This window comes from Vicugna pacos, chromosome 18 (genome assembly GCF_048564905.1).
Source record: "Vicugna pacos chromosome 18, VicPac4, whole genome shotgun sequence".
NCBI lineage: Eukaryota > Metazoa > Chordata > Mammalia > Artiodactyla > Camelidae > Vicugna > Vicugna pacos.
In genome coordinates this window covers 18100754-18172842 of record NC_133004.1, presented here as the reverse complement: position 1 = coordinate 18172842, position 72089 = coordinate 18100754, and the positions used below count along the sequence as shown (strand labels likewise).

The window sequence follows — 72089 nt, the reverse complement described above, 5'->3', positions numbered from 1 at the left end:
ATGTGTGCACCTGTCAGAAAAATCACCCCTTTTTTGGCAACATCTTTCCCTTTCTCTCCCACTCAGTCTGCTGCTTTAGGCAGTCACTGGAAGGGGATCCATGGTTGTACTTAAGTCCATCCCCTCCTTCCTTCCTTCTTTCCTTAATTCCTTCATTCATTTCAGCAATGTGGTGGGGGTGGTGGTGGCATGAAGACCACTCTCCATGTAGAGGTAGCAGAGGTACAAATACAATTTTGATTTTCTGTTCATCAGCTTGTTCTGTGACCCCTGACTCTGGGAAAACTGCAAAAAGGAAATGACAAGCAGTGTCCGTCTTCTCTGTGCAAGTTCAGGACTATTTACAGAAATGGTGCTCTCAGGACTGTGTGGGTGGGCCTGAGAAACTGTGGCTGGTGTAGCTCTTTTTCTGTCTGTCTCTCTTCCTGTTTTTTATCTCTGTCTCATTTGGTCTCTGTGTCTGTCTCTATCTTGATCTCTCTCATGTATGAATACATGCGTGCACGCACACACACACACACACACGCCTTTCTCTTTTTGCCCAGGAGGTTTAAGAGGTGACTCAAAGCAAAACCCCAATGACTTTCATTTAATGAACATTTTGAGCTTTAGGCAGTGCTGGCATCTTTTGGGGGGCCAGCTCCCCAGTCTTGGATAGTGATTTGTCTGTAAAAGGCTCCCATGGGTTGCGTGTCACAAAGTGGATGAAGGCATCAGAGGGAGAATGTGGCCACAGTGATTAACACCCATCCACTAACATCTTGGTTCAAGCCCTGGGTCTATGGCATTGCTGCTGAGTTACCTTGGATGAGTTCTCAGCCTCTCTGTGCTTCTGCACCTGTAAAGTGAGGCTGAGATTGAAACTTCCTTCTTATGTCCTTGTGAGGGTTAAAGAAAATGCACAAAAAGCACTAAGCACACAGCATCCTAGATGCTCCGTAAACATGATCTATTGCTGGCGTGAAATAGCAGAAAGTAACAGGGCGGCTGGGTGTGGCTCTCAGGGGACCACATGTGTCCTCAGACTAGAATAGATTGTTTACACTTGGAGAAGAATCTAGACCAGCGCTGCCTAGTAGAGATGTCACAAGAACCATGTGTGCAATTTAAATTTCTCTAGTAGACATATTAAAAAGTAAAAAGAAACAGATGAAATTAATTGTAACAATATATTTTACTTTAAATATTCATAATGTATTTATATATTTAAATACAATAATATACTTTATTTTAATATGTTATTAACTATTATCATTCTAACATAATCGATATAAAAATATTAATGAGATATTAATATTAATGGGACATTTTACATTCCTTTTTTTTTTTCGTTAGTGTCTTCAAAATCCAGTGTGTAATATATACCTCCAGCACATTTCAATTCAGACTGGCCATATGTGGCTAGTGGCTGCTGTATTGGGCAGTGTGTATCTAGACCCCTTCCTGGAGATAGAGAGTTGGGGGGCGGGGGACAAGTGTGCACTGTGGCTGAATGTGGTGAGGAACTCAGGGATCATGCTAAACTGGGTTACTCCAAATTAGAACTTTTTTCTCAACCGTGGTCCCCCCATCTATTTTTGTTTGTTTTTGCCAGGACTACACATCGGGAAATTCAGCGCTCCTCTCCAGTGCCAAGAACAGTTCACAAGATTCAGTAAGTAGAAGCATTTTGTGAACAGATTAGAGTTTGCAACTGCTTTTGCATCCTTTTCAGCCTCCTCGGTCGCCGTCATCAATCACCAGGAGTGGTTTTCACCTGAAACTGATCTTGCTGGAGACGTAACGGTGTTTGAGGAGAATAAAAGTTCTCAGGCACTCAGAGAATTTCTATTAGAAACAACTGGGGCCAGAGTCTTAGCCTGCGGTACATGATGTGAAAGCTGAGGGCCTCCCCCTGACGAGGGCCAGGTCTACCGGTGAGCAGATCTGGGGGAGCAGGGACTGGGGGAGGGGCCGCAGGCTAGTCTCTACTTCTTGATGTGAGGGTGGACTCCATGGTGCTGGGAAAGTGGGAAGGAAGTTTAACATTGTCTGATTGTCCCGTGGTCAAGACAGGAACGCTTTCTGAGCTCTGTGGGGCTCTGCATTGTGGTGCTGGACTTGGGCTCTTTAGGGCATGTGACTGTGGATAGTGCTAGACGTGGATTCCTGTGCACCCCCACCTGCCATCCAGGTGTACAGTAGCAGAGACAATCCCTGCACTTAACCCCTTCTGAATCACTCCTGCCTGGCCTCTCTGGTGTGTGTGGACCGTGGCGGATTCCCAAAGTGTGGTGCGCTTGTGTTCTGTTGGTGACTTCAAGGGGCACATGGACTTTGATTGTTGTTCTTTTGTATTGATCATTGTGCATTTGGTTTTGTGTTGACCTTCTCGTTATAGCAAACAATACTGGCTTTCCATTTATGGCAGTGATCTGACATTTCTTTAGAAAATATTTAAGTGGAAAAAAAAGTGAGTTGACTTAAACAAAAAGTAGTATGGGAATAAGAGTATGGCAAGAAAAAGAATAACAGATAATGGCAAGGCATTGTGATACTGATGAGTGGGTGACTGAGAGTAAATTCTTTTATCAAAGATGTTCACATGGCCCTGGCAGGCTCCATGTGTGTGCTCTGTGTTCGTGATGCTTCCTTCTTATGTCCCAGTCCATGCTGATACTTGGGACAAATCGAACTCTCTAAGGTCCCACCTCTTGGCCTCTGTCTGTTTTCCCTAAAAGACTTTTGAGGCTGGGTTTTTGGCATAATAAACCTCATTGCTGGATCACCTGAAAGAAATATTCATCTGAGATGCCAAGAAGAAGAGGAAGAGGAGGGAAGATGATGAGAAATGGCAATTGCACCACCAACTTTCTTGTCCCATGTTGCAGTTGACCAGATGTTTCATCTCTGTTCTAAGTTCCTCAATGACCCCACAAGGTAAGTGCTGTCTCTGTCTCATTGTGTGAATAATGAAACCAAAACTCAAGTTAAGTGACATGCCCCAGGGCACAGAGCCTGGACCCACCCTCTTACTCCCTCTGTCACTGGAGCGCAGTCTTCTGGCTTCACCCTGAGTTTCTGAAATCATCTCCCTGTCTTGTGGATAGGAAGATGATTAAAGGAGCAGGAAAGTGTGTTAGTTATTTCTTGCCATATTAAAAAAACTATCTTGCATATTAGTGGCTTAAAAGGGCAAACTTTTATTATCTCACAGTGCCCATGGGTCAGGATTCTGGGAGTGGCTTTGATGGGTGGTTCTGGCTCACAGTCTCTCATCTGAAGGCTTGACTGGGGCCAGAGGATCCACTGCCAAGATGGCTCTCTTAGATCCTTATTGTCAGCTGGCCTCAGTTCCTCCCTTATGTATATCTCTGTAAGCTGCTTGAGTGTCCTTGTGACATGGCTAGTGGCTTCCCCCAGGGTGAGAAATCTAAGTAAGAGAGAGCAAGGCAGAAGCCACGATGCCTTTCATGACCTATTCTCGGGAGTCACATGCTGTCATCTCTGCTGTATTCTCCCCAGTGTACAAACCACCCCTGATGCACTTGTGGGAGGGAACCGCACACGGATGTACATACCCAGAGGAGTGATCATCGGGGCCACTTTGGAGGTTGGCTACCACACTTTTCATAATCTTAAAATAACCGTGTCCTATAGCTCCACACAGGATTCTTGTAACCTCACACCAAGTCTATGAAAAGAAAAGGAAAGATCCGAAACCCATTTAGCAGATGGGAAATGAAGCGTGGAGCAGGAACATGACTCACCAAAGAGTCTTGCAACTGGTGGTGCAGTGCAGAAGCTTTTACAGACAAAGCATTTGGAAACGCGGGGAGGAAGCTCCCCACCTCATATGCTTATTGCCCACAGTAAGACCAGCCGTGGCTGAGGTCTCCATTTGCCGTGAGCTTAGAAGAGCAGCCCCTGGATTTTCAGCTCTGTAGGGCTGGCTTGGGTATTCCTTGGCCCCCAGCTTTGCCTCATTAAGGCTCATGGGTTCTCATTACTGGAAGCAAAGATACTATCCTGCTTGCTTCCGCACTAGAGGCTGCAGAATTTTAGAGGTTTTCTGAGATTCATACTGTGAAGATCAGAAGACCCTAATCCTTCCACCCTCTTCCCCACCCTTGACCTTCAGAGTGCTCTGGTCTGGGTCCTTCTGGCTGGAATCCACAGATCAGCCTCCCAACCCAGTGTGTCACGGGTAGAAGCAGTCATCTGTGTGACCTCCGTTGGTGGAAGCATGTGGTGACCAACCATCCTGAGTGGCAGGTTATCTCACATGTTTCAGTGTGCAAAATGTGCTCACTCTTGATCCACGTAATCACTCTTCTAGGAATGTACACCTTGGGGATGATTATATGAGTGTGAGAAGCTGTGTTGTTGAGGGATGATTGTATTAGCAAAAACAATAATAAAAAGATACACCCTCAATATCCATCAATAAGGAATTGTTTAAGTAAATTGTGTGCATCCATAAAGTCCAATTCTGAGCTGCTGCTAGGATTTCATGGTGAGGATTTATGTTTATTGACTTGGAAAGATGCTCATGACATGTTGTGGAGTGAGAAATACAGCATATATCATATGATTCCAATTATGTGCGATTATATTCATATATCTCCCTTTCTCTGAAAAGCAGAAAGAGATGTCAGAGAGGCAGATGGGAAATTCAATTAAATTGGTGGTTTTTGCATTTTTTTTGACTCTTCAGGTTTTATTTTATTTTATTTTTACAGTGAGTGGTTGTTTTCCTTGATATAGAAGTAATAATAATAATATTGATAATGACTAGTTTTGAAATTAAGCAGTGAGTTCTGGGCTATTAAGGGAGCTTTTCAGGACAGCTGATGGCATTTTAGTAGTTTCATTCTCAGTTGTCATAGAAATGCTGCATTCCCCTTGGAGGAGTGAAAATGAGGCTTGCAACACTAAACCAGGGCCTGGAGATGGACTTTTTGGTCCTTGGCTGCCTCAAGAGGTAGGACGTCTCGAGCCCTGGCATCTTTCCACTGACTGCCCATGGTGCCAGCAATTTCTGCACCACAATTTCTGACCCCAGATTTCCACTTTAGTGCTGCCTCCCAGAAAGGGCCTTTCCTGGGTACAGCAGGTGCCGCTCACTTGCATTCAGAATAAGGAAATAATAACAATGCCTAGCATTGTTAGGCACCTAGGAAGTACCTGCCTTTGTGCTCAGTATTTCAAATGCATTATCTCATATAGCCCCCAGAGGCCCCAACGAAGGAAGAACTAACCCTACCCCCCATTTCACAGGTGAGGAAACCGAGGCTCAGAGGAGAGCAACTTACTGAGCCTCATAGCTAGTGGGTGTTGGATCTGGAATGTGAACCTAGATCAGGCTGTTTCCCTGAGCTGCACTGAGGGTAAGGCTGCCTGGCTCTCTTTGGTGGTGCAGGGAGCATTTCTGGGAATATCTTAGATATGGGGTTGATTCTAGAGTCAGCAGGTAAGGCAGAAACCACCCCTGGTCAAAGTTACCTGTTGAAGGTCCCATGGGAGGGGGCCAAGTTGGAGACCAGGGTTTCTGCCCCTCCATACATCTGAGACAGCCGTGCTTTCCTCGAATATTAGAACAGACTAGAGTCTTTGCTTAGGTCCTGGATGAAGTGGCTGTGCTGAGGTCACACACTGGATGCATGGCATATAGCTGTCTTTAAACATCAGGTTCAGTGCAGTCAAATGGTCACCTGGTAAGAAGTGCTTGGGAAACGAGACAGATCTATACTCAATTTGAGGGTTCGCTCTAGAGTGAATGCCTCCTAAAGCAGACGGCGATGACGCTGCCCAGCACAAGAAACATCCTACTGGCATTTTCTCTCTCTTTCTCAATTATACTAGAGACATAGTGCAGTCAAGTAGCAGAATCCACACTTCGGCTTTATTCTGCCTCATTCTGGAGCTGTATTTCATAAACCCTATACGTTTCTGTAACATAAGTATACTGTATTCATTTTCTTTGGCTACATAAAAAAAATCACCAGAAATGTAGCCGCTTGAAACACCCGTTTACCATCTCACAGTAAACATGTGGCCAGGGCCCGGGCCTGGCATGGCTGGGCCCTCTGCTCAGGGTCTCACAAGGCTGCAGTCCAGGTGTCGGCCGGGGCTGGGGTCTTGTCTGGAACTCACTGCTTGTTGGGAGAATTCAGCCCCTTGAGTATGTAGGACAGAGCTCCTAGAGACTTTCCGTAGTTCTCTGCTGCCTGGCCCTCGCATAGGCAGCTTACCTTCCCAACTGAGCCAGCAGGAGAGTGTCTGTAGGGCATGCTAGCTGCAGTCTTATATCTACATGCCCTAACTCAGTCATCTGGGTGGGATCCCATCACATATGCTATTGGTTAGAAGCAAGTCACAGATCCTGCCCACATTTTGCTGGAGAGGATTATATGCTGTGTGAACAGGGGCCACCCTGGGAGTCTGTCCACCCCAGATCCTGTGCTGTAAAATTCCTGGGCTGAGTCTAACATTCTCCTTGTCTTGGGGTCAAAGGCACTGGTGTAGGGTCTTTCTGTCCAGTATCCTTCCTTCCCTTCCTCCTCTTGTTGAGGGCTCACAGGTTCCCCCAGGTACCAGCCCCCATCAGTGCTGGACCCTCCAGCCATCCTGACCCTGGCCCTCCAGTTATCTTAACTTCCTCCCTGAGTCAATTCTGTGGGATGCTCCTTGCTACAGCCTCAGCAGCAAATGAATATTTAATGGAATGCTGCCACCTTTTGGAATTTAGCAAAAGTGATCTGTGTTGTTTAGAGGGACGGATGTGAAGCTCTGGGAAGAAATTGCAGTCCCATTCATTTCCCCTTTTACACCCACACCCACTTGCCCAGCCTTCACTTCTGCTGGGAGTTGACCAAGGTTTGATTGATGCCAGATTCCAGAAGGAAAGACAAGAGAGAGAGAGAGAGAGAGAGAGAGAGAGAGAGAGAGAGAGAGAGAGAGAGAAAAGAAAAGTGGCCATTTTCTCCTGGAGGCAGGTTTGTTGGTCATTTCTGCTCTGGCTCGTAATTCCTGTGAGGCTGAAAGGCCTGTGCCCTGTTTTATGTTCCAAGAGCAGCAGGACATTCAAGCAGGACATTCAAGAAAGAGTTTTGCTGCCTCAAGCTGGATTTTGCACCCAGTTCTGCCACCAGCTCATCTATAAAACGTGGGTCCAGTAGGCTCTTTCAGCTCTCAACCCCCTAATCCCGGGTCATGATGCCTGTGACCAGGTGTGGGAGAAACATAACAGCCCACTGACAGATGCCAGTCAGTGCGAGCGGTGCTAAGGCCATTTCTATCCTCAGCAGGAAGGAGTGGCACATTGATTATAATGACTGGTAGTTAGTCGGGCAGCACAGGTGTCATCCCAATGCCAGATGTCTCTGGAGACACAGCAGCTGACTTGGAACTGCCTGGCTGCCCACCTCCTCTGTTGCTTCTCTTCCTATACATTCAAGGGCAACACCAACCTCTTGTCCCCTGGCATCCTTTGCATTTCCACCTCCTACTCCCCATCTGAAGTCTGTAGAGCTTATCCGTTCTCCCCTCGGCACATCCCAGTGGACCCACCGTTCTGGTCCATGCCTTCCTTGCATAGCTTCTGGATTATATAAACAGCTCTAACCAGTCCTCCACTTCCAGCTCTTCCCTTTCCAGTTGCCTTGGCCTCACTGTTTGACTAGGATTCTCCCCTTTTCATCATGTTTCAGTAGCTCCATGACATGTGAGAATACAGTACAAACTCCTCTGATTCCCAGCCAGCCTTGGGCCCCATCTTGCTACTCCTCCAGCCCTGATCCTCCTGTCTCTATGTGCCATCTTACCTGACTGTGGACTCTTGCTCAGGCTATCCCTTCTGCTCAAGGTCACCCCTCAAACCTAGCTGTCCAGATTCCCTGACCATCCATCAAGATCCACCCAAAAAGCCTTGCCCCCAAATTCTTCCCCAGCCTCTCTGGTTGCATTGAGTTTCTCTGTCCACTAGATGCCTGCTAGTGGACGCTCCCTTCCTCTTTCACCTGCTCTCTTCCTCACCTCCCCTTCTATTCCTCCCTCCTCTCCCCTCCCCTTAAACAAACTCTGTTGCAGTCACTACTAAGAGTCAGAAGATACAAAGATAAAACAAAAACAAAAACAAGAACAAGAACAACCCAGACGTTGCCCTGTAAGGGCAGTCTAAGAGGGAAGGCAACAGCGAACAAAAAGAGACCCATACTTGAGGCACAATCTGACTGCAAAAAGTAACATTCGATGGTAGCACAAATAGGCAGTGAGGGAAAACTTCGTGGAAGAGGTGACACAGAGTCTTGAGGGACAGGAGTCATTACACTGATTGCAGCGGGTGGGGGCTCCAGGTAGAAAGGGCAACATGGGCACGGACTCCAGCCTGGCGTAGGTCCTGAAGGAGGGGATGTCAGAGGTGGGCACGAAGCGTGGGCACACCCCGGAGCTCCATGGCGGGCAAGGAATTGGATTCTTGCTGTGATTGGTGTGGGACCACTGAAGGGTTTTAAGCTGATGATTGTCTTCATCCGCTTTGCTTTTGAGAAAGCTCTCCCTGGGACCTGGCTTAGTTGCTGTGGGACTGGAGGAAGACTTGGTCCTCCTCGGGCATTTTTCACTGCTATGCCCCACCGGAGCTGGCCTCCAGAGCAGAGGGGTCACCAGCTTGACACCCAGGCGCCTGGGCACGCTCTGCTTCTCATCGCTAATATGCCTTTTCATAGCGTCTGCTCGGCAGAACACCAAGTGTGCGGACGAGATAACAGCATTAAGAGCAGAAGGACAAAGCTGATACTCGGGGCAGTGAGACATGGAGGCTTAAATTCTTTCCCTTCAAAATGTCGCACATGATTTTGGCCACGTGGTCCTGATTAAAGCAAGCCAGTCTTGCCAGGATGAAATGCTAAGTGGTGCTGACGACCTGGGGCACAGCGAGTGCAAAGGTCTGCTGCTCTGATGAGCAGCCCTGCCATTTCTCTCCACCGCTTGCTGCCAGATAAAAGGGGGAAATCTCTTTAGCGATTTCCCCAAATCCCTGAGGATGGCTGTGCCCCCTGCAGACACGGGGATCCTGATAGGTTTCCAGTGCAAGCATTGTACTTCAGGTCAGGAATGAGTCTTCTCCCCACCTCCTGAGGGAAGGCTGAAACACAGAAGGGAACTCTAAATGCTGCTGAAATGAATGAGCAAGTGATGGACTTAGTCTTACTGATTCGGGGCACCTCAAAAGGCTCCCCCGTGCCTCATCTGAGTCAGCACTACCTCTTGCCAACTACCCGTCTGATTTTTATCACCAAAGATTGATTTTGCTCTTTTGTGAACTTCATATAAATGGACCCGGACAGTACATACGCCACGTCTGCCTTCTTGCCTTCAACGTCATCCCTGGGAGGTTCAGCCACATTATTGCACTGGATCAGGAGTAAATGTTCTCTTTAAAATTGTTGGATAGTATTTCACTATGTGTTTATACCATAATTAATTCTTGCATCCTCCCACTGATGAGCGTTTGGGTTGTTTTCAGTTTGGGGCTATTCATACTCATGTCCCTGCTGTTTGATGGACACATGCACCTATTTCTCTTGAGAATCTACCATGGGGTAGAATAGAACAGACACGTGTTTAGTTTTAGTAGCTACCACTGCAGATTTTTCCAAAGCTGTTGTACAAAGGACAGTGCTCACCGTCAGTGAAGATGAATCCCACTTGCACACTAAGCCCTTTGAAACCACGTGTTGTGTTTCCTCATAACACCCCAGAGGGGCAGGCGTGGCCATCACCACCCCTGCTTCACAGAGGAGCATGCTGAGTATCCGCTAATTTTGTGAAGGCCTTTCAGGGAGTCAGGGATGGTGGGGGACCTGAAGCAAGGACTCTGCCTCTAGATCGGCAGCAGCTCTTAAACCAGCGTCATGTACTATGGATTCTGGGCAACGGAGACGCCTCTGTGAGGCTGTGAGGCAGAGGGCAGGGGGCTGGACTGGTTACATGCACAGATTTGGGAACCAGGCTGCAGGCACTGACTCCCAGCTCTGCCACACACTCCTGGTATAAGACCGGGCAAGCGGCTGGACCTCGCTGCACCACACTTTTCATGTCTGGAGTTAATAAATCACTTTGTTGTGAGGATTAAATGAATTAATGTAGGCAAAGTTTTAGGGGCGGGCACTAGGGAAGAGTTAACTCCTTATTGTTATTGTTGCTGTTATATTCAGCTCTGCCCAGTTTGAGTGCTGGACGTAGCTCTTTGGGGAAGAGGACTGCAATCCCAGCCAGCTCTGATAGTTGTCAAGAAGGCTGCATAATTCTCACCCCTCTTCCTCTGTCCTCTGAAGGTAGCTGGCTTTCTCAATGAATCTAATTTTGAGTCCCGATCATGGGTTTCACAGAGCCTGCTGGGGTGCGGTCTGGCTAGTCCCTTCTGAAATGAATCTCTGCTCTTTGGTGCCCTTGATAAGAAATTCAGTCTGTTTGCTCAAGGTTTTCCCCTTTATAGAAATGGTCAGAGTCCTTTCCTTCTGCTGTCTCCATCCCGCAAATCCATGCCAAATATTGATGTTTGATAACTACAAATATCACACATAGCTTTTAATCAAGAGAGACGGTGGGAAGATAAGGGAAGTAAATATGTCTCTGTAAGTTAGTTCAATATTCTCAGTAATGATTTTGCTAAGAAATAAAATGACTGGAGGGAGGGGAGAGGGCTCTGTGATGTGCACTGAAATGGGCTGGACCACCTGGAACATGCTGGACCATGCCTGGGCCCTTGCTCCCAGCCCAGGGCTTGGATTTAAGTTAGATGTTCATTACCCGAATCAGTAGATGTGACCTCATTTTACAGGAGGGAGAAATGTATTTTGAATGTGAATTTCCAATATGCCATCATTACTAGCAAAACACATCCAGCCAACTTCTGTCCTCTGTCATTGCCTGTCTGCGATGGGAGTGGAATGTGAATGCTGGGGTGCGCCCTGCTCTGGAGAGAGGTCAGCCTGCTGGAGGCCAAGGGTGGTCAGCCTCCAGGCTTTTATCTGCCAAGTTTGTATTTCCGTCATGTGGGGACAAAGGACAGTATCATCCTGGAAGTTTGGCAAGTGCCAGTCATTTAGAGATGTTTGGCCAAGGTTGATCCAGGGCTACCCCAGGCCAGAGTTGGCCAAACCAGGTGAGACCCCATGACCTGAATTCAAACCCTCATCTATGAGGTAGCTCCCAGAAGCTCACCGCAACCCCAGCACCATTGCAGTGCCCATGTATTGGAGGAGCCCAGCACATTCAAACATTCAAACTGAGTGAGTGAGTGAGTGAATGTATAAAGGAATTGGTGGGCCTGTCTCTCACCAACATTATTGCTGCTGGTTTTTTTGGCTCCTACTTTGGCTTTTCTCACCCTTCAAGAGCCTTTGCTTTGTATTTTGATGTCCTCAACTTTTTCCAACTGATAAAAATGCTCAATCTCAGAAGCCACTGTCAATAAAAACCAGTGATTCATCCATCCACCCATTCATTCACCTAATTTTGAGCATCACTATATGTCAGGCCCTGGGTAATTCCTCAGGCTATAGCGATCAGCCAAGGCACACCTAGGCCTGCCTTCTTGGAGCCTACAGTCTAGTGGGAGAGACAGAAATTAGCATATAATCACTAAAGGATGTCTGCAAATGGAGGAATGTTGCTCGGGGGAGGGGGAAGCTATTACAATGAAATCTGGCCCAGATGATGAGTATGTCTGGGGTTACCCAAGGAAGGGACTCATTAGCTTAACTCTCAAGTAGGAGAACAGGATCAGGGCAAAGTCAGGGAGTAGAGCCTTTCAGACAGAGCGGAGGATATAGTGGCAGTATGTGCAAAGGCCCTGTGGCCAGAAGAACATTATTATCTCCAGGAACTGTCAGAAGTCTGCTGGAGTAGCTATATCCTAGATGAGGCCAAAGGGATCAACAGGACAGGGGCCAGCCCACACAGGGCTTCAGGCCATGGGAGGACACTGGTTTTTATCCCAAAGCATGGAAGGCCTTGTAAGATTGTGTGGAAGGTGATCCAGTTGGCATTTTGTGAAGACCCCTCTGGCTTCTTTGTGGGACCTCCTCTGAAGTGGGGGCAGAATTGCAGAGGCTACAGAATGGAAAACAGCTGTCAGCTTGGCATTGGTCATCTCCTCAGGCTCCAGCAGGACCTCTCCTTGCCATCCAGGTGGATGTCCCTCAGAAGTCTCGACACGCATATGCCCTCCCTACATTTGCAATCACACAGTGTAAGACAGATTCCCTAAAATAACCTCCTGGATTTCTAGCAGAGGGGGCATAAGTACACATTTCTGTACGTGGGCTGCAGCATTACCCCCACCCCACCCCATGCACCTGGGACCTTCTGCTTGTTTTCCTGTCTGCCCAACATGCTGATGCAGGCCAGTGACAGCCCAGGATTGATCCAGAGGCTGAGGTTAAGTTGTCTAAAAATAGGGGGCGGGGAGGGAATGAAGGAAGCATGGCCCAACCAGGAATTTTTGTCCCTAGATGACAGTGAGCCGACTGTGACACTAGAATGTCAGATCCAGCTCATGGAACTGGTTCAGACTATCATTTTGTGGGAGGAAGCCTCCCAGTACTGGGGCCATGCTGGGGTCATGTTTGTGGGGCTGGGTTCCATCACCGAATGGAGAGGTTGTAACAGTACTTGACACCCACATGCTTCTATGCCTTATCCTCAATTTATTCCCCAAATCAAAGTACATGGGGTTATTTTTTCCCAGTTTTCATCTGACAAGTGGATTCACAGGTGGGCATCAGAAGTCCCTCTCTCTGATCTTTGTTGTCTCCTATTTTCCTTACCTGGGGTTCCCTTGGAATTTTTACCCTGCTACTTCCCTCCAGGGTCCCAGCCCCCTTCACTTTCTCCCTCATGGGGCTGTGGGAGGGAGTGTCACATCCCATGGGAGCCCTGAAAAGAAAGCCCAGCCTTTTTCTTGCTAATACTGCTACCGCTTTTGGAAAACTCTGTGTGTTCCCCTACTCCCCAGGTGTCTTTTCTATCTTATCAAACACCCTTCTCAGTTGGGAAGTGGGGTCAGATGGGGGACCCTGTTCTGTTACATGCAGCCTGGGACTTGCATGTTTTTCTTTCAACACCTGGGACTGCAGACATTTTTAAACCAAAAGGAAAAGGCTAGTTTGGACATGGGTTAGAGACAAACTACATCTCCTTTAGGTCCTCCCAGGGACTGCTTAGGAGGACTCCGGACAGGTGGGGGTATTTTCAATGCAACTTTCATCTTTCTGGTTTTCCTTGCCGAGTCCACAGGGATTTCATAAACATTATGTTGCTCAATTTCGGTTCAATGGCACAGAGTCATTCCAATGTGTTCTAATTACTCAGACATAAATGATTTCTGGTGCACTTTAAATGATTTCAGATGCACTTTTGTCTATCAGGCTGCTGATTTATAACTCCCTGGGACTTTGATGTTGTGCTTCACTGATTTCTTTTAAGACTCTTCAGAGGTATATTTATTATAGATGAGGCATTTCCCTGTTCATTTGCTCCGTAATTCTGGAACACTCTCATTTTCCAGTCACCAACACTCCACTCTTACCCCCTACACTTATGCTGTGCCAGCAGTGCAGGAATACACATTTATGGATCACTTGCTGAATGCAGACCCAGGTACTAGAGGCTATGGGTGAGTGGAGATACACAAATCACATTAAACACATATTCCTTCCAATGGCATCCTTATCATTTAGGCAAAGGGACAGCATACACCCATGGACTCATGTGACATGACAGGGAGGCCATGGGGGTTTAGTCCATGAGCTGTGAAGGATGCTTGGCAGAGATGAGGGATCAGGGATGCGTGGCGTCAGATCTCTACAGTGATGGTCCATTGCTGTGGTGCTTTGGCAAGGCTTTGACTGTGGTCCTGAGGTTTCCGTAGGGGTCCCAGCTTATTCCCATTCTTCATAGGTCTTGATGTTCTTGAGCCTTAGTTTCTGCATCTGTAAAGTGGAATACATCCATCTCGTATGTTAACCACTGGGGCGCGAGCACTTAGTATGTGCCAGGCAGGGGCAGGTCCACGTTTTGTGTGACGTGAAGCTTAATCAACTTTGGTGGGGCCCTTTAAGAAAAGGAACCCCTAATTATGAATCCTTTTTAAGCACTGAGCTTGTTTTCCTCCCAAATTATTTATTGCATGGGTATCCGGTGTGTAAAGCAGATAATAGTGCAATTTCTGTGTTTGGAAACCCTTCCTTTCCCTTGAGACTGGGCTGTGAGGTGCCTTCAAGAAATGTGTTCTGTAACTGCTCTTGGGGTGGGGTTGGGATCAGGACTCAGTATGTTTCTTGGTGAGTGTCTCTAAAGCAAGCCCTGACTTGAGAGAGACAGCATGGATCTACTTCCTAAGCAGAGGAGGAGACGACCTGGCCACCACAGACTGCGCCGCTGTCCCCAGGGGGTCTGGCTGCAGGTGTCCATCAGTGGTAGGACCCTTCCCTTTCCTGAGGTGCCAGCCTCAGTTTCTCGCAGCTGAGACCTGGGGAAGGGAAGGTGAGGAGCACGCGCCACCTAGCGACCGTTTGCGGGAGCTGCCACTCCCAGCGCCGCCAGGGAGGAACCCTCTCTGGGTGAGGATGTGTCAGGGTGATGCTGGTCGGCAAGGTACCCAGACTGTTCTTTGCGAGGGCGTGGCTCGGATTAGCATCTTGCTGCTGCCTTAGAGTAGGAGTGACTCATGTCAGATGGCCCTTGATTCTCCCACAGAGACTCTGCCACTGTGAATATGGGCTCCCGGTAGTGACGCCTCCCTGCCTCTTCTCCCCTTCATTATCACTGTCCTCCCTCTCCTCTCTGCTTTCTTCTTCCCTCCCTCCACTTCCTCCCTTTCCTCCCCCTCGCCTCTTCCTTTCTGGTTTCCTCCTTCCCCTCCTCCTCCCTCTCCTCCCTCTCTCTCACCTCCCTGTCGTCTTGCTTCCAATCCTTCCCATCTTCTCCCTCCTTCCTTCCCTCCCCTCTCCTTCCTCCTCCTTCTCTGGGCTCAGCCAGCCTTCTTTTCACTGAACAGATACCTTTGATGGTCCTGTTATTTGGTCCAGTACAATGGGGGTCAGTTGTTGAGTGAGAGGCTAAGCTGCCAGCCCCAACTGTGGATGCTGAGGGGTTGAGATTTTCCTCATTCACTCATTCATTTATTCATGCAGGTGTGCATGGTTTCACTCACTCACTCATTCACAAGAGTGTGGACAGATTCAGTAAATACATTTTAAGGCCAACTGTGTGTCAAGCATCATGTTGGGCACCGACCCGCTTCTGGCTTTGACCGTGAAGGTATAGTACAAGGCTTCCCTCTGTCTCTCCTCTGCCTGGAGGGCTCCTACTCACCTTCAGGTTCATGTCAAGCATTGCCTGCAGACTCCTCCCACCTTGGAGTGTTTTGGAGAGCTTACTGCATCCGCCTCCTCTAAGCCCCATCCAGGGATTCCTAGTAGTCAAAGCCACACTTAATATTGAGTCAAAACACCCCAAAGCTGGTTTTTGTCTTCCTGGGACCCTGTGCTCTCCATGGTTACTCTTGCTTCTCTCCCTAAGTGCGCCTCACACACAGTAGTGTCCCCAGAAATCCAGAAATCTGAGCACCAACAATATGGCAAAGGCAGATGAAAAGTTTTCTGCAGCCTTGGGTTTTACCAATCCCATTCGAATAGAGTTCTTTTTTTTCCTGGGGATTTTGTGAAAAGAAGTGTTTTCTGAGGACTTACTCCTGGATGGCCTGTGTTCTGTTTTGGTGTGGCTCTCTCTTCCTCTATATTCCCAAGTTAACGGTAGGAGTGGAGAAAGTAGGTTTGGGGTCACTTTTATCACTACGGAGCACATCATGTAGCCAATTATAAAATGGGAGGGAAAGACCGTGAGAGCGTCTGCACTTCTATGCGGCAGCATCTCCCAGGGTTATCTGTGGGAGGCACCACTCTTATCTGAGGATAATGTCCAAATGCCAGTGTCTAAACTCTGGTATGTAGTAGGTGCTCACTAAATGGTTGGCACTTTAAAAAAATCAAGGTATAACTTACAGATCTTGAAGTACACATCTTACGTGGCAGCTCTGTAAATTTTCATACTTGCAGATACCACCACCCAGATCAAGATCTAAAACATTTGCACACTCGAAAGGTTCCCTGGTTCCCTTCCCAGGCAGGATCACCCCACCCAGGGCCCCCACTACTCTGCTTGCTCCCTCTTTCGATCACTTTTCCTGCTTTTGAACTTCACATAGATGGAATCCTGGCTTCTTTCACTCTACATTGTCTATGAGCACTGTCTGCATTGCAGATGGTTGTCAAAGTTGAACTTGCTTGTTAGATTTATCGTCCATGCTGTGGGCTTCTCACAGTGGGTCACGTTGAAGCCACCTCAGGAGGGAGGGTGAGTCAGGTTAGTTTCAGTTCAAGTTTGCTCCTCCTTACCTTTAACGTAGACTTTGCTGAGCCCTGGCACTTGCGTGTGTTGGATCCGTCACCCAGTCTCCTGCTGCTGCCAGGTGGGATCATGGGACCCTAAGAATCCGGTGTGAATGGACTCTAATTCCTCCCAGATATTTGCTCCACGTGGTTTCAGGGAGCTCTTTAGACGTCCTGAACAGGGCACAATGTCTAATGTAACTACAGTCACTATGTAGCTCTTTCCTGATTTGCAGCAATGTGGGAGCCTCCAGAAGATATCGACTGGTTTACCAGTTGTCCCAAGGGGTCACCTATGAGGCTATTAGCGCTGAGGCTGTGTTTATTCTTGGCAAATGGTGTTGGCCCCATTCTCTCCCCACTGAGAAATATGTAGGTTGTCCAGTGAGAGGCCTTCAAGGCTCCTGCTGCAGACACCAGGGCGGACTGCCAGCCTGGGATGGATGGCCTGAGTCCCTGGACAGGAAGTGCCCATGAAGGGACATGTTCAACATGAGATTAGCAGGCTCTGGAGGGAGGCTTGGGGACCTGGGGCTCAGACTAGATTGCTTGGCGAGGTGAGCTCTTGATTTCATGACCTCATCTGTCGCCCCAACCCGGAGACTTCACTCACAATCCAGGTTGTTAACATGAAGAGATCTTATCCTGTTAGCCTTTCACTTGAGAGAAATTGGATTGAAAATCTTGCCAGACTGCCTCCGGACAGAGCTTTTCCATCAGCTGTGAATGACCCTCCAGCAGGGAGAGTTGCTTTCCTTTACAGACCATTAGCAGCTGACGGAGGGGAGGGTGTCCCTCTCTGTCCTGCTGCCGTCAGAAACTCTTCAAGAAGAGTCCGCGCTGGGAGCTGCTGCATGTCCCATGGCAAGACACGAGAAAGCCCCTTCCCCTCTCTGTGCTGGAGTCACCCAGTTATATGTGTTCACTCCTAAATGGAGTCTCCACGAAGACAGTCACTCCTGGGCAAGTCACCTGGGGACATGGGAGTCACCCCTTCTCCAGTTGCCCCAGGAACCTTAGGGAAGGACATATCTCCTCTGTCATACCCATTATTTTTAAGGAAATTATTTTTAATTAAACTTCCATGCAGTATGGTAGATTCCTGGGGGACATTAAACAAATTCTAAAACTCCCCCAAGATCTGAACTCACAGTGTCCCCTGGGGTGGTGCCCACTCTCTCATCGGCCTGGTCTGCTCTCCTGGTCCAGGAAGAAGTAGCAGTGGCTCAAGCTGGAAAATGATGCTCCAGCTCCATCTCTCTGGACATTGCAGACTGGGAAGATCACAGATTTTATCCTGCCAGGGGGCCTGACAATGGCTTGGGTTGGCCTCTCTGCTCCCGCCATCCTGCAGTGCAGCTGCATTTTCTGAGCAGTTACTGTAGCCTGGGCCCTGGGCTGGGTACTTTGTGTTCATTTTTCTGTGATGCTTTCACATTATCCTTGCATTAGGAGCACTTTTGTGGATGAGGAAATTGCACCCCAGACACACCCAGTCTGAACTCTGATCGGTCTGATTTCTCAACTTCACTGCATTGCTTCTCTGCGGGGTGGCAATCTCTCACGTCTACTGAGGACTTTCCCTTCCAAGTGCTGTATCAGTTTTTTTCAGGTCATCATATCAAGTCCCAAAGACCAAGTGCCTCAAACAATGGAAACACATTTTCTTCTAATTCTAGAGGGCTGTAGTCTGAGATGAAAGCGTTGGTGTGGCTGGTTTCCGCTGAGGCCTCTCTCCTTGGCTTGTAGAAGGACATTGCTCTGTGTCTTCCTATGTCACCCCTCTGTGCGTGTCTGTGTCCTAATCTCTTCTTATAAGGACATCAATCACACTGGATCAGGGCCCACCTTAAAGACTCATTTTAACTTAATTACCTCTTTTAAAAACTCTCCGAATAACAGTCACATTCTGAGCTACTGGGAGTTAGAATCACCTAAGCAGTTGCTTAAAATGCAACTTTCCAGGCCCTTCCACCAGTGATTATAGGATGGGCCCAGGAATTTATTCAGTCATCAATTCAGCAAATATCTACTGGGTACTTACTATAGGCCGGAAACTATTCTGGGGGCTGGGTATACCCAGTGAACAAAGCAAAGTCCCTGCCCTCACAGGGCTTGCATCCTAGTGGAGAACACTAAGAATTGTCCCACACACACACCCATGCAGGGTAAGCGATTGGGTCAAATCTGGAATATAGACAATGACAAGGGGTGGCTGGGGAGGCCGTGCTGCTGCAGCAGCATTTGAGTGGAGACCTGAGAGAAGTGGGGCAGAGGAACTGCGTGGTCAGAAGGCCAGGGAACGGGTTCTGCGTCCTTACTCCCTCCCTGGGGGACGCAGTGCAGGTGGCCACGGGGGAACACACGGCGCTGCCCACTTTCTTAAGTCCTCTGAGAAATTATTCTCACTTGCTCCTTCCTGTCTCCCTCTCAGTGACCGCCCCCTCCCCCAGACACTTGTAGTATCTCTCTCTAGACCCCCCACCTCTCCCTCTCCCTCAATCCCCACTGAATTTGGTCAAGAGCTGACGTGAAGTTCTAGGGAGGCAACTCTCCTCCACAGTTTATAAAAGCTTTTTTTTTTTTTAAAAAACAGCTTTATTGTGGTATAATTCACATACTATAAAATTTACCCATTTAGACGGTACAATTGAATGGTTTTTAGTATATTTACAGAGTCGTCTAACTGTCACCACAACCAACTCGAGAACATTTTCATCACCCCAAGAAGAAACCCCACACAAAGGCTTTTGCAGCTGTTTTATTTCATCCTTGCAGAAGCCCATGAAAAGAGCAGAGCAGACACTTTTCACTCCATTTTATAGAAGGGCAAACAAAGTCTTGGGGAGTTTAATGATTTGCAGAAGCATAAGGGAAAATTCTTAGGTCCTTTTTAACATTCGAAGGTGCCAAAGAGTCCCTAAAAATGAGGATGTGGGATCTCTGAACTCCCAGGATTTCTTAAGCACAGGCTCCTATCCATCACCCCCGACCTAGGAAGCATGGGGACAGTGGTGGTGACTGCCTGGTAATGGAGTCAGGCTGCCAGCCACTTCCTGAAAGGCCACCTCTGCCCTGTCTTGCATATGCATCAGGCTGGCTGGCTTGGACACAGTCTCCAATGAGGGGTGACAGGGCCCTGGGGTTTGCCTCGGGGACGATTCAGGGATGTCAGATGTGGAGTGCTGGGTGGCACCACAGAGCTCTTATCATGGGACAGGGAGATGGAGGGAGTTGCTTGCTGAATGGCTCTGGGAGAGAAGACAGGTCTTTTGAGACCGACAGATAGGTTTATCTGGAGCCAAACGGCAAAATGCACAGACATCTGCAAGGGCTCTGCCCCTATTTGGAGAACTGTGATTGAGGGTGACTGTGGTGCCAGAGAGCCTGGCAGGAGAGAATATTAATGTCACCCATCATGGGATACTCCACATTATATTTAAAATGGGATTCAGGGTCACTGCATATAGTGCACTGAAATGGACAAAGCATTAGAAATTTGCATTTAAGCAATCCTTCCCTTTCTTACTAAAGGGACCTTACTATAATTGTTAGCTAACCTTCACCAGAAGATCAGCCCCACAGGGCAGGATGTTTTGTCAGTATCCCCATCTCTAGAGCAATTCCTAGACACAGTGTGGGCTCGGACATGTTTGTGGGATGAATGAAGCAGTGAATTTGCTGAGTGGTCTCTCTGGAAAAGGGGCCACTCTATTTGGATCCTCACTACAGTTGTCAGAGAGGTCAAGGAACTGGCCACGGGTCACACAGCTCCTCACTGTTCTGGTTGGGATTTGAACTTGGGCATTCCCTCCTGGGCTGGCATGCTTAATCACTGTGAAGTCCTTCCGAACTAGCCAAGTCATAAGGAATAGTTTGGATTTACTTGTAATTTCTCGGGTCCTCCAATTTATCCTCTGGGGGAAGAATGATTCAGTTAATAAATCTGCTTTATTCACCACTGGTACAGTGATAAGGAAATAAACACAGACTCTGCTTTCATGGAGTTATGGTGTAATCACAAGAGAAGAGGCAGAATTTGTAACCTAGCCAGTTTATCTGAGACCCTGTGTTAGTCAGCTCGGGGTGACATAGCAGCAAACCACAGACTGGGTGGATTAAACAACAAAAATTTTTTTCCCTACAATTCTGGAGGTTTGAAGTCCAAGACCAAGCTGTCAGCAGGGTCAATTTTTTCCTGAGGCCTCTCTCCTTGGCTTGTAGATGGCTGTCTTCTCCCTGAGTGTTCATTTTGTCTTCCCTCTGTACATGTCTGTGTCCTAATCTCTTCTTATGAGGACACCAGTCACACTGGGTTAGGGCTTACCCTAATGACCTCATTTTACCTTAACCACTCCTTCAAAGACCTTATCTCCAAATGCAGTCATATTCTGAAATAATGGAAGTCAGGGCTTCAACATTTGGAGAGACACCACTCCGCTCGTAATAGACCCTAACCACAGAGGATCAGGAATCCTACTTCTAAGTTCCTCCAACATCCTTTCTGCCCTCAGCCCCCTGCCCCTCCCATGGGAATCAGGCATCAAATGTTAACGTGGCTCCCATATCCACCAATTCTAAACAGCTGGCTACACTCAAATGTGTCGGTGGAAATGAGTTCCCTTATTTTCTCGTGATGGATCTTGCTTGTGAATTGGGCAGAGATTTCAACCAGAGTTTGGTGGGGGGGGGGAACCTCAATTCTCCTGCTTTCTTTAGCTCCCTTCTGAGCACATACAAGCAATCATTTTATCTGAGTAATTTTTTTCCATAAGAAAGAATCTTGCTTAATTGGGTCCTATTTCTGTTCTAGCCGTAACAACCAAGCACCTATGCTTCTGTGGGGATTGAAAGCCCCAATCAGTTCAGATAAATCAGCTTCCTTTTAAATTATGATCTTGGAGGAAATAATGATCTAACTCACTTTTTGTTAATTACTTTTAGGTGAATTAGACAACCCGACTTTGCAGTCCCTTATTTCCTCAGAAGTATTTAAGCCCTTAAATCTATTTAAACCTTTCTTTCACTCACATTAAGATGCTGAAAAATTCCACCATTAGAAATAATTTAGTTTTTTTTTAAAGCTCAGTTTCATAGCTTTGTAGTTTTAAATAATGTGAGCTGAAAATAATTTTATTATATCCCATGTAGTTGCACCAAATTACCATTTTTCCCTTCAAAATTGTCTGTTATTAATGTGTCAGACTCAGTAAACAAATAAACAGAACAGGGAGGTAATGAATAACAATTTATCAGGTAGGATTGTGAAATATAAACCAAATTGTGTACCCCAAAGATGGGAATTATGCCTTTTAACATAGTAATCATGGTGTGTATATGTCTGTGTATTCCCAAGAAAATAATCAGTTGTAAAGAACAGAAAATGCAGTAGCTTTGAGCACAAAGCCATATATCTAAAACTGAATAATTCAGTTTTATTATACAAAAAATTCTAAACTTTCAGAAGTAAAGCAATAAGCTCATTAATAACAAGGATATTAAGAAAGGAATTAATATTTTACAAGAGAAGCACATAATTAAAATGTGTGAGAAGTGGCCAAAGAAACACTTAGAGGCATTCTCATAGCCTTAGGTTTTACCACCTCTTCTGTCAACTGAGAGAGGAATTTCTTACATTTTGAATACTAAGTTAATTAGGGTAAGCCTGGTGACCTTTCTGCTTCTGCTACCCTGTCAGTATGAACTTTGTACAGTGTTTCAATCCTTGGAACAGTTTAGTATTTGGCACTGGGTAGCTGCCTTCATATCAGATAGTTTATTGATAAATATAATGCAGTCCAGTGTCTGAATTAAGGGAATGAAGGAACCCAAGAATTGAAGTCTCTCTCTACCATGCAAATAGTGGTCCTATCTGTAATGCCAGTTCTCATAGACTACATTCTTCTTTCTCTCCTTTATTTCCTTTATTGCCCTCTTTGGATCCTGGGAGCATTTCCCATTGGGAATCAGATCAAAAGGAGCTCCTGAATTCTTGGGAAAATCAACCGTTGCTACAGTTTAGGTTCCTAGGATCAGGGCTGAAGAAGTTCTAGTGTTTAACGCTAGAAAAAATCCTAGATCTGAGGCCTGAAGTCTCCTGGTGTTATTGCTCTGTCTTCATCCCCAGTGAGAGTGGAGACACTCCAAGAACTTTCAGATGACTGGGATAAATCATGGAGGAAACCTTGCTATTATGGTCCCTGATAGCCAGCCAGGGCCAGCAGAGCCATCTTTCTTTTCTCACCTGCCAAGTTCTGACTGGAGCATTTCACATCCCCAAGAAATGCCAAATATGAGCAGCTTCATGGCTAAAGTGAGATCCCACGGGGCCCATGTTCATCCTTTGTCAAAATGCCTCTTTTCCATGTGCTGTAATGAGTCCTAGGGCATCTGACCAGTTCGTTCTAACCTTAGTCAGATCAGGCAAAAAAGAATCTTGTACCTTTGTTTGGTTGGCTCGTTATGCCAGCTGTCATCAGAGTGAACTGTGAATGTGATTGAATGCCTTCCTAATGATGCTATCCAGGCCCCAAGAACCCATCATAGAGCAGACAAATGCGCTGGAGTAGCAGTAAACACTAAAGGGAAAAGACAAGCTGGTGCTCCAAAGGGAACAAGCTCTTGTAGTCTACATTCTCCAACAGTGCAAGGCCAGAAGTCTCGGTGGTGACAGGGGTGCCGCCAAGTACCTGAATGCAACCCAGACGTGATCCTGGAAGGCGCTCCCTCTATCCCCACCCCTCAGTATTTTAAGGAGGTACCAGCATAATAATCAATATTTAACAACCTGTAGGGCTCAGATGCCAATCAATAAAAAGTAGATGCACTGACTAAACAGAGCAGATTCCACTGTACAGGTGTGCCAGGTGAGCCAGCTTACTGCGCTTACTAATAGCAGCGCACCATGTCCTCCATTGTATCTTTAGGACTTTGTCTACAAATTCTCAGGCAGTCACCACAGCCTCAGAGCCACTGCCCAAGGAGAAATGCATGGGCCGCTTAAGCACTGGGAAACTCAGTAACAAGAGAAGAGAGCAATGTCTGAATAAAGACAGAGAAGCTGGTCCAGTTGAGGGCCAGTGCCACCACGGCCTGCTTGTTCATGTACATGATCTTGTCCTTGGCACCTGCTTGGGTCCTGGCATGACAGTGGTTCCCCTGAGCATTAGTTTTTCTCTCCTTACCCTCTCTTCCTTCTGGCTTAGGGTTGTATTTGCACACTTGTCAATTTCAGCAGGTGGCCCTCAGCTCAGTGTTTAGCCTTGCGCATTCAGTTGGAGGCAACAGAGCAAAAAGGATCGTGAGGGCAGATTTTGGAGTCCATTAGAACTAGGGTCATATTCTGACTTCCTTTTGACTCTCATCTTCTGAATTTTAATGAGCATGAAAGTGCCCATCTTATGGTGTTGTAGGGAGGATTCAGTGAGCTAACACTTTTGAAGCACTTAACTCTGAGCATTACTCAGTGCCCGGTAACTCTTCTTATTTGGTTGAGAATAGGATCTCTCTCTGTCCTGGGGGTGTTCCTTGCAGGAGTTCAGTGCAGATGCATCTCAGGATCCTCTGTTTTTCCCTATCTATCTCCATCCATCCCTCAGAGGTCATTTGAGGCTCAGACTCAGGGGTGCCTTCTGCAGGAGGAGGGAGCAAGTAGCAGGCACCGAGACTTTAGATGTTGCTCCCCACCATCCAAAACAATCATCGTGTCTGCAAATGTTTTTCAGGCTCTGTTCACAGATTCCCCTCAGGATGTTATGAATGTTATTGGGCAACTTGCATAGACAGGACTTGGGTGTCTCATTGTTGGTGCCAGTGTGCTCATCAGCCAGCATTCCCCAGAGGACAACTCACTTCTTACTGCCTTTTCCAACCCGGTGAAAGACATGGGCTTGTCATCCAAATCTAGGCAGGATCTAGGGGGCCGACCTCTAACTCTCACCTTGGAGCTTTAATTGTTGGAGGAAAGGCTGTGTGGATGAGGAAATCATTTCAAAGAGCCACCTGAGCTTTATGTTTTCTGGTGGCTGATGTTTAACAACCAAATGTGGTTTTTAGATGGATTCTGATGTTATTTTCTCCATCTATTGCAAAACAGCTGCAGAATGGCAACAGCTGACATTTAAGAGGGGGAAAGTAGAGCGGTGAAGTTATTTCCCTTGGAAAGGTCACACTTGCGTCTGGAGGTTGTCCACGACAAATGGCCAAACCAGTTTCCAAAAATGTGGCTGTCTGTAGACACTTGTAGGTACTGTATCTGTGTATGAAAAAATGAAGAAAAGAGATCAAAACTCTTCTGCTCAATAACTGTACATCAGAATTTGCTCTGATGAGGGTGATGATGCTGATGATTGTGACGGTGTTGATGAGCTGTATTACTGGTTAGGCTCTCTGAGGCTCTTCCTAATTCCCCGACATGCATTTTAAAGTCTGTCTTCTATAGACCCATTGCAGCTTTTACTTTACTTCTGTTACATATGTATATATAATTTATCACACAAGCTTTTTCTCTTGAGGAGCCAGAGTTTTGACAAAGGCATCTCCCAGTACAGGATCACTTCCTGGGATAGATACTGGGGTGGAAGACAGATAAAATGACCTCCCCACACAGCAAAGAAGGGCTAAGGCTCTGCATAGTTGCTCTCCATAAGTGTCTGTCCAGAGATCTCAAGGGAGAATTGAATGCCTGAGTTTTCTACTTAAGTTAGGGAGCCAGGGAGGGCGTGGAGATGCCAGAGGTCTCTTTATAAAGGACACAGAATACAGTTTAGCCACTTAGCATGGAACCTGTCACATGTACACATTGCTATTATAATAATAATTAATTATTATAAGAATATTTAAATAATAAAGAATAATAATATTTATAAAATAAATAATAATAATAAAGAATATAATTATTCTTATAATTAACATTATTTTATAGCAGGGAAGATGTTGTGCAATAACTCCGTTGGTCTGATGTTTGAAAACAGGATGGATTTCTGCTGGGTTCATATTCTGCATCATTAATTGTGTCCCTTGGGCAAGTCACTGTACCTGAGCTGTTTCCTGGTCAATATTTCTACTCTGTGAAATGGAGACAATTATACCTACCCTGCATTTTGTGGTGAGGATCAGACTAAGTAGAAGTGTGCCTAACATAGTAACAGTTCAGTGAGTGAGAACCATGGCTTGTTGTTGTTGTTATTTTATTGTTCAACAAGACAAAGGCTTTGGTGTCTTTTAGGAAGAGTTGAATTTTGACATCACATGTATCGGTGGTGATTCATCCATAAATAACAATCACCTCCAGTCTCTGCCCAGGAGCCACCTAACCCCAGCTTGTGTTTACTTTGTCTTCTGCTTTCAGAGCCTCTGAGGGGACAGTGGGAGAGGTGACTCTAGTAAGCACTGTAACTGACGTAGTGAGCACTTACTCTATGGCAGATGTGCTGACACTTGACAGAGATGATCTTGACTTAGCCCTCTCTTCATCCCTGTGGGGTAGGTACTGTTACCATCCTTCCTTCACCGGTGAGAAAATTGAAGCACATAGAAGTTAAGTAACTTTCTCCAACATATTTAGGAAAATTTAGGGCTGGGAAACCACTCACTGGTGGTTACTTTTCTCAACCCAAAGCATGGCTAGTTGCATATTTCATGCCCAGTTCCTTACCATTAGCAAACCTGCCATGAATATAATGGTGAGTGTTCCCTCTGCTTCCACCTATGCCCTTGAACTTCAATAAGTGATGTGTTGTTGTGCAAATTCTGAGGTCCAACTTTCAAATGACCCTTATTCTTAACCTGTTAACAAATTAACATTTTTGGGGTTTTTGCAAGCTGGTGCTGTCTGCTAGCTACTGGTTCAGTTTTGGCAAAGTCTGCAGTTTTGTCCTTACTGCAGTGTTAGTGCAATTATTTGACTATTTTCCTCCACTTTTGTCCTTAATATTTTACGAAGAGTGGAAAACAGGCAAATTAAAATGCTCATACGAGTGATAAAAAGCAGGGATCCCAAATACAATTGAGACAAAAATAGAGACTATTTAGCTTTAATTGGATACTTACTAGATTTAAACTAATTAATCATTTTAAATTGCAAAGGGGGAAAAACAAAATCAAAGAACTTGCACAAAATGCTAAATATTCATTATCAAATACCTAAGTGTGATTAAAGATACATAGCCATCCTTTCTGTAATTGAGTACAAGTCAGGATGTTTTCAGTAACAGAAACTAATTCAAATCATTTAAGCCAGGGGAAATTCATGGGCTCACATAGATGGGAAGGACCCTACATTATTTGGAGAGTAAAGGAAGAATTACAGGAAACAGGGAGTTGGGGTGGAGATCTAGGAATCAGGGCCACCATGCTGTCTCCATCTACCTTTCATTTCTGCTAATTTCTGATTGGTTTCATTTTGCAAGCACACTCTGTCCAGATAGCTTAGTTGGCAAGGAACATTTCCACAGCTCCTTGGCTTTATAATCTCATATTTAGCAACACCAGAGGAAAGAGAATCTTCTACCCACAGTATTTATATGTCAATCCCAGGATAGATTCTAATTGGCTCTCCTTGGATGATACACTTACCCTTCCACCAATCACAATGTCCAGGGAAAAATACTTATGGTGATTGGCCAGGACTGGGTCACATGATCATTCATGTGCTCAGGAAGATCCAGAGTCTGTTACTAGAAGAAGGAAAATGGAAGAAAAATATGCCAAATAGCTACCATCACAGTCCATCACTGCACCACACTCCCTCCCCATCTTTCTTTAATATTTCACTTTTGACTTTTGTGCACAGTTTCATCACATTTAAAAGAAAAGAACTGATTATATTGGTGGTCAGCCATCTGACAGAATCCCAAGCTATTCAGCTGTATCACCCTCACCGCATAAATTGAATAAATAATTTACATTCTGTACAAGGATCATACAAATAGTTTTGGCATGGTGGGAATTTGCATTCTCTCAGCCCATCCCTCTCTCTGAATGTGGTTCCCTAGGCAGCAAAGTAGCAGCATCTGTTTTGAACACCTGGTGGCCTCCATCCCTCAAGGAGGTAAGCTGAAAGCTAAAGAGAATGAAAATGGGGCCAGGGACTGGAGGGACTTTGTTGAGTAGAGCCTTCTGGCTTTGAGTGACAAATGTGTTGAGATGTGAAGGAGAGAAATACATATCCCATACAGATTTGTTTTTCATGTAAATAAGTGATTTAGCCTCAAACTTTCTGGCATTTCATTATGCAGGTGACTTAGTCATTGACATGCATGCAATTTGCATTTCTCCCCTTCTTTGCCAAAAGTGCAGAGACTGTAACTTGGCCAAATTACACATCCTGGGTGCACAGATAGACCGCCATCTTGGGCACATTTGTAAATGCTGAGGGATAGATCCAGCCAGAATAGGACACAGGTCCTGTTGACTTGTAGTATTAGGATTTTCTAGAGCCTTTTATCCTGTTTGATTGCTAGCATGTAGCCTTTTCTCTTGTTAAGAATATTTCAACCCAGACATGTCTGGGGCTGAGTGTGGAGGAGTGATATTAAAAATATTTAACTGCCAATCAGGTGTGGATACCAACAAATCAGAATGGATTCTGGCCAAAGTTCTAGAATAGGATCTGAGGACCTTCATGGTGCCAGACATTAACTCTTTAGTTGCTGGGTCATAGAATAGTAGGTGGGTTAATCCCAGGGGCCATTTGGCAAGGTCGGGGAAACCATTATTTACTAACTGGCATGGCAAGATGTCGCTGATTTACCAACTTGTCTCACCACCCTGTTTCATAGGGGCTGACAACCAACTTTTGTAGGTGTGCAGGCATATGGAACTAGGGAAGTTCTTGGTAGACTTGAGATCAAACCCTGGGAGAGCTTCCTACGGTGCCCTGGGCAGCAGACCAGGCGGGAACACGGGGCTACCTTCCAGAGCTGCTCTTGCTCGTTCTCATTTTCAAATGAGAATTTGATTTAGGACTAGCTTTTGGTTTCTCCTAGACCTAGAAAGTAAACATTTCTCATTCTCAAAACCCACAAATTAATCATTTTTGCAAATCAGAGCTGAGCTCTGAGCCTCTGACCAGGAGGCCTGAGCCTGCTGGCCTCGGGAGCCTGGATTTGCCAGCGTGCGCTGCTAATGCATATGCATTTGTTCTTCTTGTGGGAGCTCAGGCCCGCAGGCTTCAAGGGGTGAAGCTCTGCTCACTAATCATAATGCAATATCAGTGTTTTCTGCAAATCCCCTTATTATCTCTGCATCATTAGCAGTTTCTGAGCTTGTCTACAACTAATTTCACAGTGAATCTTATTTCTGCACAATATTTTAAATAAGCTATCATGCCGGGCAGCAGCTGACACACTGCTGAGAAAGAAGCAAATCAACCTAAAGCGGGATTTCAAACCACCTCTGACAATTAAGCATTGGGTCGTCATCCAGGGTGGGAGAATGCAGCAAGCTCTTAAGAACCCCTGCCTCTGACCCCAATATATTTAGTCATACCTTTCTTGTTAGAGAAGTGATCTCCAGAGCCAGGTTTCCAGGGGTCTCATTTCTGCTCTGCTACTTCCTCCAGGTGACCCTTAGTATGTGATTTAATATCTCTGAGCCTCAGATGATAAAATAATAATGTCTACTCATAGGGTCGTGTGGGCTTAATGAGTGAATGTTTATGATGTGCTTAATGTAAGGCACCTAGTATACCGAGCACCTTGTGTGCTCCATAAATATGGTTTTTATTATTTTTCATCCCTTTATGAACTATTTAATGAGTGACCCCTTTGTGCCTTGCACCATTCAAGGCGCTGACACCATTTGTCCACTCTCCGCTTCTAGTCAGTCTAGTAGTTCAGTGAGGGAGCGGATGGGGGAGAAGTCCCTGAGGGTGGAGACAGAGTCACAGACCCAGGCTGCAGTAGGAGAGAACGAATATTCTCATGTTGAAGACCTTCTGTCCCAGGTTGAGTGGCAACAAAGGTGGGCAGCTAGATTTATATGCGCTCTAGGTTCTGGGGACCTCTGCCACCCACTAACCTATGGACAACTGCCATCCTCTGGAGGAAATGCCACCTTTTCCTTGGCTGAGCATCAAGCTTCTTTGGGAAAGGGCCAAGGAGTCCAGTTTTCTGAAATGTTTCGTCTGTGAAGATGTATTCTGTCTTTTGGGTAAAATGGGTAATGTCTCCTGCCATCCTCCATTTGTACGGGAGCTCCATTTCTAAATAACTGAAAGCAGCAAGGAATTAATCATAGCAAATATTATGGAGAATTTCCTGTTTCTATATACAACGCTGAGCTTGGTACATATGATTACTTAATACCCACTATAGCTCCATGGAGGGGGCGCAATTATTACTGCCTTCTTCAGGAGGCCTGGAGAGGTAGTGTAACATGCCACCCCCCACCCACCTGGGTAGTAGGTGGGAGAGTCTAGAGCCCAATCCAGACGTTCAGATTTCTGTCACCACCATCCTACCTTGCCCATGGCATGGCTTTGACCGAAGACGCTCAAGGCTGTTTGGTTATGGTGGTTTGTGAGCAAACAGCCCAGGCACAGGGATGGCTGCTGATTTTGTAGGCTGAGGTTTACAGGATCATCCCCTCTATTTTCTATCATCTCTGCCTATTACTGCCTGGAATAACCCTTTGCCACACCTTCTGCTCCTCTTAATAAACTGCTCCCCTGTGAGTGGTCCAGGATGGTATCTTTGGACCCTAAAGGAGATATCGGAAAGTGGGATTGTAGGACTGGTATTGTGTATTCACCTCCCCACTTCCCACCATTAACATCCAATATTAATACATTTTTTATTCCCTGTAGATTCTAGATGGGGGAGATTAGAATGGGTGTAGGAAGGGAATAGATTTTCCATTCACTGTCCCCATGGATACTGTGTCATAAAGCTTCAGTAGGGCATAGTGCCAGTTTCAGTGGCCTCTGAGGAGGGGGAGGAGGAGAAGAGAGAACAGTTAGATTCTGGGCTGAGTGGGCTCAGAGAAGGCAGGAAGGGAAATGCTTTGGCACTTATAGTTCCTCTGCACCATATCCTTCCTCTGAAGAAACTCCTACATATCCGATAAAACCCAACCCAAATAGCCCTCTGTTATGACGCACTCACTGATTTTTACAGAAAAAGCCATTCCCTTCTATAGCAGGTCATTGTAGAAGGAAGGAAGAGCCTACTTGCTGAGAAGAACTGATTCTCCTAAGAATGCTGAGCCCAGTTCTGATTCCCTACTCTCACCTCCCTCTCCCCTCTCCTCTACTCATCTCTATCTGTAAGATCTCTAGATTCCTCTAGGCTAGAGACTGAGCTGTTTGTATCTAAGCCTGAGGCAGAATGGGCTTTCACTGCCCACGTGGTCTTTCCTTGGCTTCCTACCATGGAGGATGTTCTAGAATTGTGTGTGCACACTCATGCATGTGTATACAGGAAGAGCCCTTGTTAAATGCACGATTGTGCTGACAAAGAACTACATAAAGGCAAGAACTTCAAATATCTAATCTGTTATTCTCACAAGTATGACCTATGGGTATGTCTTATCCACATGTGTAATTGATTTGCTTGCAGAGTTGTTAAAATTTTGGATTTACTTGTTAATATTTTAAAACCAGGAGGTTTAATAAGAGATAAATCAGAGGATCTGGTAATACTGGGTCCATGTCCCAAAATGACACTAGTCAACTAGTCAACGCTGCCCCCTTTAGAAGGAACATGAACTCTGTTTGGCACAGTCCCCACCACTCTTTATTGTCCCCTTCCTCCCAATACCAAGCATCTGGGTCAGTTTCCATTCATCACCACTCTAATGCTGCAGTTTTTCTCTGTCCTGTTTCACTCATGTATATGCTCAGGTGGGCTGTGCTGAGGCAGAGTCCTTGTGTGGATGACTGTGTTTACTTGGGTGTTTGGCAGAGTGTGGGCATGGTCTCTAGTCCTCTGGGTTGGTGTCGCTGTTCTCCTTGTTATGACTGTCGATTCATTCATCTTGTGCCTTTGAAGCCACACAGTATTTGGTTATGAACTGTTTTCTGCCAAAGTAAGGACGATGATGTTAACCAACCTAAGCTTCTCTTTTACCCCACCCTACACATTGCCTTGCTTTCTAATCAGTAGTGTTCGCTGGGCATTTGACTATTTCTTTCCATGGTGCTGGGTGTCACATGTGTTGGTGACTCTGTGGCTCACCTTTGCTCTATGTGCTGCCCAGGGAAATTGGAAGAATATGAAGGGGCTTCTGTAGGGCCGAGGAGCAGAAGTGGCCTTTTGCTCAGGTGTGGGGGATTTTTCCTTAGCATTGAGCTAGACCACGTCACTCTCTGAAAAATCTGCAGAAATGAAAGCAGTTATTTTTCACAAAAGTTTAATTTATCCATCAGTCTCAAGTCATTGTGAATCAGGGGAGGGAGAATATTTAACCTTGTAAATGCACACACATATGTTATTAGACAGGCTCTATTCTAGGTGCTGAAAATGCAGCATGTATGTGTGTGGGGTGGAAGTGGCAGATACTGATTGCATGGAGAATGAGTTCTAGCAAAGTAAGACAAGCAATAAACTACATAAATAAACAGATCTATGATGTGATGTATATGACATCAGGTAGTGGAGAGTGCTATGAAGAACAATAAAGTGGGGTGGGGAGGAAAGAGTCATGGGATGTGTTTTTAGATAATAGTGAGCAGGAAGTCTTCTCCAAAGGGAGGGCACTTACTCAGATCCTTGTGGTATAGGGAAAAAATACGGGGTGAGAGGATGGATGTGTCCCAGGTCTTGACTGAGTCCCTGGGACCTGCCTCACCAAGTGTGGGCCCTTGACTTCACACAGGAAAGAATTCAAGAGTGAGGCACAGTTGAGTAAAGGTAGATTTATTTAGAGAGATACATACTCCATAGACAGAGTGCAGGCTGTTTAAAAAGTTTAGAGAAAGGCCTTGAGGTGTGTTATGTGCTCAGTTTAAAGAAAAAGCAGATACACACTCCATAGACAGAGTGCAGGCCATCTTGGAGGTGAGGGAGTGAGAGGCTGCGAGGCAAGGTTGCTAGTTTTATGGGCTCTGTAATTTCCTAGGCTAACAAGTGAGAGGATTATTTCAACAAGTTTGGGGAGGGGGGTGAGATTCCCAGGAATTGGGCCACGACCCACCCTTTGACCTTTTATGGTCAGCCTTGAAACTGCGGGAGTACCATTTAGCATCCTATTGTAGTTCACTGAGCTTATACTGAGGCTCAAGATCTACTGAAAGTTGAATCTTCCACCATCTTGGTGCTAATTGCTGTGTCATTATTCTAATGGTTGTGCGCTGCCCCCTTCCCTCCTGTCTCACTTGCACAGGGCGGCTGTGCACCCAGCTCCTGGGGACACCGTTCATACTATAGTCTGAAGTTGGGCCATGGGGTGGGAGTGTCAATTATGTTGACGGCTACATGAATGGCAACCCCTTGAGGTGTTCCTAGGAATGGCTTGAAGAAGCACATCTGGGCAGAGAGCACAGTCAGGGCAAGTGTGCTGAACGTGGGGCATGTGTGTTGAGTTTGAGGAACAGCAAGGCCAGTGAAATGGAGTGAGGGGCAGGTTCCGTGCCCACGAGGTCTGTTAGGGGTCAGTTCACGAAGGGCTTTAAAGGCCAGAGCATCCCAAACTGTAATGTGCACAAGAATGACCTGGGGATTTGGCTAAAATGCAGGCTCTGGTCCAGTAGTGCTGAGGTGGGGCTCCCATCTGCATTTCTAATGAGCTCCCTGTGATGCTGCCTGGACCACACTGAGGAGCAGGGCTGGGGGCTGTGGTCTGGACTTCAGGGAAGCCACTGGAGAGTCTCACGCTGGTAGTTCATTCTGCTTGGCTGAAGAATCATTCACTTTGGAGTCCGAATGTTCATGGACTGAGTCCATGAGGGAGCATTTTTGATCCCTTCACTGCCCAAGCAGGCAAAGGGAGGCTGCTGGGAAAGATAAGGAAAGGTTTATTTATGTAGCTACTCGAACTTGGGGCTGTTTATAGTCGATGAATATCTGTCTTTAAGCAGCTGTGTGAATTATCCGAAATAAATGAAAGCAATCCATTTGAGATCAAAATCCTTAATTCCAGACCTTTCCAGGTTGATACGTCTTAAAAGAGGGAGGTTTGGTAACATTGTTGAACATTAATTAGGTAACACTTGTGCGGAACTTGGAGGATGAAAAGCCTTCTGTGTGTAAGTGCTTGGGAGCACTGCTGTGAAATGGTGCAATCTGAGGCTGGGATTGAAATGAAAATTTCACATAAGCAAGTGCTCATCCCCATCAGGTGCAGTGATTGGAGATTGTGCAAGTTTGAATGTGCCCAGCCGCCCCCGCCTTCCCAGCAGCACAGCCTCAAGTCCGCCCTGAATAGAAACCGGCATGCAGATGAATGGGGAATTTACTAGAGGTAATTACAGAAGGAGGGAGGGGGGCCCCATGGGCTCCGGGGAGTGGGGGAGGGGAGGGGTCTTTCTTTTTCTTTGTCACAAAGGACTGTTTCCTCTGATGGTGTTCTTGTAGTCTGTGTTCTACCCAGGACTTGGTTGAGAGAAGGTACCAGAGGGAAGGTACTCTTTGGTGCCACATGTAGCCCCTGGAAAGGGTCCTCGTTCAGAAGCACAGGCTCCATGCCCTTTTTGCCCCTCCCTGCCCGTCTGCCCAGCTGGTCTTTCTTTTCCGTTCCACCCGGGGCTGCCAATCCCAAGAGCAACATGAATGGAACTCCAGGGATGGGGTTCCTGTGCTGCCCTGTGAACCCACTCCTCATCTAGCAAGGCCCACTTCAGTGCCATCCTCTGACCTGAAGTCTCCACCGACACCCAAGGCAGGGCGCCCGTTGCCTCCTCTGGGAGGGACTTCTTGGAGCCCTGGCAGGAAGCAAAAAGATCATGTCCTCATGTTAATGCTTGATCTGTTCTGACTCCTTCAGGTGATGTGACATAAGGAGGTGCTCTGTTACTTCTGAAAAAGCCTCAGCACCAACCCCAGCCCGTGGGAGGGTGCTAAGATCAACATCCCCATTGCAGAGTTGAAAACAAAACAAAATGACGTCAGGATCTCAGGATCGCAAGGAAACTTGATTAGTGTTCTGTGATGTTTAAGTGGGTTGCCTCGCCATTGACCCAAGACTGCCTCTTCATAAAAATGTCTGTACCTCTTGGCCACCCTTGGTCATCCTTTTGCCAGGGAACTGTTGGCCTCTGATCATTTCCTTGGGCACTCAGGAAGGGGGCTGAGCCTCTTGCAACAACATTTCCTTCTCCGTGCTTCTGTGCATGGGGACTTGGCCCCGTTCCCCACTCCCCGCCCAGAACACTGGACAGTTTCCTAAAAGTACCAGGTAGGGTTGCTCTGCCCCTAGGTGTAGAGATGTTGTGTATCTGACTTCACAAACCCCAGCCTAGGGATATCCAGAAGTACACTCCACATCAGCTGGGGAGGTGAATACGGATTCATTGTTGCCAGACATCGTTGAATCATCAGCAAGGTATTTTTAAGTACAGGGTCCCTGACAGCAGTTACATAATGACTGCATATCCCGACGTCTGCTTTACCCGGTGCCTGAGTTTACTCAGACATGGGTGATGGCGCCCTCTATTTTATTTATTCTTTAGTTGATTCAAGACTCCCCATTGTACCAATGCTTGTGGCAAAACCTTTCCAGCCTCTAATGTCCCCTGAACCACAAGTTCAGCCGATAATGTGTCAGGCACAAGAAGGGATTCACGCGGAACCGAGCTCAGCTTGCATGCACGTAAACAATATGAATAAAAATTAACTTAAAAATCTTTTCTCCCTCCTTCACAATGACATTATACCAGTGGGGCCACTTAATTTCTTACATTTGTACCTTTTCAAAGGGGCCTGCTGTTTTACGATGTCAAATGTGACCTTTACAACAAAACGTGCAAACTGCGTTGTACACAGAGGATTCTTCGAAGCTAGTAATTTTCATGATGCAAATTTCAGAGCAGAATGAGCCCATTAACCAAATTAGCAATTCATAAAAGCAAAAGTTCATGGTCAGGAAACAATCACGTCTTTTTGTAAGGTATAATTTTAGCCCATTGTAGAGTTAAAGTGCGTTTTCCCCCCCTTAAAAAAAGTAAATGAGGACTCTAATTAAATAGGTTAAAGCTACATACGAAAGAGAATGCAATTTATGTGCAGGGAAGTGAATTAGTGATTCATAAGAAGCCAAAGATCCTTGATAAGGGCATAGTAACATTACCTCGAGTGTGAATGAGTGATTTTGGCCACTGTGGGAGGGAGACACCCCTGGTGGTGGTGGTGAAGGAAGGGAGAATTTTGTAAGGCTACATTAAAGGTTCTTGGATTAGATGGCAGGTCAGGTTGAGGTTGGACTGTATACAGTGGAGGCAAAGTTCCACCCTACAGTCTATTGCTGGAGTGAGAGCACACTCCAGGGATGTAAGCCAAGGGGTTAGCCCAACGTACTCACATTTTCAGGGACACAGTGAACTTGGAGGCAGGTGGGGCTGGGAGACGTGAGACTGGCCATATTTCTGATGCTTTGTCTTTTCCTACAAATATTGAGGAGATAAAATACTATGCACCCTATAGCCTCTTTCTGATAATTACATGAAGTCATAGGCAGGAATAGCTCCACGTGTGGCTGAATAATATTCCATCGTGTGTTTATGCCACATTTTGTTTATCTGTTCATCAGTTGATGGACATTTGTGTTGTTTCTACCTTTTGACTATTGTGAATAGCGCTGCTTTGAACATTTGTGTGCAAGTCTTTGAATCCCTGTTTTCAATTGTTTTGGGTTTATACCTGGGAAGAATGAAGTGCTGATACATGTCACAATATGAATGAACCTTGGACACGTGATGCTCAGTGAAAGAGCCCAGACATTAAAGGCCATGTAGTGTATGAATGAGTCCATTTATGTGAACTGTCCAGAGTGGGCAAATCCACAGAAACAGAAAGTGTATGAGTGATCTCCAGGCACCAGTGGCTTGGAGCAGTGGGGAATGAGTGTGTGATGGAAACAGAGTTTCTTTTCAGGATGGTGAATGTTTTGGGATTAGAGGTAATGCTTGCACAACACTGACTATACTAAATGCCACTGAGTTGTTCATTTAGCTCATTTTAAATGGTTAATTTTATGTTTAGGGAGATTTTTATGTTATGTGATTTTTGTCTCAATTTTTTATAAAGCCCTGTGTAAGTTGCAACAGGCTGTACACATCAGCCTGTTTGTGTACTGAGCTCCCTTGGCACATAGTCTATGTTTGCTTCTTTCGAAATTCCTGATTCCTAGCGGTGCTTGGCAACTCCTAGGTTCCTGGTAAATAACACCAACCACTGCCATGGTTAACTTGCTTTAAGTACAGGTGACATGCTGGATACTGGACCAGACTCTTTCTAAGAGTGAGGAGGTGGAGAATTTGTTCTAGTTTCTAGGGACTTTGTTCAGTAAGAGAGGAGCATGCAGGGGAGGGGCCTGCTATGGCAGGGTGGCATGATATAGGGGTGAGGAAGTGACATGTGAGGGAGCTAGGCAGATGGGAGACCAGGGTGATGGCAGAAAGACAACATGGAGAAACAGGGTGATCACATGGGGCTGCTGTTGAGGCTGTGAGGGAGGATGCAGATGCAGGCATTATTCTGATGTGATACACTATATATACCTGTGCTCCCCTCCCAAGAATCCCTTCCTTGTCCTTAAATGCTTATGGGATATGTGTGTGTGTGTGTGCGTGCATGCGTGCATGCGTGTATGTGTGTGCTTAATGCATCAGTGGACAGAACTGGGCCTCAAGGCAGCCCAGTTATATTTGGGTTACACACGCACCATTTCACTGAATATGATCCTCCCTAGGTTTATAAATAAAAACGGTGGGGTATCGGGAGGTTAGGTCATTCACCCAGAGTCACACAGCTTGCAAGTAGCATTGCTGGGATTTAATCATATTATACTGCCTCAGAGGAAACTGGATTTTAGAAATACCAGAAGTCCCCTTTTACTCTTAAATATGCCTGCAATTGCCACAATTACATATGATTCTTTAGTTTCATGTTGTTTCTTCATCTGTGAAATGTGAATGCTATTGTCTATTTTTATAAGATTATTATGCAGTCAATGTAGACAGATTATTGAAAGCTCAGGGCACACAATAGGTGTTCAACAAGTGTTAGTCTCTTTCCCCTGACACCCCTCCCTCCTCTCCTTCCCCAACCCCCACTTCTCCAGTATTGGGGGAAGGGAGAAAGAAAGGTGAAATTTAGTAAGAGTTGACTTTCTGATTATTAGGGTAAGAAGGACAACTCTTGGCTTATCAATAAGAACCCAAAGGCTCAGGTTCAAGACCACATCCTGCCTCTCCTCAGCTGCAGGGTCTGGCTTCTACAAGCCTCAGTTTCCAAATCTAGGCAATGGGATGATAACCCCCCATTCCTTGGGTGGTACAATCTGAAACCAAAAGAAAGTGAATGCAAATATCTCAGGAAACACTCAAGTACTATGTGTGTGTGGCACATGGTGCCAGGAGAGAAGTGGGCTGAAATAGAGGGTTTCATGCAGCCCTTGGTTCTCATCCAAGAGTAATTTCATTCTAAGAGGACATTTGTCAATATCTGGAGGTATTTTTGTCATCACAACTGGGGGTGATGTGCTATTGACATCCAGCGGCTAGAGACCAGAGATGCTGCCGGACGTCTCAGTGTGCACAGGACAGCCCCCCATAGTAAAGAATTATCCTGCCCAAAATGTCTGCAGTGCCGAGAAACTGGCCAGGAAAGAAGAAGGAGCACATGGGGATCTGGACAGGGAACCACTGAGGGTACAGAGATGGTTTTTCTTTTGTCCATGCCCTGTTTTTGCATATTAAAAAAATCAGATGTGGTTTAAATGTCCATAAAGGTACAGACAATGTAAAAAAATGGAGAACAACCATGTTCTCACCCCTCAATGTTCGCAGTTATGTGTCTCTTCTAACACTTTAATAAAATTTAAAAAATTCACAGTTAAGCTACCCCATCCTCTCCCTTTCTCATTTCCCTTTTCTCCTCCAGAGATGCAGCCCCTACCATGAATTTATCTTTATCCTTTCCATCCATTTTTCTGTCTTTTACAAATATCAGTAGCCATGAATGATGTATCGTGTGGATTTACATTTTCTTTTCAATGAACGCAGATGGAAAGATATCACCTGTAACTTCCCTTTTTCATTCCACAATGACTCAGGTGGACAACATGTAAGTGGGTTGGATTTTATCTGGGTCCCTACAGTCCACCTGACCGCCTTTGAGTGGAACCTGTTAGTCCTTGATAATGTAGAGCAAAGTGAACAGCTTCATTGGAGTCCGGTGGCACTCATGTTCCCGAGAACTGTCACTGGTTTGGTACCTCCCACAGCGGGAGCTAAGACAGTGGGATTAGATGAGAGTAGATGCCATGCACTTACCACGTCAGCTGCACAAACAAAGGCTTTGAAGGCAAGCTGGGGTCCTTGTGGACACACTGCTGCATTATTTTCACTCTCAACAACCCCTGTGGTTTCGGCAGGAACTCCACAGCCTGCAGCCCTGTCCTGGTGAAATGGTCTCAAGATGAGACTCTTGATCTTACCTGGACTAACAGACTGGTGCTTGGGCCAGAGAGGTTGGTGCTGACGGCGCCACGAGTGAAGTGCCCTCCCTGGGCTTTCTGGCCACATTCGTCACGCTCTTCAGAGGCAGCTGCGGCTGCAGTGGTTTTGGGGAGAGGGAGGGTGCCCTGCTGTGGGGCTCCTTCATCATCTTTGCATCCTGCACTCAGTGGGGGAGAGGCGAGGTGAATGCCCAGTCTGCATTTTTAGAGTCAGAGATGGAAAATAAAGCAGCGGCTTCCTGCTATTAAACGGGAGTGTGATTAGTTATAGGAAAATCAATTCATTCTTTGGCTTTGGGGAAGGCTTTTAAGTGTGAAAGGGGATGCTAATCCCCTGGGAAATGATTTTTAAGCAAAACTGCCTTAGTTCTGCCAGCTGCTTAGATAAACCCCGGGAGGGAGGGGCCAGTTTGGCTTTCCTCCCCGTGTAACAGGGGTTCCAGAAGATCCTACCTTCCTCCTCCTCTCTCCTTCTTTCCTCTCTCCTTTTTCCCTCCCTCCATCACTCAAACATTTCTCAAGTGCTCACTTTGTGCCTTGACCACAGATAGGAACTGTCTTTGCTCTCATGGAGGGTGGGCAGCAGGTAGGAATGGTGGCAGAGACAGAAATTCAGCAAATGCATGGCATACAGAGAACCCCTCAGGGCAGTGTTGAGTGCTGTCTCTTCCCCAACCCCATCTACCTTCTTCTTTTTTATTTTTCACCCTTTCCCTTCCCTCTGGTTCATTTCTCTCCCGTTCCTTTTCCCCACTGTCCTCCTTTGCTGTCACTTCTCCCTTTCTTTCTCCCTCTGTTTCCCAGGAGAATCCAAGCATCTTGACAGCCACTTCTAAAGCAATCTGCAGTATTGGTTGCAGGACACTTGTGAGCCCTTCTGCAGTTCACCCCATGCAGAGACATCCCAAATCGTGCCTCCAGCCACTCCTAGAGCTGCAAGACCCTTTAGGATCTGTATCCATTTCTGCCCTCCCAGGGCTGTCAGGAGCCAGCATTCCTTCTGGGGAAAGAGCACTCTTTGTTCCATTCTGTGTGTGACCTGTTCACCACCACTTAAGGCCCTGGTCCTCCACTTGTAGCATGATGCTCCTAGCACCCCCGTGAGCCATTTCAGCCTGCCTATGTCCGCACTGACTCCCCTCCCTTCCTCCGTCTTTAATGCGTTCCTCTCTGGCTATACGTGGGGAGTGCTTGTTACATAATTTCTTCTAATCAGTCTTGCCCAAACATAAGCTTCATTTGCATATCAGTGAGAGGGTGTAATGATAACAAAATATTTTTAATAATGATGATGATGACAGTTGCAGAGCTAACATAGCCTGGGAGACTGCTGGTCATCAGATGCCATGTAGTGCTTCATATATTTGATCTCCTTTAAGTTTTACAACAGCCTCATAAAGCAGCTGCTATCATCAGCCTTTAATTTTCAGATGGCAAAACTGAGGCTCAGTGAGATTAACTAACTCACCCAGAGGACCAGATCTGGAAGTGAATGCAGGTTTGTCTGACCTCAAAGCCTATGCTCGTAATCACTGGCTTTCCTACCTCTGTGGCCTAGTAGGAACAGGGGAAGGAGCCACATGTCACAGGGGGCTAAGAAGAAGTTATTATTTTCAGCAGTGTTCCCCTTCCCTGGCAGGAGTGGTGACAAGATCATATTTATGTAACCTTTTCATGCTTTGCCAAAACCCTACAAGCCTGACCTCCATTCCAGAAGTCTTTATATGTCCTGCTCCATATTCCTGGCCAGCCACCCAACATTCAAAAACTTAGCCAGGACCAGTGGGTGTAGGAGCCCAGCTACATGGAAGATGTACTGTGTCCCTTTCACAGAGATACAGGGAGACAAGAACAAAAAACATAAGATTTGGAATCAGACAGACTGGAACCCAAATCCCTGTCCTGCCACTTCCTAGCTGTAGGACCTTGGATAGATTACAGATCTCCTTTCCCTGGCTCAGCTATCGCATCTGCAAAAAATTTCCAAGTCACAGGTTATCTGCAAGGGCGAGTGGGTTACTGCATGTAACAGACCCAGCACCTAGGTGGTTGGCATCATCTGCATCTTTTCTTAAGTCGGGGTAAACGGGAACCCTCCTCCCAGGCCTCTCTCTGTCCCACCCTGCACACGTACGTGAGCTCACCTGTGTGGAGAAGTTGGGGCACTGAGCTGTGTGTTGGGCTTGAGGTGACTGCCTCTGGCTTGCCTCCCTTGTGCATCTCTCCCCTAACAGAACAGCTTTTTCCGCCTCATAAGTAGCTGCCCTTCTCTCTTTGGGATGCTTGACTTCAGGGACAGGTGCTGACTGTGGGAGAGATTATTCATTGTCCAAAAGTACTTAGAACTGCTTGTTTCCACAGGCTATGGCTAGGGTGGCTCGAGCCCAGCTGGTTTACTTGCAGCCACTGAGTCCAGGCCATATGTGCCCCCTCAGAAAGGATGCTGAATTTAGGGGACTGTGCAGAGCTCAGCCAAAGCCAGTAGGCAGGAGGGCTTCTCTCGGCTCTTGAAGGATGAAGGGATAAATCCAGTTTCTGCTCATCTATCTTACTTCTCACTTTGTGGCTGTTCTGAGATTCCATCTGGTCGGTCACTCACCCAGCAGGGTGGGTGGGTGGGGGCCCAGCTGGTGTGGGTTTTTGGTTGATGAGTCTGATGTCAAGAGTTTGAGACCTGCCGTGGAAAGTGTATAGACTTTGCCGTGGGATAAGTCTGGGTCAAATCCTAGCTCTATCATTCTCTTGCTGTGTCACTCTAGACAAGTCAGTTTATCCTCTGAGCCTCAGTCCTCTCATCTGTAAAATGGATCCACAACTACAGCCTCCTTGGACTGTGACTGATCACTGAGATAATACAAGTAAAGTGCTTCAAGCCATTCTTTGTCCCATAATCAGTGATGTACCACTGAGCCTGCCCATATCAGCTTCTAAGAACCAATAGTTAAATTTTTAGGAATCTTGAAAGCCAGTGGTTAAGCTGCTGTAGCCTGAACTCGGCCATGCCTTAGTAGAAGTATTTACACCATGGGAATCAGCAAACACTCCAAATCAGGCTTCCCCCGCCCTCCCTGGAGCCCATAGGACTGAGTGTGGAGTTTGCTGAAGGAATGTTTGTTCCTTTCCTTTTTCCCTCCTAGCTATGTTCTCCTCTCCAACCAGAAACATCCCCTAAGACTCAAACCAGAGATATTTCTGGGCCAGCCTGGCCTGTACTGGACATGAAGACACACTGTTCCTTTCCTACGCAGCCCGTCTGAGCCTCTCAGAGCCCGAGTTCTTTCACCTCTCCCTCACAACTTGGCATGACTGCCTGGGGCTGATGCCGTCTAGGCCCCTAGGATCCTTCTTCCTGGTGAGCTGTGCCCCTCCCTCCTATAGCTCCTATAGTTTTCATTTCCTCTCTTTCCCCCTCTCTCTCCCTCTGTCTGGCTTGTACTATGTCCTGTCTTTATTCATAAGCTCCCAGAGGGTGGGAAGTGTGTATTCTGCATCTTGGCACCTGTTCAGAACCTAGGACATCTCTTCCCAGCCAGTGGAGACTCTCCTGCTGTGGGTCATATTCTCCACTGCATTGCATTGCACTCTGGGTCCCCTGTACCTCCTGCCCCAGACCAACCTTTTCAGATCCAAGTGAGAAAGCACATACTGGGCCTTATCCATCTCCACACCTAGGAGAACAACCGAAGGGCAGGGCTGACAGGTGGTGCCATCTTCAAATGTGACCCATTTGATTAATATCTGCCATTTAGTTTCTATGAGGGGAGCACTTGGACACTGTCTTAACTCCAGATCCGTCACAATGCCTAGGACAATGACTAGAACAGTGCTTAGTTCTCATAAACATCTGAATTAATGAATCACCTGCAACTCCTTTGTCTTCTTTTGATAAACCTTTAGAAATAAAACAGAAATCAGATTAGTATCTCTTGATTCGATTCTGTTCGAGTAGAGCGGTACAGTTGTGTGGCTGGGACATTCAGTGGGTTATAACATTTTTCTTTCTACCATGTCAGTGTCATGCTCTTCCCCAAAGGACTAGAGACCCAGACTTTGATAGAAGTTTTCAGAAAAAATTTAAAGGTCCCAATAATTCCTTTGCCAGGGACGCAGAGATCTTCGTACCACTACCCTGTATGGTAGTCTCTACTCTCTTCCAAACTTCAGGCTAAAAAACAGGAAAAAAACCCAAATCCCAGTTAGTTTGAGTCATTTACTACCAAATCCCATTTATTTTGGCATCATCCTGATAACTAATATATGGCTAATAGGGCTAAATTTTCATGGAGTGGTTATTTTGTGCCAGGCTCACTGCTAAGTGGGTTCTACGTGGATACTTTAATTTTTATAGCACTCGGCAGTTAACATGAGAATTCTCTCTTTACACAGTGGGATGCTCAGGTCCAGAGAAGTGAACTAGTCAAGATCATTCAGTTAAGGAGGAGCACAACCTGTCTGTGCACACTTAATCTTACGCCAGAGCTTAGCTGTTTAACTGTTATGCTAACTTGCCTTTTCATTTTTTCTTGGCATCTTGAAGATATTATTAACCAACCATAGACAGTTTGGTTAACCAGCAGTTGGGACCTATAGATTCTTGTCTAGTCCAGATGACTTCCTTGTATATCTGGTGTTGGGGAGAAGTACATTAATCGGGTATCTACTGTGTTCCAGGCACCAACCCAGGCACTTGGGTACTCTATTGCCTCATTTGATTATCTGTACAATATTAAATGTTAAGGACTATTTAACTTTGTCTATTGTCCAGCTGGGAAAATTGAAACTCCTAGAGTTTAACCTGTCCGTAGATGTACACTTATGTCCAAGAGTCAGAGCCAGGGTATATACCAATGTGTTGATTGACTTTCCATTTTTGTGTGTGTGTGTGCCTTTTATTCTAACCTAAGAATATTCTTAAACTGTCTGCTCTTGGGAAGGGAGAAAATATGTGGTATGTTTAAAAGAAATAGCAATATGATAAATAATGTGTGAAATGGACATTAAATCAATGAAACTAGGTATAATAGGTTGAATATGTATTTAATTGCTGCCACGTGCTAGACATTAAAGTAGGTTAATAAATACTGGTGTGTGGATAAGAAGGGCAGAGAATTTAAATGAACTCCAGAAAATGGACTCCGGGCTCCTGTTTCTCAGAGGACTTCTAGGCTGGAAGGGATTTCAGAATTCCAACCCTCAGCCTCATGCAGATAGCTTACATTTTTAGAAAGGTCATTCACACAATGCATTTCAGGGTCTCTCCTGTAACTCCATCCATTGCTTCCCAGGCTCTGAGCTCCATGGTAGCCCATACCATGTCTGTCCTGCTGTCCACTACCCGTCTTCAGCACCTGGTGTGGGGCCTGGCTCATATAAGGTGCTCAACAAATATTTATTGAGCAGATGAATGGATGGGTAATGAATGGTGCTAGTTCTGCCCTGAAAACCCAGAATACATTTGTTCTCTCTTTGCTATGCCAGTCCTTTTAGTACTTTGAGTTAGAAATCCTGTCTTCAGAGAGAGACTCTTCTATTAACTGTTATTTTATGTTTGGAGGGGTGTAGGGAAAGGATATAGATTAAGTACTTTCTATATGCCAACCACTTTACATGTATTATTTCGTTCCATCCTCCCAGCATTACAGTGAGACAGGTAGTGTGATGGTTTCTACTTTGCAGGCGAGAAAGCTCACGCATCGAGAGTTTGTGTGAGTTACCCAAGACGACACAATAGCTGAATCAGGATATAAAATTCATGTGTCTTGTTAACCATTTTAATGTTCCTCAAGTAACAGGGCTTGAGTTCACTTGAAACTTGGGGTTTGCCCAACATTTGATAAAAGTGGGGAGAAATTCAGGTCCTGAATTTTCCCTCCTTCAAAATTGGAAAAGAAGTCACGAATAACAGGAGATCTACATTTCCTGGAATGATGCGGCTTCTATAATTATGAAAATTACAGTTTGTGATAAAAGTGTAGGGTCAAGGACTATTGATAGGAAAACATGTTCCATGAATCTTTTTGGTACAGACTCTGTGACAGTTTTTACCCATTTCATGGAGTGAGACTGACAAAAAAAAAAAGCTGGGCAAGAGTCTTATTGCCTGAGAGCGGAGAGACCTCGAAGGTTGCAAACGTCCTCCTGCTGGTTGGGATTGGAGGTTGATTGAGGCTTTTTATGAACACATCTGGCAGGAAGTGACATCTGTAGCAACAGCTGGCTGGAAAAAGACTTGAGGATGGGGTGGGGCCAGGTTCCGTGATGAATAGTGCTTTAAATTCCTTCCCAGAATTTTCCATAGCGAGTCCTGGTGCAGCTACAGCGGGAATAATGAATTGGGTGACGAGCTGTCACGCTTGTCTTTTGCACAGCGTGGTGTTTTGTATGTCCTTGTTTAAGATTTGCAGGCAGAAGAATTGGGTGTGCATTTTGTGCTTTTCCCACGTCTCACAGGCACAGCACAATCCTTGAGTGAGGTGGGGGGTGGGGTTAGGACCCAACAGCTTCTACGCCCAAGCCTTAGCTTCCAAGTGGTATAAGTTAGTAGGAGGTGCCACTGAAGCCCTCGTATTGTTTTGATTTCTCCTTGGAACTACTTTTTTACACTGAAATTTATTTTTTAAAGTCTGTGTAATTGTTGGCTAAGTAGTGCTCTAATCTAGTATCTCTAGGTTTTGAGCCTAGGACGGGGGAAGGACGGTGTCCACCTGTCATCCCTGATTTTCAGTGTTGTGTTTGTAGTAGGTGCTCCATAAATGCTTATTGAGTGATTAACTGGGAGTCACTGTTTTACAGTAATGACTAATCATATCAATTATTATCGATAATAACAAAAATATGAATAACATGAATGATTTGGGGCTCAGGGAAAACCGGATTCAAATCTTTGCTTCACTGCTTGTGAGATGCATGTGCATAGACAAATGATTTTGACTCTGAAATCTTAAGTATCTTATTTTATAAAGCGTGAACCGTAATACCTACCTTAAAGAGTTGTTGTGAAAGCTGAAAGACTGCATCTCAAGCACTTAGCAGAAAGGCTAGCATACAGTTTAAATTGTTGTTTGTTGTTAATATAATTTCATCAGTAGTGTGTCCTGTGGCTCCCTCACATTCATTTAAAAGTGCTGGCTGGGAGAAGGTTGCATTATTATTTTTTTTAAAACCACTTTATTGAGGTATGATTGACATACAAAAAGCTTGCATATTAAATGTATATAACTTGGTAAGTTTGGAGGTAAGAACACACCCTTGAAACCATCCCTGCTGTCTATACCAAAAATCTATCCATCACCTCCAAAAGTTTCCCCTCGCACTCTTATTAATGCTGCTGCTGCTGCTAAGAACTCTTAATGTAAGATCTACATCTCCTACCGCCACCGCCCAGTATGTGTGGTTTATGCCTCTAATTGAGAATCTATTTACTCATTTTCCTTTGGGAATGGTCTGCTCGAGTTATAAATCTCTGGTTTTACCAACTCGAGAGCGAGCTCTAATGGCCTTAAGGACCATAATTTTCTAACAACAACACTAGTATAACTGCTAACGTGTAAACTCTTACTGTATGACAAACGCTTTGCAGTCTTTCTCATACTTCACCCATGTAACTTAAGAGAGTGCGGTGGATCCTTCCATCGCTGTTTTACAGAGAAGGAAACTGAAGCTGGAGTGAGTGAAATCCTTACCCACAGTCACAGGGCCAGTGAATGGTGGTGAAATGAGAATGTGAACCCAGGCAGTCTGATTCTGGAGTCTGACGTATGGACTAGTGCACTACAGTTCATCTCTCATGTAGAGGTACTCTAAGTATTCACTTGTGGAATAAAGGAGGGGATAGATGGAGATGTGCTGATCCTTGATCCCATTTCACGATCTAGACTGTAGGGCAGGGCTGCAGAGGATATGGGCTATGGGGCCACAAGTCAGTTATACATGAGAAGCAATGCCAGAGTCAACCCAGCAAGCAGAGCGGTGACAAGGATGAAGAAATGCTAGCAGACCTGGGTGTTTCATTCTCTCTATTTGATAACGTAGGCAAACAACCTGTTAGGAAGCTAAGACCCCAAGAGTAAGATCAATAAGACGTCAGTTAGGGTTGGGAAGGTACCCTGATACAAGCAGGACACCAGTCCCACTGCAATCCAAGTCTGGGGCTGAAACAAGCCGACAGGGACCAGTCTGTCTGACCTGGACATGAGCCTTGAATGGCTGCCTTCAAGGGTCACCATCTAATTTTGATCATCACACCGAGACACTTGATTTACCTGATGAAACTTGGAGTGGTGCTTCTTCTTCTTTTTTTTTTTTATTGAAGTACAGTCATGTACAACGTGTCAGTCTGTGGTGTACAGCACAGTGTCCCAGTCATGCGTATACATACATGTATTTGTTTTCATGTTGGAGTGGTGCTTTTTGATTCTGGACAAATTGCAGCGAGTTTCCAATTCAGTCACTCTGTTGGTGGGTCATCCATTCTCTGCTATTCCTTCACCAGGACAGGGTTTAACCATGAGCAGTACATGGAAGGAAATTCTGGGCCTCAGTATCAGACTGGGAAAACCAACTGGACATTTTAGCTGAGAGGATAAAGGTACACCTGCAGCCACGAATATCAAACATATAAAGAGTAATATGCTCACTCCCCCACCCATCCATCCATCCATCTACCCACCCCACCCATTCAGCCACCCACCCACATACTCATCATTCCATACAAATATCTGTTGATCCAACAAATATTTATTGAGTGTTTCTGTATGCTGAGCACTGAGTGTATAGAGTTAACATTAAGGACATGATCCCCTGACCTCAGAAAGTTTGCAGTCTTAGGGAATGAGGATCTGTAGCTTCTTGTGGTTGAGAACTGTGTCTTTTATCTTTGTTTATTTCAGGCTTGAAGCCCTCTCTGTTACATAATAGGCTCCCAAGAAATGTATGTTGGATGGATGAATGAACATACCACATAGGCATTGTTAAAAGAATGCAGGGTCAGGAGAAGAGGAAGCCCAGCCCAGTTAGAGAGACAGAGCATGAGTCTAGGAAGGAAAGGAAGCAGCAGTTTAGGGCCCCAGGCTGGTAGGGCTAGCAAGGACAGGACATGTTCAGATCGTGAATGCTGGGACCCGAAATACATCTTCCTCCAACTTGCTGTGGTTTGCAGTAACCACTGCCTAGATTGCTGAAGGTTCTGAACCAGACATTTTTAACCAGAGGTCTGCAGATTGACTTCAAGGAGTCTGTGATCTTGGGTGTGAAAAAAATGACATCTTTATTTACATTCGTTCTAACTGCAAAGCTAGCATTTCCTTCAATTATGAATGTAGACAGCAAGCTACAGTGGTTTTTAGCAGAATCTGTGACTGTCATCAATCGCACCATGCATGGATCTCTTCATATCACATTACAGTTGTTGCCAATATCTCCAAATATTATTTAAGCCCATCACTCACTACTTTGAAATTATGATAGCTATTAGGACTGCTGCTAGACCTTGCTATTTAATGCATTAATAAACAAACTGATCTCTTGCCAAATTACACGTTTGTTTTAAAAATATTTTGATAACTCTATTGCAATAGTGTTGGCACCCTTTGCAAGCCTTTGTATTATACTTTAATGAACTTAAAAACATTCTGAGAAGAGGTTCATAGTCTTCATTAGATGAGGGAGGCTCAAGGCACACACACAAAGTTAAGAGCCTCTGGCTTAGGATACAAATGCCTTTTTCTGCATTTGGAGAGCTGTGAGACAGGTTGATTGGGGGTGTGGGAGGACTGAGGTCAGGGAAATGATGTTTATAGGCAAGGTCTTTTGGTTGACTGGCTGGTATTAAATGGTATTCCCAAGTGCCCCATTAAGAGAGGGTAATTTCATGTACATTCTTAACTCCTTGTTGAGTTTTTATGACCAGGTTCCTTCAGGACCAGGAAAACCTCACCAAGCTTCCCTCACTGCGCACCCCCTCACCCCCGGTGGGTTTCCCTAGCAAAGCCCGTTGACTAGAAAGGAAGCTTTGGCCAATCACGTCACACCTAGAACCTAGAGGGAGGCACTACCCTCCAGATGCTTGTACCAGATTTTCGAATTTGCTATCATTTTAACATGAGTAATGAATGCTGCGTATTGTGTGATGTGTTCTTGTGGGTTTCTTAAATAACCCGGGTGCTATTCTGATTGGGTGTTTTTATCATCTCTCAAAGAGATATGCAACTATGGTCATAGTTCACTCTGTTTTGGTAATTTTGACATTTCCCCCCTCCCGCTGCACAGTTCATTATTTTTTGGTAATTGCCATAAAAATAAACTGTTTAAAGTAACTAGTTTATTGCTAAGCTGATAAAACTAACAGATCCGTAAGTTGGGCCACAAATGGTCCTTTAAGATACCTGCAGTGCCTAAGAAGTGAGCCTGACTGGGCCGGATGGTAGAAGAGCCAGTGTGCCCTGAGACAGAGCAGCAGACAGAGGTGAGAGTCCCAACCCAGGACAGCAGGGGCTCTGAGCTGGCTTTAGGTGCTGCCACAGCGGCTATGCATGCAGCCTGAAAACTGAATTGTCAGTGCGTCCAGGAGGGAGTCCTGTCCCTCCAGGAATGGCTTGAAATAGGGTTGAGGAAGTGAGTGTGTGTTGAACCTGCCCCAAGCCTCGTCCTGGCTTAGCCAGAGGCCATGGCTCAATGGTGTGTCCATCCAGTTGTCTGCTCACGTTGCCTCTGCTGTTTTCCTTCTGAGGTTTAGTTTTGAGAAACGGAAAGGCCTCCTGTCTTCCCTCACCATATTTCTTCAGGACTCAAAGTTGAGTCTATTTTGTCCAACTTATTTATTATCTATTAAACATACATAGAACTGCAAAAAATAATACAATGAATGAATCATATAATGTATCTTCTACCCTACCACCCAAATCCAGTGAACATTCTTCCACTTTTACTTTGTCTACAGATGTGTGTATTAACGTGTGTGTGTGTGTGTGTGCATGTTTGTGTCAATGTGTGTGTATGCCACTGTAGGCTGTCGGTATCAGCCTTAAAACCCTCAGCCTGCACCTCCTAAGAATAAGAACATTGTCCTTCATAACCACGATTTTCACACACTCGAGAAAAAATTGACAATAGTTCCCTCATGATATCTAAAATACAGTAACTATTCAGATCTTCCTAGTTGCTCCCTTAAGTATTCATTTAACTCCTCTTTTAAAAACCAGAGTTCCGGGAAGGTTTACACATTCCTTGTAGCCACTATACCTTTGAGTTTCTTTAAATCTAGGGCAAAAGTTCCCAATCTTTTTGGTACCAGAATCCCTTTGCACTCTTAAAAATGCTGAAGGGCTTTTTGTTTAGGTGGGTGCTATCTGTCGATATTTACTGTGTTAGAAATTGAAACTGAGAACTCTTAAAACGCAGGAGTACATGACCACAAATTCCATTATTTGTTCTAGCGGTGGTATCATCACACACCCTGTAATCTCTGGAAAACTCCACTGAAGGCAGGTAACATCGTCTTATTATGAAAGGGTTTTGACCTGGAAGACCCCCAACAAGAGTCTTGGCCTGACCACCCATTGAGAACCAATGACCTGGAGTAATCCTCTACAAATTTTATTTTCTTTAAACTTTGTTAATGGACATTTTAACACAGGAAAAGGAGAGAATTACATGGAACTCTTCTGAATCTTTGCAATTCACGAGTCACTGGTGACACAGGAAGTGGTGTGGTAGAGTGTAGGGGAGAGCTAGTTCTGGTTGGAGCTGCATAGTTAGGTTCAGCGTGCTGCTCCACCACTCCCGAGCCTCAGTTTTCTCACCTGTAAAATGAGCCTAGTAGTACCTGTCTCACCATTGTGTTGCAGGGATTAAATAAAAAGTGTATCTTAACATTGCAAATCAACTACACTTTGATAACGAATTTAAGAAACAAACAAACAAAAGTGTGTGTCATGTATCAAAGACAGTGCCTGGCATATAATAAATGCTGGATAAATGTTATGATTATCTATCGCAGTGGTTTTCAGTGGGGAGTGATTTTGCACCCCCACCCCTGTTGTACTCCCAGCAGAGAACTATGCAACCCCAAATACCAAAAGTGCTGAGGCTGAGAAATCCCCATCCATAGTAGACTAAAATGGATTTAGTCAAGGTAGCCATCAGCTGAGACCTCAGGAGATGCGATCTAATTTTTGAGGTTAGCCTCCTCTAAAGCTAGTATATGTGTTGACTGTAGTCAGCAATTGCAAAGCTCCTGTTCAGTGCAAGGTAGTCTGCTAGGGACCGTGGGGGATACAGGCGTGTGGAACGCTGTGCCGCCAGCCAGTGTGAAAGCGGCTGGAAAGCTGGCGGGGCCATGTCATATTCTGGGTAACCACTGGTCTGCCCTTATCCTAGCCATTCGTGCTTCCCACACCACAGACGACCAAGAGGCAGCTCTGGATCTTAGAGGTCTTCAAGTTGATAATGGAAATTTGGGTTCTTCTATCTTTTGTTCCAGGTGAAGCAGCTGTTCCTTAGTGGGGCAGTAGCCTTCTCTCTGGGGACCAGTCAGAGCTCCAGACGCTCCAGATGCTGTGAAATTCCTTGGCATGTGGGCATCAGGGCTGCTCCCTGGGACCCCTCACACTCAGGAGATGGGTGTCTTTGGTGCACTGTTCTCTCCTGTGGGTCCTGCCCTTCCTGCGTTCACCTTTTCACTGTGGCTGCCCTGTCTGCCTGCCTGCTTGGCTCTTCATTTCTTTGAGTGGCTGACTTTTCATTTGTAACACCTTGAAGGAACTGCATCTCTTGGCTCACGGGTTCTCAAACCAAAGAGAACCAGAATCAGTCATGATCTTGTCAAGAACAGATTCCTGTGCCTTCCAGACAGTCTGCTACCGGACCCAGTGGTCCTGATGTTGACAAACTCCTGTAGGGATTCTTGTAGTCAAGGCGGAGAATCTATGACTTTGTCCCAGAAAATGTGCTTTACATGTCAGAAAATGAGGATTCCATTCCTGGGAAGTGCTGCTACTGGGTGCTCGTGGTCCACGTTCCTTTTTTTCTTTTTCCCTAATTCCTGGAACCTGTAGAAGGATAGTGCTGCTCCCAGTTTAAAATCCTCCTTTGGCCTCTCACTGTCTTCAGAGTAAAATACCCACAGTCCTTTCCTGATGTACAAGGCCCTGCACACTGTGCTCCTTGCCCACCCTTCTCGTCACCCTGGGCTGCTCTCTCCCTGTTCACTCTGCTCCAGCTGCACTGGGATTCTTTTAGCTCCTGAAACAAGCTGTTTTCTATCTCAGAACCTGTGCACCTAAAAGCTGTCCCCTCTGCCTTAAATACCTTGCCCCCTGCTTTCCAGGCATCCAGCTCCTTCTTCAGGCTCAACTTTAAAGCCATCCCATCAGACAGGCTGTCTCTGAGCTCTTCCCTGCTTGAAAAAAAAAGCATACTTTCTTATCTTGCACGCCATACTCTTCCTTCTAGCAATGGTGACAATTGACAAATACATAGGATTGTGTGTTTGCTGTCTCCCCTACCAACGAAGGCCTCAGTGGGAGGGAGCTTTTGGTCAATGTGGTGGGCCTAGCACCTGGTTCAGTGTTTAGCATGTCATTGGCACTTTGTTAATATTTCGTGGATAAATGAATGAATGCATGGACACATGGCTAGACTTTCTCTAGCTGTTTTCCTGCATTTGCCAAGTGCCACTCATCTTAAGAGCGGATCCTGGAAAACTCTGGCTGTGTAGAAGGAGAGGTTCTGCTCCAGCCCCTTGGGCCTTTACGTGGGGTCCTGGGCTGGGCTGCATCCACATGCCTGCAGAGGCAAGATGGGGCCACATCGTGCCCTCGTAGTCCACAGGAGTGGGGGTGGGTGTCAGCGGGTCCCAGCCTCTCAGAGGCATCCGCTGAAAGCGGCTGTTGCCGTGAGTTTGTCGGGAGAGAAGCAGAGCCGAGGAAATGTCAGAGGGTGAATGGGATAATCAGGCCCCAGCTGTCAAAACCACCACCCACTCAAGCCTGTCAGACTTTACAAGAGAAATATTCCAGACATGTCAGCTTCTTCATGTGTCTAATGGCAGAGAAAAGTGTGCACCCAAGCGAGGCTTGTGGGGCCGGGCCAACTGATTGGAACCTTCCCAAGCCCTGGCTGGGCAAATCCAATGTGGGTACAAAGGCCATTTAGAGGGGGTCGACAGTTGGATGGGAAGGGAAGGGGGGTTCCATCAGGGTGTAGGGTGTCTGATTAAGTTCTCAATGTGTAAAATAAATGCCTGATGGAGACTTATTATCCTACTTCCATGTCTCATTTCTTCCACGTAGGTGCCCGTGAAACAAAACAAAGGCCTTGCGATGCGTTGGCACAACCCACAGAGTGAAGGGGAGTCTTCAGTCATATTGCATATTATTCCCATGACAAGGTGCATGACCCCATTTAATTAATATTATTCCATGGATCTCTCAGGTATTATAGAGAGTCTGGGGGAGAGTAGCAAACAAGGCAGACTAGATCCATCCCCTTGGAGCTTGCATTCCAGGAAGGACAGACACAAGTAAACAAGATAATTATAGACTGTGATGAACTCCACAAAAGAAGGAGGTGGGTGATGTGACAGGGAGTGGCCTGAGGGTAGGGTAGGGGTGTCTTCTTTAGATGGATGAAGAAGCTGGAAAACCGAAGGATGAGTTATAAACCCATGTCTCCCCATCCTCTTTTAACTTTTTCTAGATAGAGCATAGATCTCTGTTTCTCCTGTTTAAGGGATCAAAGAAAAATTGTGATTTGAAAACGTCAGGCTGTTAGAGATGTGATGTTTGTGAGCTCTGCCATGATTTCTCTGAGTCCCAGGAGGACCGGTCTTGATTTTACCGTGACTCAGTTTGCATGGATTAAACATCTTTGAGCTTGTGGCCCTAAGTGTTTCATTCCATCTCTTCATCAAACACATGGACGAAATGGGGAAAAGCTTACAGATGTGTAGCTCTCGGGGTTTGGCTTGTACTTTAAAGGGCTGTTCAGGGTCCACCCTGAAGTTAAATTGAGGTCAATAAAGATGCCTGTGTAAAAATAGGTAAAATAGGTAAAAATTATTACCTATTCTACAAATATTTACAAAGTAAAAGCATTTGGCTTTATTGATATACCCCACTGCTTTTGTGGTAGTTGTTGCTTGTTTTGTTTTTTGACTCATTAATAATTACTTTTAACTTTAGTAATTATTTCCTTTGGGTTTATTTTATCCCCTCTTCATCTCTTGCTAGATTTTTTGAGTTGAAAACCTAGTTTCGTTACTTTCTTATTCATATATATATATATGTGTGTGTGTGTGTGTGTGTGTGTGTGTGTGTGTTTGTGTGTGTGTGTGTGTGTGTGTGTGTGTGTGTGTGTATGTGTATTTAAGTCTATATATTTTCCTCTGAAAATTACTTTGGCTATGTCTTATCACCTTTGCTCTGCAAAACCTTGTCATTCATTTCTACATGGTTTGTAATTTCCATGTTGATTTTTCTCTTTAAAAAGTATGATTTGAAATTACCAAGGGTATATATACATATATATATATGTCTATATATATATATATATAGACAGAGAGAGAGGGAGAGAGAGAGAGAGAGGGAGAGAGAGAGAGAGAGATGGCTTGGGGTCCAATTTGGGGTTATATATTTCTAATTTTATAGGGTTGATGGAGTGAATGTGGTTTATTAACTATCAACTTAAACAAAATCTTGAGTTTTTTTTTTCAGTCTGGTACATCGTCAATTAAAGAAAATACACTTGAAGAGCATTGTATCCTGTTTGTATTATTTGGGTTGATCAAATATTCTATACCTTTTCTTATTTTCCTTCTTCATCTAGGGCTTTCTTTTAATTTATCCTTTCTAGCTATTGTTTCTGTGAGGAATCTCTATTAAGGCTAGTTTTTCTTCTTACTTAGCTCTAGCACCAAAGCAGAAATTCCAAAGCAACAAGAAGAAAAAGAAATAACCCCTTCATCACCTCCCCAGGTTGGTCAAGGGGATGGGTCTGACAGTGAGACTTCACAGTGAGCTTACTGATGCAGAAAAACTGCCCGTGGCAAGGACATTTCTGCAAAGATGGAGGGACTTGCCCCTGGACTGCTTTCAGGGGATGGCAGTGGTTGCGTTGGTTGGCCAGTTACTGAGGCATTTCTAGAAATGCAGCACTTTGTCCACAGGAAGAAAAAGCATTCTAGCAACCACATCACCAACCAGCACACTTAAAAAAAGAAGATTTTTGAAAAGGACTCAAAAAATATAAAATTAAGGTCACCTCTGAGGTCTTTGGCTGAGCTGAATAAACCTTGAAGCAAAAATCCTATCTGTCTCTGAAGCTTAACGCAGCACTTTAGAGATCTGTGAGGAAGAACGGCACTTTGAACACAAGGCTTGATTGGTGGCATAAAGCACTGACGGTGGCTCTAGTAAATACCGGGGCTGCTGGAACGTTCTTGTGGAGTGACCAGTGACACAGCTGTACATTCCCAGGCGTCCCTGCAATCCCTTATCTGGGAGCATAAACAGGCTGGATCTTAGCTGGGTTGTTTTCCTCTTCAGATTAAACTGTAGCCTCCGGAGGCTTTGGAAAAGTGACAGGTAGGTGGGTGTGCATAACTTTCATTTAACCGAACCAGCAGTCTCTCCCTCCCCTTTCCACTGCCATAAAGATGTCACTGTTCTTCCTTTGTGTGTGACAAAGCTTTTGACAGCAGGCTCCACCTCTCCTCCCTTGAACTTCTGTTTTATATGCCTCTTTTAACCCATGAGGTCATCCACCATTATCTTTGAAATGTGTGTATCTGGTCTGAAGCTGCCAGACTGGTAGCAGATGGAGCACATGTTTAATTCCTCTGATGTGTTGGATTCTCCCTGGCTTATTTATCTCATTCAGTTGCCCTGGGGCTAGTTGTCCATGTTTTGGGTTAGGAGAAGCATTATTGTAAGTAGACACTGTTAGTCAGGATTCCCCAGAGAAACAGAGCCAAAAGGCTAGATTATATAGTTTATAAATACACACACACACACACACACACACACACACACATTTATTACAGTGAGTTGGCTTGTGCAATTATGGAGACTGAGAAGTCCCAAGATTTGCAGATATCAAGCTGGAGACCCAGAAGAGCCAATGGTGGAATTTCAGGCCACGTCTGAATGCCTGAGAACCAGGATACTGATGATTTAAGTTCAGTCTGAGTCTGTGTCTGAAGGCAGAAGAAGACCACATTCCCTGCTGGAAGACAGTCAAGTGAAGGGACTGCAGATTCTCCCTCACTTGGCCTTTTTGTTCTATTAAGTGTTCAAAGAATCGGGTCAGGCCCACTCACACTGGGGAGGGTGATATGCTTTACTCAGCCCACTGACTCAAATATTAATCTCACCAGAAACACCCACATAGACACATAGAATAGTGTTTAACCAAATATTTGGGCACTCCATGACCCTGTAAAGTTGACACATAAAATTAGCCCTCACAGCACTGTATGTAGTATTTATGGTGAATTACAAAATTTAAATGAAAACAACTTTTGCCCACTCAATCCACCAGTATTATCTTAGCACCCACATGAACAGTTGGACAATAGGAACAAAAAAAGTCTCAACTCAAAACTAAGTTCTACAAAACAAAATGTTACCTCACAAAACTGAACATTCTGGAGGGTAGGGCTTTCCTATTGCCCTGATGGAATCTGGATCCTCTAATGGTGCCTTGAGGGATCTGTTTCACTCTACCCCTTTTTCCTATTTTGGCTTCTTCTCAGAGGGGTTCTCTCCTCTCGGTGGGATGGTGACTTCCAGTAGCTCCAAACTTGTTTTACCACCTTTACCCAAGTGGAAACTGAGGTTCTGCCAAAGTCCCAGGGCTTCTGTTCCTTGGGTTATATCCTGGGTTGGGCACCCATTCCTAAACCAGTCCTGTCAAAGAAGGTGAAAGTAAGCTGATGGCCTGAGGTCAAATCACAGGGAGGGAGGGGTGCTCTTGAATAGAAACTTAGGGTATCAAAACTGAAAGTTAAGCAGAATTACCACATGACCCAGCAGTTCCAATTTGAGTTCACAGGCCCACATAAAGAATTGTACACAAACATTCATAGCACCACTACTCACAATAGCCAAAAGGTGGAAATAACTCAAATGCCCATCAATGGATGAATGGATAAATAAATATGGTATAGCCATACAATGGAATATTATTCAGTCATAAAAAAAGAATGAAGTACTGATACCTAATACAAGGTAGATGAACCTTGGAAACATTATGCTTGAATGAAATAAGCCAGGCACAAAATGTCAAATATTATGTGAGTCTATGTATATTAAATATCTAGAATAGGCAAGTTCATAGACACAAAACAGATATGTGGTTGCAAGGGGCTGGAGGAGGAGGGAATGGAGAGTGACTGCTTAATGGGTGTGGAGTTTCATATACAATATTGTGAGAGTACTAAATGTTATTAATGGTAAATTTTGTAAGTATTATGCCACAATAAGAAAATAAATATTCATCCATCTTGAATTAGAAAGAAAAACTAGAGGAAGCAAGATAGAAATACAGCGTGGGCAAAATCATTCTACAGCCCATGTCCACAAGGAACACATCAAGAGCAAAACCAACACCAATAGAACTAGGTATTATGGGGTGAGATATGGAAGATATGGAAGCATGTATATATCTTTAAAGCTACAAGGCTTAATTTTCATTTGAAAGTTTCTGCTTTTTCATACTGTCTGAGGTTCTGGCCATCTGCAGAAGAGGCAACTGTCACTCTTTACAATGTGGGTCCCAGACTTAGACACATTCCTTTCTTCTATATTCAAAAACAACTAAAGTCCTGGGCACTTTGCAGAGATGTCTTTCATATCAGTTCAACCATATGAGTTTATTGAGTTCTTATTAGGTGCCTGGTAGTTTTCTTAGACATATCACCACACTCAGACGTGTATTAATGGTAAATCTAATAAGTTTAATTAGTACTCATTATGTGTCAGAGTCTCTGCAAATGATATTATTTGCTTTCTCATCGGATTCTCACAACAGCTCTCTGAGATAAGTACTGTCATAATCTCCACTTTAGAGATGAGAAAACTGAGGCTCAGAGATCTTCAAGAAATGGCCCAGATGCTGAGTGGCAGAGGCATGATTCAAAACACAGAACTCTCTGATGCCGAAATCCCGGCTCTAAACCATCCAACATAGTAAATGAGTACATTAGCAAAGGCTGGGTTCTCTTAGCTCCATGCAAACCAGAGAAACATCCATTAGAAAGCACAAATTAGACCATCTTGCTCTCTTCTGTGGATTCCCTATTTATAGGGTGCCCAGCGGATGCTATTTCTAACTTAAGCTAGAAGGTTTTCTTTGAAAGTTTCAATCTGCAACTTAAAAGCAAAGCAAGAGAAGAAAAGAGCTGGGAGTACACTTCACCAAAAGCTGTTCTGAAATCTAAGAGCAAGGACACAGGAGGAGAAAGATTACCATCTTATTAGCGTAGGAGGATAAAGATGATCAGGCAGGGATGCTCCATTATTTATAGGAATCCAGCTCTTTTCTATACACTTCACTGAGGCATTTGATATATTTGTGCTGGAGATTAACACTGATGTTATTTTCTTTAATGTCTGTTTTTAGTGTATGCGATGCATGTTGGCATTCAGGAAATTCAGCCAGAGGAGAAAAACAATAGTATTAATTAGGAATGTCAGTCATGGGTGTTATGAAATTCAAAACTGCCAAGTTTCTGGAGTATTTAGTGGTAATTATAATAGACTGTGGAGACAAGCTGTTCTTCGTTTCCCATACAGAAATGCAAAGTTTGATGGGCAAGTGATCAAAGTGCTAATGCAAACCTTTGTGAAAGGGGTGCCTCTTTCACCCTGTTATTTTTAGGACTCAATGCTTTTGCTAATTCAGAGCTGCCCAGAGAGAGGAGACCATCCAGCAAATATAAGACTCCTTGTCTTTTTATAATTTAAAATTACTACTTAATCCCCCCCCACACATATATCCACCTAAGTTGGAGTGTGTGTGTGGGTGCAGGGAGTAAATGATACCACCCACCAGCCTGGGAGAATATTCCAGTTTAAATCAGAGCCAGAGCCTTCTTCCAGGTAAATTCACACATATAATCAGTTTTCTCTCAAAGTGATGAATAATAAAAACCTATGCTGTGTTCTTTGGATAACCCAGTTAAATGGATAGAGAGATTTGCATTTTTGAGAACTGAAATAAAAGGTGGCTACTTCTCTGAATTGTCTCAGGTTTCACGTTAGAAGTTTATGATTTTTAAAAAAAATTGTTTTGGAGTGTTCTTATCAATCTAGGGGCAGGGAATGGATCCGAGGTTGTCAGGATTCTATTGTCAGGACCTAATTCCTTGTATTACCTTGTATGAGCTTTAGAATAGCCCTCTAAAGTTATTTGGGCAGATCCCAGCCCACCTGATGAGGAAACTCAGTTTCAGAGATCAAGAAACTTGCCCAGTTATTCAGGTGCTAAGTGCCAAGACGGCTCCTGATTTCACACCTGGTGCTGTCTGCACTTCACTCTGCTGCTTCCTACCATTTCTAGACATGCCACAGGACCTTTGCACATGCTGTTATCTGTATCTATTATGCTGAACCTCTTGAGTCTGGTTTTGAATGCATTTCTTTCTTAAAGGACATGCACTCCTCTCTAGACCCTAATAAGTTCCCAACTTATAGGAAACGGTAAGTGTACTGTATTCCCTACAAGACTAATGTTTCTTGATATTAAAGATTTTAAAGGCCTGATTTTAAAAAAAAACCAAAACAACACACTCAAACAGGGCTCAAAGAGTAAGTCATCGTGTCCCAGGAAAGAGCACAGCAGTGGAAGGGTCAGTCATCCATCTCTGAATTTTTTTCCCCATAATCACCACCTCCATTAGCTGGAGATAATGATGTCAAGAGGGGAAAGCTCTGGCTGTTGTTGGTTTGCCTGTAATTTGTGTGACTTACAAGAAGCCTGGCTAAATTCAGTGGTATCTGATGGTTCTGGCCAGATGTTTGAAATAAAGAAGGCATAATGACAGGTCTTTCACCGTATGTATGTGTCTCTGGGCTTTTGTTTTTAATAATTAATAGCAGGTCCTTCCTTATCCAAAACTTTTTTGGAAATAATTGGGGGAGCTTGGGGTTGGGCCAGTAATTGCTGGGCGACGTGCTGGCCGTGGACAAGCCTCCACTCCAGGGCTGGTACGTTGGTGGAAACGTCCCCGCCCCTTCCCAGCGGTTTGGAAGAACGTCTAGCAGCATCTCTGCATCCTTTGGAAAAGCAGGGCACGTTTTCCTGCTGACACACACAAGCCTTATAATTTAGCATTAGAAAAGAAAAATGGTTTAGAACAAGAAAATATATTTAGAGCTCATTATTCAAGTAGGAGTCACAGAGAAGGGGCAAGGACGGAGCCAGTCAACAAAAAACAGCTCACATTTACAGGGTCAGGAGGAAGCATGTGCCTGGCACTCAGAAGCCAGGCAGCAAGGGCAACAGGGTCAATATCAAGGTCAAGAATCAGTAAGGGAATGTACATGAGGCTGCCATATCCCTAGGTAAAACTGTCCTGAAGACTCTCTCCAGAACTGCTCCCTTGCATGTCCCCTCCTCCCCCTGACTCCTGGAAAATGTCAATATACTGTGAATGTCCATGTTCCAGCCCCAAGGAGTCCTCCGCTTGACATCCAAATATTGGCGTCACCATTACCAAGGCCAGAACCAGTTGTACCATCAAATGGAAGGGGTCTATGACGCTGCTGTTCAGACTTGGTGAACATGTCTACCTTTGGGTGGAAGATCACAGCTGCAGTTTCCTCCCATCTTTTACTTGCATGTCCTCACTCCCTCTCTAGCTACCTGCTGTGCCCACCTGCCAACCATCTGTCTCCACCTACTCATTCTTCTACCATACATTTAAGGGAAGGGGGATGAGGAAACCTCACGGGTCTCAACACATCTAGAGGAAGAGGGAAAAAAAAAACCCTCATAGTTTTTGAAAACCTACTATGTGCCATGGACTGTGCTAGGTGCTTTAGTTCATTATGTGTCTAGTGCTGTCCCAGGAGGTGGTTATACAGAGGAAGACAAGGAAGCTGTATCCCATTATCAAGGCTCTCATGTCTAGGAGAGGGGGGCATGTAGTTAAGAAGGAATTACAAGTATAGTAAGTGTTATATGAGAAACACAGGGTATTGTGAAAAATCTTAAAAGCAACTGGATTTTACTTGATCTAGGGGCCAGGGAAGGTGTTTCTGAGTACCTGATACACTAAGACTTGAAGGATGAATATCACTTTTTCTCTCACTTAACCTCCACTTTTCTCTAGAATGGATAATACTCACGTTTAGTTTTCAAGTGGGGGAACAGGAGTTTAGTGATATGTGGTATCATAGCCAGGAACAAGTTGATAGAGATCTGGAGCCAGGTTTGTTTGACTCTGTAACCCACCTCTCTTCTGCTGATTCTGGTTCTTCTTTGGGCTTTTCCAACACACGTCAAAATGTTTTGACAAAGGGATTTAGAGAGCAAAGGTAGAGGGGGCTTTCTGGCAGTGCTCAAGTTCTGTCAGAGTTAGAAGCAGCTCCTAGATGTACGGAACATCATATAGTGGCAAACACATCAACCTTGGAGAAATGTTTGGATTTAACTCCTGTCTGGAAACTTGTATGAATCTAATTTTGGGTCAGCCACATCTCTATCCTTACAGTGGAAACCTGTTATGCATATTCAAAGACACATGGGCCGGGCTGTGGAACAAGGTAGGTATTTGAAAACGTCATGCCTTTGGGTCCTAAGAAAGGAGGTAGAGGGATGAACAGCCCAGGAGGTTCTCCTGTTTGCAAGAGGCCTTTTACTACTGAATTATTTCTGGGCTTTGGACTAAACATGTTTGTGCTGGAAAAGAGATAAGCATCTCTTTGGGTTTTCAGCCAGGCGGCCACAGATGTGGACAATAGAGAACTCAGCTCACGTGCCCAATAGGAAGAAGACAATCGTTCCCCAAACACAGCTGCCTCTGTCTCAGTTGGACTCAACTTTGCCAGATAATGGAAACACAGAAAACAAGGCACGGGAAAAGAGAGCTGTTTATGTTTAAACATGGCAATCGAACCTCAACACTGAGCCTTCTTGGATGGCGTCCGGGTGTCATCTCATAGCCCGTGTGGCTGCAGGGCCCAGCCTATGGATTTCCAAGACTGTGCTGTGGCCCCTCTGTTAGGGAGAGGTGGGTGATTAGTGGCATCTGTTTCTGACGTCCTCTCTCCTGGGGGATGGTGTGCGTGGTGATGCTCTGCCCCCTCCACGTCTCCTCTAGCAGCTCTTGGAAGTTGCGGACATTACTTGGAAGTAAAGAAGGAGGTAACAGAGCTCCTGCTGGATGCAGTTTTGGGAGACTGACCCCTGTTTCTGGGACCATCATCATCTGTGCATGAAGGCCCCATGGGAGAATCCTTGTCTACAAAGCTGGTCATGATGGGGAGCACTTAAAGGCTAAAGACATCACAACTTTCTGCTTACCCACTCATCTTTCTACCCATCCACACATCCATCGTCCACTATCCGTCTGTGTATCTCTTATTTATTAAAATTACATTTATTAAACCATTATTGTGTGCCTGTCACCATGCATTATATAAATTGTACATATAATTTAGGGAGTTGTTAAGAGTTATGGAGGTTCTGTGACTAGGCAGCTTGAGTTTGAATTCCAAATCTCCCTATTTCTAGTTGTTTGACCTTGAGGAAACCTCTCAACCTCTCTGAGATTCAGTTTCTTGATGGATAAAATGCAGATAAAAATAACCCCAGCACACTGGGTTGTACCTATCTCACTGATGACAGAATGAGATCGTGCACAAAAGTTCCTAGAACAGTGTTGGTCACACATGTAACATTCAATACAGGTTAGTGACTATTATTAAAGTTACATGTAATATTCAACACATGTTAGTGACTATAAAAATTTTAAAAATCAAAGGATGACTGACATATGACATTATATTAATTCCAGGTATACAGCATAATGGCTCAATGTTTGTGTATATTGCAACATGATCACAATAATAAGTCTTAAGTGCCCATTGATGGATAAATGGATAAAACACACACATACGTATACACACACACTTATGAAGGAATATTACTTAGCCATGAGAAGAATGAAGTCTCGCCATTTGTGACAACATGGGTGGACCTTGAGGGTACTATGCTAAGTGAAGTTAAGTCATACAGAGAAAGACAAATACTGTATGAGTTTGCTTATATGTGGAATCCATTGTTTTTAAACTTATACATTGATGAATAAAACTAAGGTAACAGGATTGGCCCTCAATCTGCAAATAAGTATAAAACAAATATCTCAATTAAAAAAATTATCTTAATCCTAATTCCAGCTCCCCATCCTGCTGGACTAGTGGGAAATACCGGCTCAGTGATTATTGAGAGCAAGGTCAAATGGCCAATAGTGGGAAGAGTTAAAAGTTGAGCCCAGGTTTTTCATTTTGCCCACTACAATGGCTTCTGGATAAATAACAGCCAGCTATTTGGTGCTTCTCTGTCCTTCTGAAGTGACAAAGTCGCCACCTCCCTCTAGGCTGTTGAACAGGCATCACCAGAGAGAAGATAGCTCCATACAGAATATTTTCACTAAGAAGCGAAGGTTCCGGTGTGAAATTCTTCTGCACGTTCATGTTTTAGTAAAACCGAGTTTTGTTTTGTTTTGTTTTGTTTTTTTTGAGCAGTAAGACCCAGTAAGAAGCAGCCAAAGAAATATTAGAGAAAGTTGACTTTCCAAGGGTTCATGTTTAAAATGGTCACTGCAGCCCACTGAGTCCAGGGGGTAAAATGGCATGAATAGGCTAAATGGAGAAATGGGCACAGGGATGATGCACAGGCATTACCTCCTCTTCCTCCGCATTATTTTTATTGGACATCACGGTTCAGAGAAATTCATCAAACACATACGTATTGAGCATCTACTTGGAGCCAGACACTCTATTAGGTGTTTGGATACAGCAGAGAACCACGCAGGCCTACACCCTGCGTTCGTGGAATGAACACTCAGTGCAAAGAGAACTTGTAGGAAGGGCTCTCAGTTGAGTCTGGAGCAGGGTTTCTCTGAGTTCAGAGGGTAAGTAGCAGATAACAAGGGGAAGAGTGTTCTCGGCAGAGAAAACCACATGTGCAAAGGCCTGGTGGTCAGGAAAGCACTGTGTTCTGGAGGTATGCATTAAAGAGTTGAGAAGATGCATTATAGATGTAAGGGGGTTGAAGTGAGACATGGCAAGGGTGGTCTTTAAGACCATGGTCTTCAAGGAGCTTTGTCCTTGTCCTAAGTACCGTTTGCTGAAATGAGCACTAGGAGGAGCATGCGTGATGGAGGTGTACATGTGTACACCCTTTTGGCTGCTCAGCATTTGAACTCCCTTCCTGTGTTTAGGGAATCATTGTTGTGTGGTTGTTGGTGGGAGTCAGGAAGCTAAAAACACCAGATACTCACTCCTCCCCTCTCCTGGCAGCTTGGTGTGGGCATGGGAGTGTGGGCCAATCCAGTGCTTCCTCTTGGAACATTGGCTCTGAAGGGAGAGCTTACAGACTGTTTTTATGACAGCACCAGCCAGTCAGTGTCCTCTGAAAAGGGCAGTGTGGTCTGAACCTGACTGTCCTGTGGTCATCCTGGTTATGCTGGCTGGTTTTATTCTTCAGCCTCCATGGCAACTTGGTGAGCAATCCAGTATCCTTCCTAAGAACTCCTCTTCTGATTAAACACATCCCTGCCAGTTTCTGTTGTTTATAACCAAGAACCTCGATCAATACAGGAAGTGAACAGATCTAGGTGTGTTTTGGGGATGGAGGTGGGGTGGGTATGGGGATGAGGGAGTCATGATTATCCCTTCAACATTTTTAAGTCAAACAGTGCTCAGTAGTTAAATAAGGACAAAAGTCCATGGTCCTGAATGGTTACCTGGTTACTCATTTCTTCCTTCACTGTGTTGGGATGTCTCCCCAGGAATATATTAGCCACTAAAGACAGATGAAAACCTCAGCTGAGGTCTCTGCTCTTTCTCTAGTACTTCCTACTGGCCCATTTTCTTTGGACAAATACCAATGGAGTTTGTCCACATTTGTGTTCTCAGAGGAGGGTGGTGACAATCTGTGCAGGGTGGTGGTCATTAAAATCTAGTTTGGGTCAGCCCCCTGTTACAGCACAGTTATATATGCTTCTCAAAACATTCTCTCCCTGTTCTTATTTGCAAACCCAGCTCACGGAGTAAGGGTGGACAGATTCCTGGGAAAGAGCAATGGCTTAATTAATGGTAATGCGAAGGATGTAGGTGCCTCAGTGATTGGGCTCTATGAATGCAGAATTGGATGGAAGGCTGAGATGCAAAATGGGATAATTGAACTGTTAGCTGAACTGGAATTTAGCAGTTAATCACTTTTATGAAACCTGCATCTCAATTCATTACTCCATTTATGCCTTGTTGCAATACAGAGCTGTTCAGCTAATTGGTAAACAGGAGCCAGGCAGTGTACCCCGGAAAGGGCAAGGCCATCGAAGGCACCGTGATATTTTTTGTGAGTGCACATCTCCATTCCATCCAGCCAGGAGTTGCCTGTTAGCCTGGGCTTCCTGCTCTTTCTCAAGTAGGCACTAAACAACACGGTGAAGTCGTGCTCTTACACCCCAAACTGTGCTGCTGACCATCAATTCAGTTTCATGAAGTCCTCTACCCAGTTAATACCTGGTAATGGACTTTTAGTGTTGTGATTAAGATAATAGGTTTTGGCAGCAGAGCATTCCAGATTGGAGATGGAACTCTACACAGATTCCTTGTGTGACATTGGACTAGCTAATCCCCACTTCCGAACCTCTGTTTCTGTTGTACTTACCCCAAGTGTGTTGTAGTGAGAATTGATATGGGGTGCATTTCATAATGAGAGCAAAGTGTCTGGTACAGTGCCTGGTATATAGTGTTATTCATTCAGCGCTAGATCTTACTATTATCTTTCACCTAAAAAAATCATTTTTTGTTTGTTTCAAGAAAAGGAGGGGTTAGGAAATAATCTCACCCATATGTTTATTGAATCAGAGACAGAAACTGAAGGGGAAATTAGAGTAAGAAGCTGATTGATTTAATGGAGAGAAATTTATCAACAAAGACTTCAAAAATGTGGGGGGACTTTTACGAGACTGGGAACAAAGGAAGGTGTAAGGGGCATAAGGTTTGGCTAGGAGGTGTGGATACAGGACATCATCAAGAAACCTTTCATTATTTTTGAAGGACGTCCTTATTAAAAATAGGGCCTTAGTCTGTGGAAGATCTACTCGTTTTGTTTGATGGAGGAATAAAGAGGTGTCATCTGAAAAAAAATATTCATTTTGAAGCCAAGACCACTATACCTCAGTATCTTGGTGAACCTTCTCTTCCTACTTAATTTCAGAGCTCTCTCTCTTTCTTTCCTAGAACCCAGACATGAAACCATGGTGGGGCTAAGCTAAGCACAAATCTGAGTGAAGGACTCCGTTGTATACTTGGAATTGCCTTTAATGACTAAAACTTTCATACTGAGTCAAGCCATAGGTTTCTGATTGCCTTGCAAATATGCCTCTATAACGTCCCAGCAGACAGGCCTGTTGCAGGCATGGAATTGGCAATCATTAACATAGGAGGTAGGAGTCATAGCAATGAATGAGAAAAGGTGTTGAGAAGGAAGAAAAAAATGTGAGGACACAACCTTGAAGAATGCCAACGTTAGGGGCCATCCAAAGCATTGGGCTCTTATGAAAAACATTTTCGGACTTCAAGAGAAGATGCTTATGTTAAGGAGATTCACCATTCATTCTCACTTCAACAAATATTTATTGAGAATCTTCTATGTCCCAGGCATAGTTCTAAATGCTAGAGATAGACTAATAAACAAAACCTACAAAGTCCCTTCCCTCTAGGGCTTGCATTTGTGAGAGTAATCAGCCTATAAAATTAACAACTATAAGCAAGATAAACTTGGAAAATCATAAGTGCTATGAAGAAAAGAAAAAAAAAGTATTGATGAATTTCTAGGGAGAGCCTCTTAGAAATGGTGGTCAGAGACCTTTCTGAAAAAATAAGATTTGATCTGAGACCTGTAGAATTAAAAAGATCTAGTCATGCAAAAAGCAGCAGGGAGCGGTACGTTTAGGTAGTGGTATCAGCATGTGCAAAGGCCCTGAGGTGAAAATAAGCCTAAAGTGTATGAGGAATGTATAGCAAGACTAATCTGGCTGAAGAAAAGTGAGTATGAGTGTTCTGGGATGAGTCTGGAGGAGATAGAACGTTGAAGGCCATGGTAAGGAGTTTGAATATTTTCCTGTGTGCATTGGGATGCATCAACACATCTTCCTCTTGATGAAATGCATGAGCTCTGGGTCTAGAGGGCTGTGATACAGTAACTCATGTAGGACACAATCATAGTTTGGTTTCAGATTACTGTTTCATGTCAGGCACTGGGGTATATGACACTGAAAGTTATTAATGTAAATTAATGGTTGCTCCTGCTGGCTTTGTTACAGTTTACTCCAATGAGGGACTAATAAATGTGTCATGCCTTGCAAATTTGCATCCATTGAAAACTTTACCATAGTGGGAGCACCACTAATCCCCTTTGGGTGGGGGTGGAGGAGTCCTGAGAATAAAAAGGGAACATCACGCAGCTGTTGCAACTCGTATTCGATATAAACTGGTTAAAATGAGATCATCGATGGGAAAGCACTTGGAAAAGAGAAACTGTAATTGTCAGGTGGTGCTAGAGATAAGAATGACAATCACAGACTAGGTACCTCTGACTTGCACTTGCAGTGGAAGAGATTACCATTTGTTAATCCCTGACTCATGCCAGGAGCTTTCATAAATGTAATTACTTTTCTTCCCGACAACACTGGGAGGTAGGTATTATCCCCATTTTACAGATCATGCAACTGAGTTTCATAATAGATAAATAATTTGCCCAAAATCTCACAGCTGGGAACAGGAAGAGCTCAGGTTTTTATCCAAGGTTTTCTGTCTCTAATAACACTGCACTGAAAGAGAGGTGTCTAAATCTCCGGCGGCCACACACTGAGTTGATGGGAGAGTTTGAGAGGTCCTTGAATTTTCCTCACCAGAATTGACAACCAGATATGTGAACTATATTTCTGCTTTTTCTTTAAAAGTGAGAACTTCACATTTTGAAGACTGGCTGCAGTCAAACGTTGAGTGAAACGCAGAGCCTCGTAACTCATGAAGGTGGACATGAGTCCTGGCTCTGCTTCTTGCTTAAACCATGTCTGTAAACAAATTATTTAACCTCTTTGGGACTCTGCTCATTCATTATGAAATGGGGATAATAAGAGTGCCTACCTCTTAGGGTTGTTGTAAGGATTTACTGAGATAAAGCATGGAAATTGCTTAGCACCATGCCTGGTGTATAATAAGCTCTTACTAAGAGTTACCTATTATTTTTGTCTTCCCAGAGAGATTTGAACAATATAGTATAGAGAAAGCAAAATTTATAGCTAAAACTGCAATGTTAACAGCCACTGTTTTGTTGGAAGAACAGAAAAGGCAATGATTGTTTTGATGTTGCTGAAGTCTAGAAAATATTACTGCAGTCGCAGATTGTTTGAACCTGAGTGTCTCAACCTTGGATACGAAATTGAATCACTTGGGGGAGATTTTGAAGAATGTCAGGGATCCCTTGATAAGAGATTCTGACTTAGTTGCTCTGGAGTGGAGCCTGGGCATTGACAACTTTTAAAACATCCTGGGTTGAGAACCACTGCTTTCTATTGGCTGTGGAGTTCAAAGGTCACATATGCATTCCCTCTGCCTCACCAGAATTGACCTAGTTGGGACAGATGGATGACACCACAGGGGTGTATATCTCCCACATGACAATGGTCCTCCTCTCTTTTATAGCCACTGACTGGTGTGTGTGTTTGTCTGTCTGTCTGTCTGTCTGTCTTCCAGGACTAGCCCTATTGCAAACACGTAAATTTCTCTTGGTTCCCTCAGTCTTTCCAAGGAAGGACACACGTTTATAAAAAATGACCCCACTACTTAGTGAAGTGACTTATGGATGTGTTTTACATGGGACACAAAGTTGGTAGTGATTCAGCCTTTTCAATCAGCCTCTTCCTCAGTAGGGAGCCATTGAAGCCATCAAATCACATTCCAGATATATCACCTCACACTATAATGAAGTGTATCAAAATGAATACTTGGCTGGTGTATCTGGTTCCTGTCCTGGGCTGTTTATATTTATTTATATTTTAAGCTTGCTCAGGAGTATTTGGTTCCCTGGGTTGTGATTCAAATGAGTCTTTAAAATATTTTTTATGTGATGCTGCGTTTGAGTTCCAGGCATCAGGGAGCTACAGAGCATGGGGCAGTGACAATTTATGTGGTTTCCCAGATATAGATAGACCAAGTCATTAAAGAAGGGGGGTGGGCAGCCAGCCTGTGCTTGGTTTTATTAGGATCCAGTATAAAGTGTGTGTGATAGAGGCAGGAGTGATTCTGCTCCCAGCTGAGATGAATTGTTCTCATAAGCAGACATGGAGAGAGGAGAAAAGCAAGATGTGTGGGGGGTGGTGTGCCTTCAGCAAGATCAGCAGCAATTGGAACCATGTAAGTTGGATAACTATCCATTGCAGCTCCAAGAGGCAGGTATCACCAAGCTATTAAAGACGCCATTGGCTTTTTGATTGGATGCTCAGAAATTGATGCACTGCCTTTGGTTCTATTATGTTTTCAAACTTTAATTAAGTTTGTCCCTCTCCCACCTGGACCTCATAAATAGCCTCCAAGTAAGTCATTTGTCATGGAGGGGCTCTTATGAGTATATTCATCTTCCAAACAACATTATTATTGCCTAAAGTCTTGCCTTAAATCCATCAACTCAATATAGGCTTGAGTGCCTTACTCGATTTTGACATATTATCCCAAGGGGTTATTTTCTGATGGGCAAGTGGCTAATTCATTAAGTTATCATGAGGTGGGAGAATGCAGATATAGTATTAGCTTTTAAAATGATGCAACTGGTGATTAATGAGAGTTAAATTGAACTTCAGGTTTTTTTTTCCATGTAAGTTAATGCATTCTCTTCTGTGAAAGGTCAAGCTCTTGGCCCAAGCTGAGGCCATCTCACCCTATATCTGAAGATATCCCTGTTTGGGGCTGGGGGGAGATGGTGTCTTCCTCAAGGTCTGATGGGGCTGTATATTGGTCTAGGCTCTTTGAAGAACAAATTGGCAGGATCTACATATTTGAAAATGCATATTCCTAACACATAGCAATTCCACCTTTAATCATGTGCCTTGGACATACTCCTTTAAACATGTGCATACAGATGAGTACTGCATGTTCATCGCAGCAGTGTTTGTAATGGCAGCCATTTGCAAATAACATAAATGCCCATCAGTGGAGGCATGGAGAAGGAAAAATGTGTGCATTTATGTGATAAGCTACATCACATAGGATGCATCATTTAGGAATACAGGTAGTTCTTTTTTTTAATGTGATGCTGTACTTTGATTTCTTGTCTCATGATGGATAGGCTCAAACACAACATATAGAGCAACACTGGGTATGAAAACACCTCAACAGAAGGACACACATTGAGCTCTTGTCAATGGCTACCTGGGAGGGGGCTTTGGGTGGGGAATATGGGACTGGGCACCATGGTGTTAGCATTATCTGTAATGTTTGTTTTAAAGAATGGACATAATTATGACAAAATACAAATATTTATATTTTATGGTGGTGGGAATATGAGTGTTTTCTCTGTTATTTTTTTGTTCCTCTTATCACTTTTTAAAGTTCTCAAAAGAGGATGAGAAGAAGGCTTCCTGGGAGCGGGAAGCAGGGGTTCAGTCAGGGCACACGTGGGATCTGGCCTGATAAGCTGTCTTCCACACCTGCAGGGAGGGACTCCGACTTTGCCTATTTGCCTATTTGAGGGATTTCTACTCAGCAGCTGGGTCTCTTTTCTTGACTTCTGATTATTCACTACAGAATTTGGTCTTCGTATTTGCCCTACTGCTTTCTCTAAGGGCCATATAAGTTGACTTATCTCTATATTTGGATTTGCCAAAACCCCCCATTCCAACTACTTGGCGCTCACATTGTTACATAAGAGGATTTATTGCTTTTAATGAAAATACTACCTGTGACAATAGGGGGACATTTTATGTCAGTTGAAGGTAAGGTTCCAGTTGCTGTTTGATAAACTCCCTGGACTTCTCTGCCTGCTGCTGCTTCTGCCACTGTTCAGTCATCCTAGGGTGGACATCTGACTCCCACAATTTGGCCAAGAAAGGGAGAGAAGATATTTTTTCCTTCTGATGAGATACATGTTTTAGTCCCTAGTGTCAGAAATTCCAACCAGTATTATGTCTGGCACCTGGACACTTACTCAGCATTTAGTCTAGTCATGGTGTGATTGTGACTTCAATCATGAGCATGACTATGAGGGGGTAGTGAAGCCAGCATTAGATTTCAGACTGCAGGTCAGGGCGAGGCTGACTGCTGCTGTTGCAATTTTCACTGGTGTCATGTGTGGGATGGGAATTAGGGAGGTAGGTTGGACTGAGAATGCATGAGGCTTCCAAGAGAACAGTTCAATCTCTCAATACTTTTCTGTTTTCTCTTTGCCTTGGAACAAATGACATACTCATCTTATCTGACGTTTGGAGCAATATTTGGAAGTTATTTTCTAGAACGTCATCTAACTTTGGAGTTAGATATTCTTTAATTTATTAATTCAACTGCTATTTATTGACTACTAACTATTTGGTAGACATTGAGCTAGGGAAAAATAGTGCAAAGAAAGAGTTGTACCTTCATGATGCTCCCAATATAGTAGGACAGAGAGACAATTAAGGTTGAGGATAATGTATGCTTAATAGGAGTTGACTATGTCCAGAAGTCCAAGGCTGGAGACTGTGGTGCCTTCATGAAACTCAAGGCACTTTAGTATGGTGGAGTGTGGGCCAAGAGGTAGAGGTATACA

General features: G+C 44.7%; 1 long non-coding RNA gene across 3 annotated transcripts; it reads left to right on the top strand.

Annotated features, from left to right (window-relative positions):
* Positions 1–14559: 14559 nt before the first annotated feature.
* LOC140687036 (uncharacterized) lies at positions 14560–55346 on the top strand. Of its 3 annotated transcripts, XR_012061058.1 has the most exons (5): positions 14560–14643; positions 33717–33839; positions 50486–50533; positions 53342–53439; positions 54955–55346. It is a non-coding gene; the product is annotated as an uncharacterized lncRNA (long non-coding RNA). The 3 variants fall into 3 exon arrangements; XR_012061057.1 differs by lacking the exon at positions 50486–50533; XR_012061059.1 differs by lacking the exons at positions 50486–50533; positions 53342–53439; positions 54955–55346 and adding an exon at positions 34362–34592.
* The last annotated feature ends 16743 nt before the right edge of the window (positions 55347–72089 follow it).